The 72089-nt window shown below is 42.3% G+C and overlaps 1 protein-coding gene and 2 pseudogenes across 2 annotated transcripts; all 3 read left to right on the top strand.

The window, feature by feature from the left end:
* The first annotated feature begins 11222 nt into the window (after positions 1-11222).
* LOC147158170 (uncharacterized) lies at positions 11223-12655 on the top strand (annotated as a pseudogene).
* A 38799-nt stretch (positions 12656-51454) lies between these two features.
* On the top strand, positions 51455-62954 carry c1galt1a (core 1 synthase, glycoprotein-N-acetylgalactosamine 3-beta-galactosyltransferase 1a). 2 transcript variants are annotated; one of them, XM_086062891.1, is made up of 4 exons: positions 51455-51718; positions 51805-51852; positions 60659-61320; positions 62603-62954. In XM_086062891.1, exons 1-4 carry the CDS (start codon positions 51694-51696, stop codon positions 62765-62767), a joined length of 900 nt encoding a protein of 299 aa, XP_085919017.1. In that variant the 5' UTR covers positions 51455-51693; the 3' UTR covers positions 62768-62954. The 2 variants fall into 2 exon arrangements, with proteins under 2 accessions (XP_085919017.1, XP_085919016.1); XM_086062890.1 differs by having other exon boundaries at positions 51455-51852.
* A 2011-nt stretch (positions 62955-64965) lies between these two features.
* Positions 64966-67758, top strand: LOC147158168 (uncharacterized; annotated as a pseudogene).
* The last annotated feature ends 4331 nt before the right edge of the window (positions 67759-72089 follow it).

The following is a 72089-nucleotide window of genomic DNA, read 5'->3' as shown; positions in this document are numbered from 1 at the left end:
CATCTTGGAAGTCATTCAGTTTCTCCTATGGCATGTTGATCCTGAATCTCATAGAGCTTTGTTTGGCACTTGCTTGACTCGTGAACCTGCCCCTGCAGGGTGTCACTGTAGTTCTGAAAGTATCATGCAAAACATATTCACTGAATGTTTTATTTGTGCATCCATCAAAGAACATTAAACATACACAATCTTTCCACCTTGTGGTAAGAACCCAGGCTACTGATGGATGGTTACAATTTTTAAAGTGAATGTAGCACAGTAACAACTAAGAGAAACTCATAATACTTATTTAAAAAAAGACATTTTTGAGTGCCATTTTAAAAGTAAGTTTTCAAACAATGGCATTATAGAAACTGTCAAATACAGTTGTGACCTCAAGCTGTTTATTGGAAGCATTTGTCTGATGAAAATGCCAGCGCGCATGCTAAGTGAACCAGGACCAAAATTGTGTGCAGAGCAAGAGCTTTGGTCCAGATCACAGCACTAAAAGCGTGAATAAAGCTTTGGTGCATATTGTAAAAATTGGTAAGTATGGAATGGAATGGAATGGACTGCTATACATACAAATCTGGAAAGAAAGAAAAAATAGGAGACCAAAAAGAAAACTGGACCTTTTCAGTATTTTGATTATTTTTCCTTTTCTGCAAATGAATGACAATATTTGTATTTCAAATTTAAAGGTAGTAATAATAATAATAATAATGATAATAATAATAATATTTTTTAATTCACTTTACATTTCAGGAAAATCTCAAAATGCTACATTGGGTGGAGGAAGAGGTGTGGAGGCTTCGAATGGTTGTCCGGAGGGTGAGTAATTCAATGAGTTAGGCAGGGGCAGTTTGATGAATGCAGTTACGGGTAAGTATGGGTAAAAAGAACGAGCTTAAAGGGTATTTATTTATTGGATTGGCAACCAGTGGTGGGATTTGAGAACAGGCGTGATATGGTCGTACTTGGGCCTCCTCGTCAGGACCTGGGCAGCACAGTACTATATATGCTGTAGCTGCCTGTTTTAGACCCAAGGAGGGCATTGCAGTATAGTCCAACCTGGAGGAGACAAAAGTACACTCAAAATACTAATACTGCATAATATTGCTTAATATAATTGGTGAAACGGTGGCACAGTGGTTGACTGGTTAGCACATCCGCCTCCCAGTGCGAGGACGTGAGATCGAGTCTGGGCTTCAGCCTTCCTGGGTGTAGTTTGCATGTTCTCCTCGTGCTTGCGTGGGTTTTCTCCGGGTACTCCAGTTTCCTCCCACATTCCAAAGACATGCATGTCAGGTTAATTGAGCCCTGCAAATTGTCCCTAGGCGTGATTGTTAGTGTGGATGGTTTTTTTTGTCTCTGTGTGCCCTGCGTTTGGCTGGCAACCAGTTCAGGGTGTACCCTGCCTACTGCCCGAAGCCAGCCGGGATAGGCTTCAGCGCCCCCCGCGACCCTTGCCGCTTGACAAGCGGTTAAGAAAATGGATGGAAGGATAATTGGTGAAACTTTTTTACACTCAAAAATACTGAGTAGATTGGAATGTTCTGACGTTGGTTAAAATAAAGCATGAATCATGAGTAAATCCAAGTAATATTTTCAAGTAGGCCTGAATGAATTGACTTGGCTCAAATGCTACATAAATTAAGTAAATGTAAATGAAATGCTGAGTAATTCCAAGTAATATTTTCAAGTATGTCTGATTGAATTAACTTGGCTCAATTACTACTGAAGTAAATGTAACTGAAATGTTTTGTTAATCATATGGAAAATCTGGGGAAAAAACACGAAAGAAATTCAGCAAAAATCGAAGTAGGAGTCATGGACTCAAGGAGTGAACCCAGAATGGTGCAACAGATTTCTGCGTTTGCAATGTTTTAACAGTGAGTTGACAGTCTCATTAACTACGCAGCTAGCAACAATAATTAGCTGATAAACAACTAACATAAACTTTCTTACTGTTCTCTGTGCAACTACAGACGTTGAACAAAGTTAGAAGTTGTTGCCTCTCCGTCAGTGATCTAATCTTGGGCATACCGCAATTCATTTTTTGTTGACCACCTTATAGTTTTTGTACCCAAACTAGTGGTGCAACTGATCACAAAAGTCACAGATCGGATTGTTTAAAAAATAAAAAAATAAATGAAATCATATAAATATAACTTTGTCTTAATTTTTTTTTTTTAATGCTTTTGCCCATTACATTTAAAAATATATATATAAACTCAAAATGTCTAATGTGGCCGTTAGGATTTAGGAACACAACTTTAAGTGCAATATAAGGCAAGATACATAATTATTTTATACATGGTCCATGTATAAAATAATAAAGGTGAAGGGATCCTGCCTTATGTTATATTGCAATTGTAATGCACTTGAAGTTGTGTTCCTAAAATCCAAATGGCCATATTGGACATTTTGAATGTTTTTTTTTAAGCTAGTGCACTATAAATGAAGGCAAATTTCTATTTATTTATTTTTAATAATGAAAAATATATCTAAGTGCAATTTAAGGCACATTCCCATCATTTAAACAGGAAGAGTGGATTACAAAGTAGCATAGGTCCACAATAAGAAAAGCAAGTGAGCCAAGCAATAGCTGTCAAACTACTGTTGCTAGCCAGGCACTCGATGTTAACGCTAACAGTTAGCTACTAGCCACAAAAGCCGGAGACTTGTACCGTATCGTGCGATGACGAATTTACTATTTAATATACTTTCGGGGTGGCATTATGATAATGGTGGTAGAAAATATGTCATTTCAATAAAAACGTCAATAATGCAAGCCAAAATGTCAAAGGGAAGTAGGCAAGCAGGCAGACTTCAAAGTAAAATCCACCAAGGCTATTGCATTAGTGTCAATGTATTGAATGTAATGGTCAGATTTATTTTGAAGTTTGCTTTAGCGTAGGCGGGGTGTGTTTGCGCCTTTGCGGCTTCCCTGACATGTCTGAATGACGGCGGTGTCAGCCCAGCTCAAAAACACACTGAGAGGAACTTACACGTTGACATACATCTTAATCTTTTTGTTTTGGTGGAAGAAGCAAGTCTTTTCAAGCCAAAGGGCTCAAGTCCGAGTTAAGTCACAAGTCATTGTTGGTCAAGTTCAAATCGAGTTGCAAGTCTCTTGACATTTTTTCAAGTTTCTAAAGTCGCCAAATTCATGACTCGAGTCTGACTCGAGTCCACACCTCTGGTATTTACTAATGTATAGTCTCAATTTGCATATCATAGTTTCAGGTGCCGTAAAGATTGACAGCGACAAAAAAAAAGACAAAAAAAAGATTGACAGCAAATCAAAATATTTTACTGCAACAAGATTTGTCTGCAATAGAACAGGTAAATTACTTTAAAATAAATTGAAAAAAGGCTTTGCTTTTGTGAACATTTGTTTGTTCAATGCAGAGGGGCCAGCTCTTAGCCTGCTTAGCATCAATCAAATATGGCCCTTCAATGTTGGATTAGGTTGTTCGATGCAGTGTTTACCAACCAGGAGTATGTGAGCGCATTGCAGGTGGTACAAATAATAAAATAAAACTGCTATACTATGACTGACTCAGTATTATTCTTGTTCAACGTTTTGTTTAGTGCCTCTTTAAAGGGGACTATTGTAAAGGTATGTTTATGGTAAATGTTATAAGAATTCTATATATAAAAAACAGCTGGTCTATTCTTTACTTTGATTCATTGACATACCAACAACTAGAATTAAGGAATGGAAGCCTAGTAGATGATTCGGTATTCTAAACAGAAGTGACTAGTTGGACCATTGATTGTAATTAAGTAAAACAAAACAAAACAAAACTGTGATTTCACACCCATCATTATTCTTAATATATGCCATATTTTATAGATTAATAGAAAGCCTACATTGTTTAGATATTTTCAATTATTAACGGTTAGTGCATTGATGTACTTTTTTCTGTCGCAGTATGAAATGTCCGCTCGCTGTAAATGTAGCTCCGGTTAGCGGCTAGTTGCGAACGCCGGAGACTTGTGTCTTATCATACAATGACAGACTAATTAACTTTCTTAGCGTCCTCAATTCACAACTAAATATAATTTTGAGGTGTCGTCGTGTTGGATGTTGGAAGTTCCTGGGTCAATTTCAAAATACAAATATTCCTTGGAAGGCTTTTATTTTTGAAGTTGTCCTCCACAGCGCGTTCCGCGGACTACGTATGTACGACGCGAGTCCCAAACCCACTCATTTAATCATGTACTCACGCCGTGTGACTGGATTAATTCTTCACCAGCACAGGCTGTACAGTTGGCAGCATTTGCGGGTGAAATGCTCGCAGTCTTGAGCCCTGCATAGGCTGGAGTGGATAACAAGAGTGGCTATTGGGAGAAGCTCGTAAAAAATTAAATAAATTAAAACTAGTAAAAGATTGCAAGAGCAAAGCAGAAGGTGACAAGCGACAGGAGCCCAAATTACAGGACTCAGCGACAACCACATGCTGGCCCAGCTGTGGAATGTAAGCGGCGTTTGACCCATTGACCCGACACTAGATGCAAGCACCCCAGGGCTAACTGTTCGCAAAGTTGTCCTTTGGGCATCCGTAGTCAGCCTCTTGTAGCGTTAGACTCCAGCCATGTAAAATAATTAGTGATTACTTATATTTAATTTTTAAAAAAGAACATTCATATTTTTTTTTCTTCAGATTATTGAAATCATTAGTGGGAAATCATTAGTGGGTTTTTAAATTGAACGAATTATAGTTCACAACTAGATGGCGCTAAAGATTACACACTGTGGCTTTTAATGGCGATTGAACGTGATTTCAGGACCAATTTGTGTTTTTTACATTAGTCGCAATTATGATGTGACGGCAATATGAACGGCTGACACACATTCTGCAAGACGAGTCAAGTCATCCGTTACACCGCGACATGATACAGGGAACAACTTGAAATTAAAAGCGTTCCAAGGTGTTGCGCTCCACATATTTGGTAAGGTCAAGTTTATTTGGAAGTTGGCCTTCTCACAGCATTGGTAGTGTCAGGTTTGTAGCGAGGTCGAGGGAAGGTGGACCCAGATGCAGAAAGAGTCAGGAGGCATAGCTGGGATCAAAAATTATTTTCTTTAATCAAACAAAAACAAAGAGGCAAAACAAGGTGCTGGTAGGGAACAAAACAATAAAGTGCAAAAAGGCAAACTAGGCAAGACGTAGGGGAAACTGACAAGACAAAAACCGGCATGACAGGAGGAAACCATAATGAATGGACGCAGACAGACATGATTGACATGAGACACACCTGGGTAAGACACAAGTGGCAGAGGGTGCTGATTGGTTGACACATAAGGAAGGCAAGGCAAACACAGGTGGACATGACAATGCTTGACAAGATGAGGGAGGCACACAAGGACAACATAACAAAACAAAGATCATGACTGAAACTAAGGTAACATAAACTCAAACAATACCCTAAACATGATAGAAAAGCAACAGTTGCTGGAAGTGGGTTGGGCGCGGGTGCCCTTGCTATTCTGCTGTCCGGCCCCTCTCTGGCACCAATTCCTGGGTATGGGGGGGGGTCCCCAAGATTTGGGGTTTGGGGGGCTGGCAGAGATGAGGGTGGGGTTGGGGGGTGGAGGCTTGTTGGGGGGGAGATGGTGGTATGGGTGGCTGGGTGGGGGGTGGTTCCTGGGGTGCGGCGGCAGGGGCTGAGTTGTGGTGGGAGGCAGGTGTGGGTGGGGGGCAAGGGGATCGTGGGGGGAGTGGGGTGCATGGTGGGCCTCCTGTGCCCCGTTCTACTGCGTTGGGCTTGGGGCGCTCCGGGCTCTTGGGTTTGCTCTCCGGCCGGTGGCCCCCACGGGGCCCGGGTGTTGTGTCCTGGCACTGCCGCGGCCTGGGGGGTTTCCTGGGGGGTTGTGCTCGCCCTGTCCTGGCCGGGGTCGACAGCTCCCTTCTTTGGTGGAAGTTTTCATGCATGCCAGATCCACCACACCAGCATCTACAGAAATTCAAACACAATCTGCTTCTTCCTCTAGTTGCTGAATCGGTGGAGGCTGATGTCTGTGGATCTCACTCCTCTTCATCTATTCTTCCTTCCTTTCTTCAGTCTTTCCTTTGGTCTCTTGAGGTCTCCCTAATTTGTTGGAATTTAGATGTTTCTGGGGTTGGTGAAAGTTTCTGGTTTGTAACTGAAGGGAAAATAACGATGGTTTGATATGTCCTCATGTAACCTCTTATATAAGGATATGTTGTTGTCCTGAACTGTTGTGCGAATCCAGGTGCCCAACAATTTGTGAATAAAGGGCGGAATCAACCTGGGAACTCTTCCTTGTTTATACTATAGTCCTAAACATGTTTTCGAGGGTGCCTGGGAATTCCCAGGTTGTATGCCTTGTTCATACTGTAGACCTAAACATGTTTTCGATGGTGCCTGGGAATTCTCGGGTGTATGTCTTGTTTCTCATGCTCACCCCTTTTTGCTAACGAATAAAAGACGGAGCGACACACGGTTTGGGTAGAGTCAGCTGTGGAATACATACGATTGCCCAGCCGTTTTGCAGCTCGTTCTACCCGGACCGTCGGCTCTCCGGTCTAGTGTCAAGGTAAGCGCTGATGATGATTATATTCTGCTGCTTAGCGTTGAAGTGTGTTGATTGCTGTTTGCGGGGAATAAAAGGCACAATTATTCTAGCACAGTATAGGTGTTGATTGCTGTTTGCGGGGAATAAAAGGTACAATTATTCTAGCACAGTATAGAAGTGTGTTGATTGCTGTTTGCGGGGAATAAAAGGCACAATTATTCTAGCACAGTATATCAGTCTCTGTGTATTCATTGTTGCCGCCGACCACTCACGATCCTGCATAAAAATATAAAAGTGAAGTAGTGTTTTCCACAAAACAGTAACCCTGTGGGTAGTAGGTGGTGTCTGGTCAGTGCTGGATTTCACTTTTCTTTGATCCTTCCTTGGGTCTCCTGACAACTTCACGACTCTAGCGAGATTCTAAAGTATTCGGTTTAGGTGAAGGGTATGGGATTTTTAATAGGTTTCAGGTGAATAAATGAGCACAAACTCACAAGCACGCACACATCTACACACGCACACAAAGGGGGAAAAAATAATCTGTAAGATTACCGAATGATCAAAACTGAGCTCTCTCTAAAATAAAAATAAAAAAATTCAGAAAGTAAATTAACCAATGTCTGTGAGATCTGAGTCAGAATCTAAGAAACAGTGGGGAGGTAAATAATGTGACAAACTGGGGGGGGCTACATAACAGATAGTACCCGGATGTCCCCTGGGGAATTTAATTACCTCGGAAATTGTTGGTGGTAGAAAAACGCGCAAACTGAACTTTACCAAGGTAAATTGAAAAGTTCTCCAAAAGTTCCAGCGGCGTAAAAGCCCCTATTCTGTCAGGTTGAGGGAAGGTGGACCCAGATGCAGGGAGAGCAAGGAGGCAGAGGTGGGATAAAAAAAAAGGATTTTCTTTAATCAACAAAAACTGGGGGGGGACTGACAGGACAAAAAACATCAGCATGGGAGGAGGAAACCATAATGAATCGACGCAGACAGAGGGGAGACAAGAGACTAAATACATACACTAATTGACACAATGAGACACACCTAAGCAAGACACAAGTGGCAGAGGGTGCTGATTGGTTGACATATGAGGAAGGGCAGGCAAACACAGGTGGACATGACAATGCTTGACAAGACTAGGGGGGCACACAAGGACAGCATAATAAAGCACAGATCATGACTGAAACTAAGGTAGCATAAACTCAATACTCAAACAATACCCAAAACTTGACAGAAAAGCAACAAAACTAACCCTAACCCAAACCATGACAGATAGTGTTTTGCCAAACAATATGTCAAATATTCCCCACAATTTAGACTGTTTACTTTGCTGTAAAATCTGAAGATTAGCAAGAGATTAGGAGGCATGCGATTCGGGAGACTCCCGCCTGAATCAGCAGTTAACAAATATGAAAGAAGCTAACTGCTCTCCATGAACGCCTGGCAGCATAAATGAACCAGCTGCTAATATCGGGGACCCACCCACAATGGCTAACCCAAGGTAGGACAGTCCTCATCATGAAGAACCCCAGGAAGGGAACAACTTCATCAAACAACCTGCCTATAACCTACGTCAGGACCACATGGAAGCTCCTGTCAGGCATTATCAGCAAAAATGAGTAGGCATATACTACGGGTGGGCAAACTCGGTCCTCAAGGTCCTGCAGGTTTTGCATGTTTCCCTTCTCCAACACAGCTGGTATATGATCAGCTCGTCAGCAAGCTCTGCATAAACCTGATAATGATCCTGTTGATTGTAATCAGCTTGTGTTGGAAGAGGGAAACTCCCAAAACATGCAGGACTCTCCGGCCCTAGAGGACTGAGTTTGCCCATCCCTGTTATACATGAGCAGCGAACAGAAGGGCATTGGTAATAATAATAATAGTAGTTAAATTCCGCGAAGACAGAGTAGTCTATAAAACGTTTAGGAGGGTGGACTCCTCTACGACTAAAAGGATAGACAGTGAGGTCTATGCCGTGTTTGAAAATCTTGACAATACTAGTCCCTATCATGTAACGAGACAGAGTAAGTCTATAAAACTGTGAAAAAGGGCGACGGAGTCCTACACGTGTTTAAACTCCGTATAAAACAACTGAGTGTCTGTGCAAAGTGTGAGTGGAGGTTCGCTACCTCATTGGAACAGGCTACTTTTGCGCCAGCTGTCTGAGGAAGCAGAGGCAAGAATTCTCTGCCACTTGTGGTAGCAGTTGAGAATTACCTCAGACAGAAAGTAACTGTCACCCTGTTCAGGTGCAAAGCCAGTATAGTCACAGCAAGTGAACTACTGGCTCCAAAATGGGGAAAACAAACAGCAAAAATGTCGCCAAAAAAGATCCAAAACAAAAATGAACATTTAAAGATTGGAAATTTGTGGAAAGCCAATGTCCCTCGAAAATAAAATACCAAAATCTATGGATAACAAAATATGACTTCGCTGGCCAGCTTAACATACAAAAGATAGTAAACCTGCAGGATAAAATAAGAATCAAACGAAAAAACAATAAAAAGAAAATGGCTAAAGTTGGGCTTGAGGATACTGAATTTTGGATGGTAATTGCGGAAAAGAGAAGAAGTGACAAAAATAAACATGTCTTAATAAAAAAATAATCGACAAAAGGGGACGAGCCCGAGAAAGGGGGAATAGTTATGTTTCATAGAAGTGAAGATTACGAAACACAGATTAAACCAAATACAAAATTGGGAGCGCAGTCTCCGGATACCCCTACAAAAAGTAAAATATCGCTTCCTGATTTCTCACCCTCTCCTAAGCCTATTGAAATATCGCTGTATCCGCCGCTACCCGAGTCTTCTCCCTCTCCTACGCCCTCACCTCCACCTCAATATGAGAGCCGCACAATGGAGACAAGGGCAGGAGAAAGCCTAAAAAGGGTTACATTTTCAAAAAATTGGGGAAATAATGTTTCATCTCCCATCAGAGGAAACTTTTCCTCACCTGAGGAGCAGGTAGAAGATGCCTTTCCTATGATCGAGGTAGTAAATCCTAATATTATTGACAAATCTCCTACTATTTTGGTCCACAGAACTTGGACACAGGAAGATGTAAAAAAGGCCGTAGAAGGCGTTACATCTCATAAAACTGATGTTATTGAATTTCTACAACAAATGGAAGAAAGTCGTACCACCTAAATGGTGTGGAAGTCCAGCAAGTCTTGATGACAGCTTTAAAAGGTGACTGGCGTAGCATTAAGGGCAGCTGGGAACCCAAACGTGGCCGTTATTTTTTCGAACATGACGGTGTCGAACTCCGAAATGAAGTTTATGGGCTGATGGAACGAACAAAGGAAGAATTCAAACAAAGAGCTAATTATACGACTATTGGGAGGGCGACACAAAAGGAAAATGAACCATTTGAAGATTACAAGGTTAGAATGACTGCATGTTTTAAGGCAAACAGCGGCATTTCTGAGGATCATACGGCAGGAAGCGTGTATGAGTAAAAATTAAAAAATGCACTTCACGCATATTCCCACCACACCATTCGTCAGTGGATTGATAAACATTGGGTGGATAAGGCCACTGGGTCATTGGAACAGTATATAAATCAAGCATTGCATGCTGAACGGGTTCTACAGTCTAAAAAGAAAAAGGCAGATACATTTGTCGTGGATATGGGGGGAACACAAACTTGTTTTCAAGATAAGGGCCGAGGGTTTATTCGAGGCCGGGGTCGAGACAGAGAAAGAGGAGGTTATGCAAGTAGAGGGCGCGGTTTCTCTGTAACCCATAAAGGCATCACTTGCTGGTGCTGTGGAGAGGTAGGACACATCTCACGTGACTGTCCAAATTTTTACTCCACGTCGCGTAGATACCCAGATAATAATACTAAAGCGCGAGACTACTCAAATAATAAAAATACTCTACGGGGCTCCTTCGATTATGGTACAAAAGTATGACTAGCCGAGTCATTTTCCCAACAAGATGATGACACGACGTTATGAGATTGAGAAAATTGATTTGTGTGTTGTCGAGAGTTTCGGAGAGCCACATTTTTATTATTCATTGGATATTCTAAATAAACCACCGTGATGTCGCAAGTGCTCTGCTTGAACAAGCCAATTATTTTGTAACTCAAAAACAAAGTAAAATGGACGAAAATTATCTCCATGTGACTATGTGGTATAAAGGTACTCCAGGGCCAGATTTAGATTACGAATTTAAACTCGACCGTCTTATGCCTGAAGAGATCATTCTGCAGCGGGAGTTAGTCTCCCACCCTCTTTAAAAGACTTTTGTAAAAACATTACGTGCCTGCATGTGTCATTGTTTAAGCCATATAATCAACAGTGGAAAACAATGGGAGGTTTCGTTAAAATGGGCCAAATTGCTAAAGACTGGCAACCCGATGTAAAGAATCCTGGCACGGAGTTTAGCGAATCTATGCAAATGACAAGGGTGCCACTTTTTGGGAAAGTGCAAGTGAGCGCGGGATGCCACCTCCAACAAATTTGGCAAGATGCCGACTTGTATCGCCTAACGGAGGATGAAGACGTGCTTTTAGAGGGGGTCCCACAATGTTTGTGGTCAACAGGGCCAGCCGATGTAGGGTTTATTAAATCAGCACGTCCAGTGCAAAATAAGCCAAAAATCTGAGTATAGACTGAAGAAAAGTGATGTGGGTTTTAAGGAAAATTCTACTTATAGAGACAGATATTCACGCTGAAATGATAACCATGGTTTGCATTCCGGCTAACAATGTTACAACTGTTATTATACCATGGTCGCAAATTGTGTTGCGGGAGATAACTGCCTTTGCAGTGAGTCGTCATGCATATGGCGCACAAAGTTATGGTCGAGGCTATGTCTGGTTTTTGACATCCAGGCTTAGACAGTGGGAGGGGCTGGTAGCAGAGACAGGACAGGACTGGTCCGAGTGGACAGGTGGGAAATGTGCTAAAATTCTTAGACCCCAGATTAAATTGACAATTGTAGCGATAGGCATTGAATTGACTATTAACGCCACCAATTGGGACTGCGGTAATGGGGCATGTGAGGAGCTGGATTTGTGCCCGCATACATGGGCGCGTCCGTTTCACACTATCAGGGTTTGTGTGTCATCTGTTCTAAAAGATCCTGTGGAGGCGGTCCAAGCTCCTAAATCCAAAAATATCACCACAAAACCTAGACCATCCAAAATCCTGATTAAGCTCAAAAACAAGGTTACTGCCGACGATAAATTCTAAGGTGGAACTGGGGTTACTCAATTTAGCAACAATTGGCTTTTGTTGATGGAGACTACTGCTAGGGCGCATAAGTATAGCTGTGTTACATGCATGGGTCCAAGACCACTACTACGAGTAATTCCGGCACTTCTTACGCTTGATTGTTTTGTCGAAATTGTATTTACTGAAATAAGGTGTATCCCATAACTAAGACTACAAAAAATAAGCCAATTTTTTCCACTCGTGTTGCAATGTCTAACTTTTCTTATATTAATCTTACAGGACAAGGAAGTAAAGTGGGGATCCTGAATTCCACTGAAACAACTGTGTTGCAGAACAGTCCCTTAGTGTCGCACAGTGACGTGTGGTGGTGGTGCGGTGGTGACAAACTGTTTGATACTTTGAAAGGAGCATCTGGCGTTTGTGCACTGGTGTCACTCCTCTTACCAGTATCTGTGTATCCATTTTCAGCAAGAGACATTCAAAGGGGAATCTCAAAATTGGAACCACCTGACCTATTCTCCAGAGGACGACATTCTACATGGAGAGATGGTGACCCAACCTATGTTGACGCGATTTGCGTTCCCCGTGGCGTACCAGATGAGTATAAATTGGTCGACCAAATTGCAGCGGGGTGGGAATCCATTTTTGTGTGGATTATACCTAATAAAAATGAAGACCGAATCAACTGCATCCACTATAATGTTCAAAAACTGGGTAACTATACTGAAACAGGCTTTAATGCCGTAAAAGAACAATTGGCTGCTAATCACTCATGGCCTTCCAGAACCGCATCGTGGTCGACATGCTCCTGGCGTAACGAGGAGGAGTGTGCGCTATGTTCGGTGACCAGTGCTGCACATTCATCCCGAATAACACAGCTCCGGATGGGTCACTCACAAGGGGCCATCGAGGGCCTGCGCATCCTGAACCACAAGATGTAGGAGCATTCGGGGGTGGATACCTCCACCTGGCTTGTGTGGTGGGATAAAACATTTGGAAAATATAAACATTTAGTTTTTTCTGTTTTGGTCTCTACAGCTGTGTTTATGGCTATTCTTACTCTGTGTGGATGTTGTTGTGTTCCCTGCATTCGCGCATTGTTCAACCGGCTTATCTCAGCCGCTATAGCCCCTACAAATTCTAAATTGGCAGAAATGTATCCTTTGCTTAGTAACAGGAATGGTGATTTGAGTGACATTAGTGACTTACTCAATTTGGAGGAAAACATTTTCCTCCCTTCAGATCCTTTCTACTAGTTACCTGTCATTTATGACGTTTTGCTGTCTAACTACATTTGGCGACTGGTTAATGATTCAATTGGAATAAAGCCTTCTAGGAGTTTCTTTTGATGATAAGTACTAGTGCAAAAGTAGAATAAACAGGGGGGAATGTTAGGAAAATTATAGATATTTATTATGCATTTGCTAAAACTTATTTATGCTGTTTGTTGTGGGAATTTGTGCATTGTGCCTTTTGCCAAACCTATTCAGAAAGTCTGCAGTGTAGAGCTGTTTGCAGTGAAGTGTGGGATGAAGATCGCCTTGGACAAACGCAGTTGAGGCCCAGGAGACGCTTATCAGATCCACGACTGGCGCACGGCTGACGCACGGCTGACACACGACGACGGCTGCTGAGAGTTAGGCAAACTGGGCAAAACAAATGACTAAGCATAAATGCCTTGCCTTAGAATAACATATGATTGATGTAAACACCTCTCTGTTTTTGACACTTTGTATGGGCTGGGGAGGGGCTTTTGCTGTGTTCAATAAAAAACAAGGAGAACGGGAGGACAGCAGGCATGATTGTGTCTCGGTTCCTTGTTCGCTTGCTGACAACAAAACCATTGGTGTCTTTGCTTCCTTTTGTTGAGCGGTAATTTCTACAAATGTCAACGGACGAACCTGACACCAACTCAAAGTCAGTTGCACAGGTGAATATCAAATTCTGTCCCCACTGCTGTTTTGCTTAGGCCTGAACCCACTCAGTCAGATCATAACCAAGAGTGGCTTCAGGTACAGGTTCAGAAATGGAACAACGATCAGCCACTTCCTCTAAATGGATGACATAAGCTATATGCCAAGAACGGGTGTGACATTGACTTCCTGATTCACCTCACAAGGATATACAGCAATGACATTAGAATGTCATACAGACTAGATAAGTGTAGTTAAATGGCATCAAAGCGAGGGAAGATGTTCATGACCGAAGGGATTAAACTACCTGAAGGCAGCATAACAGATGTGCATGACAGCTACTGTACAAATACCTTGGAATTCCGCAGGCAAATAGCAACCAAGAGGATGCAGTTTGAGGGGCAGCTATGGCCAGATCCTGAATAGCCAGATGGATGGCAAGAATAAGATCTAGGCCCAACTGGCAGACCACAGTTCAGCTCCAGACCACAAGACACTTTCATCCAGACTTCCAAAAATATGTACTGGGCGGGAAATATATTCATTTTTGCTGATGGACGATTTTCGAATAGGCACGCGCGAGGGCAGCTATGCCTAAGCCGGGTTCCTTTGACAGAGCCAGGGTCCTTTGACCGCTCGCAAACTTTGGTTTGTTTTTTACGACAAATGTGATGAAGTATGGCATTGTAAAAAGTCAGAAAAGTAGACACTGAAAAGTGAATGGACTGAGGCGTATGCTTTAATTTTACCGGCATTGAGCGCTACATGCACCGTGTATCTGCCTACAAGTGGGCACAACACAAAATTCCTTTTAGTGACTCCAGAATGCTCTAAGAATGTTTGGAAGCAATGGCAGACATGCTATTTGAAGAGAAAGAAGGAGAGCAACATAAGGTCCATGCACTCGGAGGATGTGCACCCCCAGATGGATAGCGCCGTCCAAAGTGCCCGGTGTATTTCGCTAACTGCGGATAAATGAATCAACTGATGTAAGTGACAATCCTCAGCTTTTGGTGTATGTCCGATTCTATCACGAGGAGAATAAAACATTTATAGAGAAATTTTGTGTATCACAGCTTTGAAAATACATACGAGAGGAGAGGACATATTTAGCCATAAAGGAAATGCTGAAAGAGAAAGGAAATGATGTGAAGATTGTTGTATTCATAACTAGGGATGGGGACCCTTCCTTGAAAGATTTAACAATTGAGTATTTGCACAACAAACAAAATTTATGAAATAAATATTTGAACAATAGACTAAAAAATAAGTTGAATTATTTAACAAATTTAAGTTTTTGTCAATTAGTTGACATGTTTTTCCATTGAACAAAAAAACAAAAAATGAAATAATTGCGGTTGGGTGTTTTTCATGTCCGGACCCCGGTCAATTGGGCTGGATTGGGTTAGTGTACCTCTTGCCAATTTAGTTGGGGACCCCTGATCTGGGCCATTAATACATACGCCCAATTAGATACTCTGCTGGCATAATACGCTGGCCACTGGAAGTGATGCAAGTTACTGATATCAAGACCAGAAATCTCCTTTTAATGCATAGAGGGTTCCACTCCAAGTCTAGAATCCAGAGGCTGTATACACAAAGCTGAAAGAGGGGGCCATGGACTAGTGAGCGGCATGGAGAAAATAACAGGCCTCCAAGAATACATCAAGATGATGGACCCCAAAACAAACAGCATAATACATTTATTTTGCCTGTGATTAACAAACCAGACCGATTATTATAGTAGTCAAACAACATTTCACCCCTCCGTGAGTCATCACCTTATCGTGGTGGAGGGGTTTGCGTGTCCCAATGAACCTGGGAGCTATGTTGTCCGGGGCTTCATGCCCCTGGTAGGGCCACCCATGGCAAACAGGTCCTAGGTGAGGGACCAGACAAAGCATGGCTCAAAGGACCCCAATGATGAACACAAACTTTGGATTTTCGTTTCCCTTGCCCGGACGCGGGTCACCGGGGCCCCCCTCTGGAGCTAGGCCTGGATGTGGGGCTCGAAGGCGAGCGTCTAGTGGCCGGGCCTACACCCATGGGGCCCGGCCGGGCACAGACCGAAAAGGCAACGTGGGTCCCCCTTCCCATGGGCTCACCACCGATGGAAGGGGCCAAAGGGGTCGGGTGCGCAGTGAGTTGGGTGGCAGCCAAATGCGGGGGCCTTGGCGGTCCGACCCTCGGCTACTTAAGCAAGTTCTGGGGACATGGAATGTCACCTCTCTGACAGGGAAGGAGCCCGAGCTGATGTGCGAGGCTGAGAAGTTCCGACTAGATATAGTCGGACTCACCTCCACACACGGCTTGGGTTCTGGTACCAATCCTCTCGAGAGGGGCTGGACCCTCTTCCACTCTGGAGTTGCCCACGGTGAGAGGCGCAGAGCAGGTGTGGGCATACTCATTGCCCCCCGGCTAGGCGCCTGTGCGTTGGGGTTTACCCCGGTGAACGAGAGGGTAGCCTCCCTCCGCCTACGGGTGGGGGGACGGGTCCTGACTGTTGTTTGTGCTTATGCACCGAACAACAGCTCAGAGTACCCACCCTTTCTGGAGTCCTTGGAGGGTGTGCTGGAGAGCGCTCTCCCCGGGGACTCCCTCGTTCTGCTGGGGGACTTCAACGCTCACGTGGGTAATGACAGTGAGACCTGGAGGGGCGTGATTGGGAGGAACGGCCACCCCGATCAAAACCCGAGCGGTGTTTTGTTGTTGGACTTCGGATTTGCGGCCGTATGTGTTGGACACTCGGGTTAAGAGAGGGGCGGAGCTGTCAACTGATCACCACCTGGTGGTGTGTTGGCTCCGATGGTGGGGTAAGATGCTGGTCCGACCAGGCAGGCCCAAACGTATAGTGAGGGTCTGCTGGGAACGTCTGGCAGAATCCCCTGTCAGAAAGAGTTTCAACGCCCACCTCCGGCAGAGCTTCTCCATTGTCCCGGGGGAGGCGGGGGACGTTGAGTCCGAGTGGACCATGTTCTGTGCTTCCATTGTTGAAGCGGCCGATCGGAGCTGTGGCCGTAAGGTGGTTGGTGCCTGTCGGGGCGGCAATCCTCGAACCCGCTGGTGGACACCAGCGGTAAGGGATGCCGTCAAGCTGAAGAAGGAGTCCTATTGGGCCTTTTTGGCCTGTGGGACTCCGGAGGCTGCTGAAAGGTACCGGCTGGCCAAGCGGAATGCGGCTTCGGTGGTCGCTGAGGCAAAAACTCGGACATGGTAGGAGTTCGGTGAGGCCATGGAGAACGACTTCCGGACGGCTTCGAGGAAATTCTGGTCCACCATCCGTCGTCTCAGGAGAGGAAAGCAGTGCGCCATTAACACTGTGTATAGTGGAGATGGGGTGCTGTTGACCTCGACTTGCGACGTCGTGAATCGGTGGGGAGAATACTTCGAAGACCTCCTCAATTCCTCCAACACGCCTTCCTTTGAGGAAGCAGGGTCTGGGGACTCTGAGGTGGGCCCCCCTATCTCTGGGGTCGAAGTCACTGAAGTGGTTGGAAAGCTTCTCGGTGGCAGGGCCTCGGGGGTGGATGAGGTTCGCCCGGAGTTCCTAAAGGCTCTGGATGTAGTGGGGCTGTCGTGGTTGACACGTCTCGACAACATCGCGTGGACATCAGGGACAGTGCCTCTGGATTGGCAGACCGGGGTGGTGGTTCCTCTTTTTAAGAAGGGGGACCGGAGGGTGTGTTCCAACTTTAGAGGGATCACACTCCTCAGCCTCCCAGGTAAGGTCTATTCGGGGGAGCTGCAGAGGAGGATCCGTCGGGAAGTTGAATCTCGGATTCAGGAGGAGCAGTGTGGTTTTCGTCCCGGCCGTGGAACAGTGGACCAGCTCTACACCCTCAGCAGGATCCTTGAGGGTGCGTGGGAGTTCGCCCAACCAGTCCACATGTGTTTTGTGGACTTGGAGAAGGCGTTTGACCGTGTCCCTCGGGGAGTCCTGTGGGGGGTGCTTCGGGAGTATGGGGTACCGGGCCCCCTGATACGGGCTATTCGGTCCCTGTACGACCGATGTCAGAGTTTGGTCCGCATTGCCGGCAGTAAGTCGAATTTGTTTCCTGTGAGGGTCGGACTCCGCCAAGGTTGCCCTTTGTCACCGATTCTGTTCGTAACTTTTATGGACAGAATTTCTAGGCGCAGCCGGAGTGTCAAGGGGGTCCGGTTTGGTGGCCTCAACATTGCATCTCTGCTTTTTGCAGATGATGTGGTGCTGTTGGCTTCTTCAAGCCGTGATCTCCAGCTCTCGCTGGAGCGGTTTGCAGCCGAGTGTGAAGCGGTTGGGATGAGGATCAGCACCTCCAAATCCGAGACCATGGTCCTCAGTCGGAAAAGGGTGGAGTGCCCTCTGCGGGTCGGGGATGAGGTCCTGCCCCAAGTGGAGGAGTTCAAGTATCTTGGGGTCTTGTTCACGAGTGAGGGTAGGTTAGAGCGGGAGATCGACAGACGGATCGGTGCATCGGTCCGTTGTGGTGAAGAAGGAGCTGAGCCGAAAGGCAAAGCTCTCGATTTACCGGTCGATCTACGTTCCTGCCCTCACCTATGGTCACGAGCTGTGGGATAGGGTGAGAAGCTCGGTCATTCGGGAGGGACTCAGCGTCGAGCCCCTACTCCTCCACGTTGAGAGGAACCAGTTGAGGTGGCTGGGGCATCTGGTTCGGATGCCTCCTGGGCGCCTCCCTGGGGAGGTGTTCCGGGCATGTCCTACGGGCAGGAGGCCCCGGGGACGACCCAGGACACGCTGGAGAGACTACGTCTCACGGCTGGCTTGGGAACGCCTTGGGATCCCATTGGAGGAGCTGGCTGAAGTGGCTGGGGAGAGGGAAGTCTGGGCTTCCCTGCTAAAGCTGCTGCCCCCGCGACCCGACCCCGGATAAGCGGAATTGTAGACGGAACGGAACGGAACGGAAGAACATTTCATCACAATTTGAAATCAAAACAATCCTCACAATTCAATTTACAATGATCCAAAGTCCAATTTTTAATAAGCTTTCTTTCACCGAGTAAGACGGCCATTTTGACCTGTAACGTAAGCTTGGAATACGTTCATACTTACACAATATGTATAATATGACTAATCTATATTAATTCAATATTACTGACTTTAGTCAGAACAGTGTTAGCTCTCAGGTTCATTACTGAGCCTGTACCAAACCGACAGCACCAACAGAGGATGCCCCCGTTATATGTCCCGTTGGCCCTGTCTGAAACTCAACCCTTTTACTGGTGTAATGATAACGTTTTAATTGCATAAGAACCCCCTAAGTAATGCCTTTGGGGGCTTGAATATTACCTGCCGTGTTTATTGTTTGTTTTTCTATTACCATGCTTTTGACAATGCTGTGCAAGCTAACTTTGGCTGTAATGTTGGCCGCGTTCGGAAATACGCTCAGTAGTTCCTGCGCTACACAGAGTATGCCAGTATTCAGAGTTGCAAAGTGCCATGTCCCATTCATTTCCTAACGCACCAGTGTGTAATAACAAAGCTACTACTTTTGTTTACAACTCCGCACAGTAACCAACTCGCTAGCCCACAGAGCTAACGACGTTAGCCAGCCAACAACCACCGCCATCAAAAAAGCCCCAGACCAAGCACCATTTTATTGCAAACCCCATCAAGCCACCACCCTGCATCTTGCTAGTTCCGTTTTCAAATCCTATGCCCGACACACTGTCAGTGTTTCCACTTAAATGTCGCTTTACAAATGAACTCCTTATGGTTTTGGAAACCAAAAATTACCTTTACTAAAGAGATTGGGGACGTTCTGTCTAATTTTTTGGTAGTACTGCGTCTCGCCGTCTTGTCTTCACCACTCTTTAGGTGCAGGGGCATTGCACTTATGGGCCTACCGGGAAGTCAGTGCGTGAGCACCTGCATTCTGCGCTTCTTACAGATTAGTGGTCAGTGAGAAACGCAGGAATGCACATAATCAATTATCACAGTAGTAGACACTGCCCTGTCCAAGACCAAGACAAGAATTTAAAAGACTTTCGATTCCGAGACGAGAGAGAGACCCTTAAAAAGTGGTTTGAGAACAAGACCGACCTCGAGAACTATTAAGAATAATCCATATGGACTGTTTTAGAAAGACAAGCCCCTGCATGGCATGTACCCCTGACAAAGTGAAGAAGTGGTTGAAATCAAGAAAAAATAACAGTGGCTGTAAAAAGCTGGACTGAAGGACAGCACAAAGGCACTAATCATGGCAGAACTAAAGTAGGCCCTAAACACAAGATCAATAGAGGCTGTGGTCTACCAAAATCAGACAGGACTCCAAAGGTCTTCCTTTTTGTTATCAAACAATACCTCAATCTTACCATCGGTTTCTTCTTAGCTTTTGGTTACATATCGAGAGTGATAAAGTTTGTTTTTAGAATCACTTTTTCCAAGTTATGAGTAATGTTATTTACATTTCCTTTATCGATGGGGGAAAACAATTATTAAAATTTAAGATTTAATTTCAAGGCCATATCGCCCTAACTCACTGTAGTTTTCAACAGCTATTCTAATGTGTTTATTCGTGTTGCTAGAAGAAATGCAAGTGTGTATAGTATATGTCATCCATCAGTGTCATTCGATGATGGTGTGTATCCGATCTAGCCGCCTATGCTGCAGTTACTCACCGATACCAGATATTCGATACCTATCAGATTTTTCCCCACATTTGTAGGAGGTCTAATTCCAATCTGAGGGCATGCAATTCTTTACATTTTATTTCTTTTTATGCTGTCACGACTTGAACTGTGCCACTTGAGAGCAAACAATTTGAAATGTGTCACTTGAATCAGTCTCATCCAGCCTAAGAATGCTCTCACTATTGGTGCTAATGAGCCATATACTGTATCCATGAGGCTTTGTCCAGCACATAATATGATTATGTTAAGCAGTTTAACAAGGACAAAAATCTTGCTCAAGGCTGACCTTTTCAATGTAAATATATTCATCCAACATGTCGTCACGAGCTTTTGAACTTATTCAAAGATGATAGCGAGGGTTTTGTTTGCTCAGTCATAATGACAGTGTCACGTCTAAGTAAAATAAATAAATAAGTGAAATACTAATTTATAATTTACACTGTCAGAGGGGTATTCTTTGAATAAGTTCATTCTGACATTTGTAATTTGCAGTAGAACTGTCCTACATCATAATGAGAGTTAGATGCCTGTGAATATTCTCATTCATACTGGTCATTAAATTGACAGGGCATTAAAACTATCGCAGCTGGACTGTTGTGATCGAATCAGTGCCCTGAGAATGAAATTACCTAGATAAATGACTATATTCACAGGCATGTTTCTGATCATTTTGGGTTTAATACACTTAAAATGGTGCGGCAGTATGAAAGGATGGCTTGTAAAGTAGCAGACTTCTCAAGTTTAACCTGAGATGCAGAAAAAACAGCCTCATATAGCCTACACAACACTATGAAAAGCTACTTGACGGATGAAATACTGGAAAAGGCACAAAATGAATGAGAGCAGATGACAAGCCAATTTTACCACGGACAGCCTCAGGGTAAAAGTTGACAAAATGATCTTCAGACAATTCTGCCTGAAGAGGTATGTGAAAAGGTAATCACTTTCACAAATTTCACAACTCAAGGCCAATTTTTACATCACAAATATTTTGGAATCGAAAATTCAAATTTCTGTTATATCTAGACTGGGGATATGCTACGGTTGTAGATCGATACATGTAAATTGATTGGTTAGAAGTTGTTAATGTTAAGAAATTGCATCCTTAGTCCACAGATCATTAACTGTTACATAGTAGACTACTTTTAAACATTATCGACATAAATAGGTGGCAAAAGCATAAATAAAAACAACAGATCTATCACCAATAAACCACGCTATTGTTAGCCACTGTTAGCACTGGCTGCTTTGTAGTTATCAAATACCATATGAAAAAGGTATTTTGCACTCCACTAACATTTATGTACGTCAAATAATGATATCCCTTACCAAAAAGTAGTATACTTTAAGTACATAATATAAAGTATACTTAAGTATACTTTAAGTTTATTTTCGAGTATATTTATTATTGTACTAAAAGTAAACTTTAAATAAACTCCTTGGGACTAAATTGGCCCATTTTAGTACATTAAAAGTATACTTAAGTATATCATAAAGTATATTAATAGGTATAATTAATAATTATTTCAAGTATACTTTAACTCTTTGACTGCCATAAACGTTATAAAACGTTTAGCATAAACCTAGGGAAGGGCGCCGAGGACGTTAAAAGACGTCCCCTATGTTTTTTTTTTTTTTTTTCAAAAACGGGTGCAGGAAAGCCTTGGGCAGCTGTGCTGAAAGTATCAGGCAGATCTGATTAGTCAAAGACTCGTTTTGGCCCCTAGAGGGCAGCGATGACTCTCTTTGCACAAGGTTGGATGGGCCGCCCACCGTGGGCGTCAGTAGAAGACGTGAGGCGGAGCTAGAGTGTTGAGGAGACATGGCTGAATAAGCCCACAATGGCTGCCCAAGCAACCGGTTGCAAGCAGCTCACGCTTGAGCATTTTTTTCAAAGACGGAAAGCATCAATCAATACTAAAAAGCGCATTGATGTCAACGATGATGATGACAACGAGCTCTACGCCAAAGTTGGAAGCTTTGGCGTGACTGTTATGAACACGTAGTAAGCCTCACCGGCTAAGCGCGGCTAGCGCGGCTAGCGCTGCTAAGGCCGGAAAACGCGCACAATAGCCGGCCGGGTACTTCTACACAATCGGACATTCGATCGGGCGATGGAGAGTTGGCATCGACCAATGCAGATTGATGATGATGATGATGATGAATCCGAGCTCTACGCCAAAGTTGGAAGCTTTGGCGTGACTGTTATGAACACGTAGTAAGCCTCACCGGCTAAGCGCGGCTAGCGCGGCTAGCGCTGCTAAGGCCGGAAAACGCGGAGCTGCACAAGCGGACATTCGATCGGACAATGAAGAGTACCCCGAGTCCAATGCATATTCATCGGAGGAGCGGGTACAGTCTGATCACGGAGAAGACACTGTTTCTGGACTACGATGCCACCATGAATGGAGTGGATAAAATGGATCAGAACATCTCCTACCACCCGGTATAGCAACTGAAGGACACGGGGAAGCGAGACGTAACGAAACCGTAACGTAACCGTAGCATGATCCTGATATTAGACTTGATGACACACTGCAGTATATACTTGCTATTCCCCGGAAAAAAACGGCCTGCAAGAAAGTGGCGCACGCGAAGAGGCAATCTGTTGTGCAAATGCTGTTGCGTCTCTTTGCACGCAGGAGAGTGTTACAAAAAGAAAAACTGTCGTTGAAACATCCACATATTTGTAAATAGTACCACAGTTGCACACATTTGTAAATAGTTTGCCAAATTGTTGTCAAATTGTTACACTGTTGAATGTAAATAAACGTATTTTGCTATCAAAAAACACTTTTTCATTCTTGGTGGTAGTGTTTTATAGAAGTAAAGCACTATTTAGGTGTTTGTGGCATCATTCATGGACAAAAAGAAGTGTAAAATTCACTAGAATGCATGAAATAATATCGTTTCACTAAAAGCTTGATTTCTCCATATTTTGGTCCAAAACAGGCGAAATTGGGTCAAACTAACCATTTTCTATTGTTGATTACTAAAGAACGGAATAAGGTAGAAACAAACTTTTTTTTTCTGATGAAAGATGAAAGTCCAATCTTTCATTTGGTAGTACGTGTGTTTCCATAGTCCAAACAGAACATTTTCTGTGGACCTTGAAAGATCAGTCAAAATGCTTAAATCGGCTGGCACTGGCGGCATCCCTTTTCTGAAAACGTCTGGCAGTCAAAGTTAAGTACACTATTAGGTATACTTAAAGTATGCTTACAAGTATACTTGGAAGTATACTAATGTCCACAGCAAAAAGCCCAGTGGTGAAATGGGATGGAACCGGTGAACTGAGACATCAAAAGTAACGACTACTACTACTACTACTACTACTACTACTACTACTACTACTACTACTAGGTTATCCAGCCACATGGTGCTTAGTGCTTTACAGACTAATTTAACCTATAATTTTGGTCCGTTAGTGAGTGCCTTCTAAGTATGTACTACAGTATGTAAACTTTTAATATATGTTTTACTTCCGGTTTAAATTCATTTTGGTGGGTGGTGTTGAGGGTCTTCTGCCCAGATTTAGTTATAACTGTTTTGATTTAGTTATAACTGTTTTAATTTCCCCAGTAGAGCTTGGTGAGTGTTTAAATGATGTTTGGGGGGCCTCCTCTGTTTCCACAACAATGGACCATTTGTCTGTGGTTGAAGTCAATGTGTTAGTATGATTTCTTTGTAAGTCTTATCTGATGCTAGGTGACGTCAGGTCTTTGTAAATCATATCTGATGCTAGGTGACGTCAGGTCTGAGACCTACTATATTTCCACATCAAAAGGCCATCTGTCAATGTGTATTGAATGATGTCTGTAAAAGTCTTAGCTGAGGGCTGGGAGCTGGGGGCTGGTCGCTGGGGGCTGGGAGTTTTGTGGTACCGCCCTTCAAGATAGTATAAGAATGTTGTAAGTCCTCTGAAATATTTGCACTTGTGATGAGAAGCAGCCATTTGTCTGTCATTCATAAGTGACCGGAATATTCTGTAAAATAAAACCTTCGAAGGAACTGTTCACCGATCTCCAGTCTGTATTCAGAAAATCAACATTCTCTCTACCCGAAAAACAACGAACACGCGGAAGAAAAAGATGTTCTTCTAACAGATGGTGACCCCGACGTGATTTTGGGCTGAGGTTGGTCAGCAGACAGAACATCAGGCGCCAAGTAATTACAGGTAAGAGGACATTTATCCTCCTAGTTTATTTTCTGTCTGTTGAGTACTCTGAGACCTGTTTTCACGTCATCTAATTTGTGACTAAATTGTATATGAGATCTAAGTGAACAGATATTAGTAAAGTCTAAAATACAAGGTTGTTTCGTTCCTTTACGGAATCCTAGAAACAAGAAGTCCTTGTTTTTGGATTTTACTAAGACATTAAATATACAAGGTGGTTTCGTTCTATTTTGGTTTCGGTCTATTTTAGAATCCTAGAAACTGTAGAATCCTAGAAACTGAAGTCCTTGTATATGGGGTAACGTTACAAAGAAATCAGCTATGAAAGAAGAGAAATAAGGGAATGAGAAGTTTGAGTGGTTTTGATAAATTAAGGTTCAAGTGCTTTTGTTTGGTCCTAGTCAAGCACTCTTGAAATAAGAGGAATAGTTCGACCACTTCTGAGAAATTAAGGCTCGGACATTTTTTGGGGGGAATAAGCAATGTTTTTGAATAAATAAAAAAGCCTATGTGTAACTGTGGTACCACAATAAGACGTCACTGAATTAATAAAATAAAATATAATAATAAATAAGGAAGTAAATAAGTAAATAATATAGAAATGGAGGGAGAATTTGACCGTGAAACTGAATGGTTTGACCTACACGTGTTCTTCCAAATCATGGTCAGAACTTGTTGTTGAGTGAACAGGTAACAAATGCGTGTGAAGTATGTGTCGGCGGGGTGCCTGAAAAAAATAGAGAGGGAGAGAAAGAATTGTTGAATAACTGGATGAAAACTTGTTGTGAGGGGGGATGGTTCCCTTCATTGTCAACCGCCGTTTGTTTGGTGTCATTGATGAAAGAGGTGGAACAAGCATGTGTGAAGAAAAGAAAGTTGTTGGACAAAGAAGTAGAAAGGACAAATAGGTTGTCTCCAAGAGGTAGATAAGTCAGAGTAAACTGTAGAAGAGTAGATAAGATGATGGCTAATGCTAGAATGATGGCAATGGGTAGTGCATTGAAACAGTCTAGGAAGAAGGTAAGAGAAATTAAAAAAGACTTGTGTTGGAGGAGCGGCGGCTCTAGAGTTGACTGTTAAAAAAAAGGGGGGGGCTGAACTGGTGGGTTGTCTCCAGGGGGAGGGGGAGGGAGAATGATGGGAAAATTATGGAAATGGTACTGCGGAGCACGCAACTACAGGCCTTTCGAATGAGGAAATGAAAAACAGGTTGTACATTGCTCAGTTACAGAATTAAGTGACAGAGTTAAAGTGTCATGTCCAGAATCTTTCAGGTGCCCACCCGAAGTAGAGGAATCTTCCAAAGGTCCAGTTCCCAAATCTTGCAGGCGCCCATGTTAGCCAAAGTTGACCCGCCCCCACTGATAACTCTGCTATGCTTTACAAACCTTTCTCTCCCACTGATGTGAGTGTGTGTTGATGCAGAAATTTCCGCCTATGCAATCTCAGGGTTTGAAGCAGTGCAGAGAGCGGTTACGGGACAAATGTTAATAGCAGGTGATATCCGTGTTCTTTTTATATAATTATGTCTGCTTTTATAGTTGAATATTTTAATGTAAAATTTCATTTTTATTTTTATTATAATTAAAAAAAATTCTCCCTGATAATTAGGCTCTTTGGCGAGAAAAATATTTAACCTTTGTTTTTCCTCCCTGAGTGTGTCATTCCAGATCTAATATCCGCTCCCAAAGCAGATGAGGCGGCCGCGGCTTTTGTTGATCGGGCCCTCACTGATTAAACTCTGAAAACAGGACACGCCCCTTCGGCCTCCACCTTGCATTCGCAAGTGTTCCGAGCAGCCATTTTGAAGGGCGTTCCCAAGTCTGTGGCACAGGCCATGGAGGCCAATCTGGATCTTCCCGGTGCTGAGGTTGACCGGTGGTTGTCACATCTTAAACATCATTTAAGGAGACATACTAAAGAAAAAGAGTCAGTTGCAAAATGTTAAAAAGCAGGAAGAAAACACTCTTGCTGTGATCTCATCTCCCTCTGTCGATTCCGAGTGCATGATGTATCAAGCAAGTTCATTCATGAGTCAAAGTGCGCCCCCTGGCCTAACATGTGCTTCAATTGTGGACGGCCTGGTCTTTGGGCCCGCGATTGCAGACAGCGATCTCAAGCGTCTGGATGGAGAGGCAGAGGCCAACAAACTGCACGCCGCAGCAACAACATTCCCCTGTGCCAAACCAACAGTATCTGCCTCTATCTAGTGGACAGTTTCCACAATGATGGTGCCCTGAATCCACATGCTCAGTGACTGTTCAATGTTTTTTCAGAGACTCTTTTGCATTCTTTTGTGTTTGCACCTAACTGTCCAGTCAATCTTTTGGGCAGAGTTCTCCTCATCGCCACATGCCCTCTCATCAAATGCAGCCCTGATGGACTTATCCTGGAATTTCTGGATGATAACACCTACTGTCTCCAGTGCCACCTCCCAATTCCTGCTTGTTGAACAATGCCCTGTGGCATGCACCACTGCCAACATCTACTGGGCAAGAGTGGATATTGACTCCAGTTGTTGGCTCGAAGCTGAGCACTTCTGAGCTCTCTGGTCACCTTAGGTTCGTAACCTCAGATCTTATGATATGGTAACTGATTGTATGCATTGCACTCTGTACTATGACAGATCAGGGGATGAGATCTACAGCGAGGCATTTCAGGAAATTGAAAACAACATATGGTAATTGAACATGGGTGGTTTGTTTGCAGGCCACTGATTGGCAAAATTTATTTCACTCTTAATTGCTCTATTCCCCGTCACTTGATGCTTATTGGATTCAGTCTAACACATTTTACCCACTTCCGTTTTGGAGCACCAGCGTCTGGATTGGCACCATGGACGTGAAACAACCGACAGCGATTTTGCTGGTTATTTTTTTGATTTTTTTCCCCCACATCACTGGGGTCCATGGATCCCACTGATGTTGGTCTCTGTAACGTCTCACCTGTTGTGTTTCAGATGAAACCAGGACAAATATATGTTCCCCAATACTCTGTAAAAGAGGCTGGGATGATTGGCATTTCGGAAACAATTGACGGTTTGCTCAAAGCAGGAGTGTTGTGTGAAATTTCCGGCTCTGATTATAACACGCCTATTTTACCCGTTGAGAAGAAAGATATTGGAAAGTTTCGTATGATTTATGACCTGCGAGCGATTAATACGGCCGTCTTAACTCCTACTTTTTCTGTCTCAAATTAGGTAAATATATTCCATCTCAGAAACAATTGAAAAATCTCATTTCTGAAGCCCATGGAAAAATGCCATGTAAGGTGTGGATGAAACACTGATACGACTACACACCTGGTGGCATACTTTCATGAGACAAATTGTTAAAAGTGAACTGCAGGACTGCAGTGTTTGCAACATGTATAACAGTATGCCTACATCTAAACCTCCCCAGGGCACTCACGATCCGGACGTGACTGCTCCGGGTCAGGTGGTTTCAATGGATTTCACTGACATGATAAAACCAGTGTCAGGATACAGATATTTGCTGGTAATAGTGGATTCCTTTTCAGGATGGCCAGAGGCATATCCCTGCAAATCTGAAACAGCAAATATCGTGGTAAAACATTTGATTAATCATTACATACCATCACATGGGTTTCCTAGAAAAATTTGATCAGACAATGGAACCCATTTCAAAAAACAAACATCTACAAGCAGTAGAAAAGGCCTTGGGATTAAAACACATTTGGTTCAGTGTATTATCCCCAATACTAAGGACAGGTTGAGCGAATTAATAGAAATATTAAAGAAAAATTGGCTAAAGCACTGGCCTCATCAAATTTGAATTGGCTACAAGCGCTTCCTGTTGCATTAATGAATGTGCGAATGTCACTTAACTCAGCCAAAGGCTGGACTCTGTTTGAATGTCACACCAACATTATACAGCTCCATTGGAAGAGACGCACGTTCCAGGACCTCCAGAACTTAAACAACTAACATTTACTAACTCCCAACTAACAAAAAAACAACCAGATGCTCCTTCAGAAATAAATGATTGTGAATATGTATGGTTGAAAGTGATTAAACGAAAATGGTCTGAGCCCAGGTGGACTGGACCCCACAAGGTGACGGAGAGGACATCTTCTGCAGTTCGCCTGCACGGAAAAGGGGACACGTGGTTCCACATCTCGTCTACACGACCCGCCAGATCCGCCTCAGGCTCAGCGATCCCACCACCTGCCGACGACCGGAAAACCACGTCTACTGGTCTAGTGTCAGCTGCCCCCTTTTGATGACATCATTCAACAGAGGTTGAGTTCACGCTATACGGGCAGAATAATAATAAACCCGGTGACTCATCCTGGGACCAGGTAGTCTACCCTAAGGTCCTGAAGAAGCTGACAACGCCCTCTTTTTTTCAACCCAAGAACATCTCGAGATGGCTTCAAAGTGGGAACACATCTCCATCTGCTGCTACATCACGACACTCTTTCTCATATTGCTGAATGAGGCAGAGCTCTCCATTCAGCAGAATGAGCGCTGGGTGTGGGAGTAAGTAAATTAACTTTAATATATGTTTCAGAATCAGTGTATGTAATATGACACATAACATGCTGCCATATAGACATACTGTTGTTAGTTTATGTTTAGGGGCTTCAAAAAGAAAAAAAGTCTAGGAAATGTTTCACTGGGGAAAAAATGGCTGGTGGAAATTGTGTTTGGCTAGAAAAAAAGTTAATTTAGAGCCCCGCTTACAAGTACACTTAACATTTACTTGGTGGAGTGTACTTCCAATAAGTACAAGAAAAGTAACCTGGAAGTATACTCTCCCAATTTTCCAAGTACATTCTAAGTGTATACCACAGTATGTAAACTTTTAGTACTTAAAGTATACTTAACATTTACTTGGTGGAGTATACTTCCAATAAATACAAGAAAAGTAATCTACAAGTATACTTTCTTAATTTTGAGTTTACTTCAGGTATACTTAAATATATTTCATTTTGGTAAGGGATGGTTTGATTTAGTGGGACAAAAACTAGTCACAAGTGATAATAGGCAGATTATTACAGGATCTTCTATTTATTGTTTACGCTCAGGTCAACCATCTTTGAAAGCCAAATCGGGGGTGGCATGAGTCTTTCAGAGTAGAAAATCTAACTTTGGTGGGTGTTCCGGTGGAAACTACGAACTTGGAAATTCTGACTTCTGAGAACAAATAAAATGTAGGATAACTTACCACCGAGCATTTTTTGATCTAAAAGACGTCTAAGAGACGTCTAAATGGTACTTAGACGTCTACGCTAAAAACGGTCTACAAATGGTCTAAAAATAAAAGTTTCTTAGACGTCTAATAGACATCTAGGTCTCGACCCCTGGTCTATTCTTAGACGTTTAAATAACCGCTAATAAACGTCTTCTTCTTCTTTTTTTTTACGATGGATGGATGGATGGTATTTTCAAAACGATAAGTCAATCTTCAATAGTTGCTTGGATTCCCTTTGCCTTAATCACTGCCTCGATCAATGTTCCCTCTAATTTTTCATGTATCTGGGCATACACACAAGCTCCCTGAGCAAACTGAGGACTACTGTGAGCAACATCAGATATGCACGCTTTATTTTTAAATAAGTAATTTGGTCCACTTAAAAAAAAGACAAAAATCTGAAAAATGGGATGTGTAAATGTTATACAGTATGTGAGAGTCCTGCTTTGGCCATGGAAAGAGTCCTGCTTTGGCCTGGCTGAGGGTCCTGTTCTGGAAGATATGAGACATATACACCTTTCAGACATAACATTTTGCTCACATTAAAACATTCACATTTTGCACAATGACTTGTGCTGTAGCTTGTGATGCAGTGCAAATTCCTGTAACACTTTGTCTGTAAAATATCTAATTACACAGTTTTTCTTGGCATTTCTACTACCCATAAATGATCTAATAGTAACAACATTTAATGATTAATATCCATAAAGACAAAATCTTAATAACCGTCACTAGAATATGCACAAATCTGACTTAAATTTTACCTTATTTTTCACGTCTGTCCTTCTCACTTCTCCAATGGTTGTACACTTTGTCCAGGTTGATGGCTTCGTCTGCTTCTTGCTTTGACTTTATGCGCATCAGCTGGTCCAAATGTGTCACTTCAAGACGATTTCTGGATTTTGTTTTCGTTCCTTTTCTCTCGGACTTTTGCGCTCTCCCGCAATAATGTACCAATCCCCTGTCCCATCTTGAGTCTTCGTACAGTTTCGACAGCTTTTAAATGACTTTTATACTGAACGTGACGCTTGAGATAGTCCAGCTTCCATTCAATCCACATTTTTCCCTCTGAAAACTCACTTGCTACTTTGGCATCGCTGCATGTTTTGCAGAGTAGACCTTTCTCACTTGAAAAAGAAAAAATCTCGCCCAATTTCACCGCTTTTTCTTCAATTTGCACATACTCCGACAACCATTCCATCTTAAAAGAACTGCATTTCTTTTTTACTGTGGCTTGGTGAATGGATGTGTCGCTGCCTGTTCGTTTCGCCATGATGCGGGGTTTGTATTAGCATCTATTAACCTGCTAGCTAACCTGCACGGCGCATATAGGCAGGGCCCAGACGCAAGCACCGTCAATGCCATGATTGGCTTCGTACCGTAAGTGAACCGTATCGTATCATTGGCTGGACACCTGTCACTCACTGAGTGAGAAACAAAAAAACAATATTATTGGGCAAATTAATTAGATTAGATTAAGTCTAATATTAGATATTAATTAATACGTTATGTTCATGTTGTTTATGCGCTGGATAGATTTTCTTGTGCGCTGAGAATGTGCGGGCAGTGCGCGATTGCGCACGCGCGCAGCTTAGAGGGAACATTGGCCTCGATGCGCCGTGGCTGGGTTAATGGGGGTCCTGGAAGCTCTTTATTTTTGGGTCTGGTGGCCCTCATTTTCCTCTTGATAGTGTTGTATTACAAGAGGAAAACGAGCTTCGAGCACTCCCTATAGGCAGCCCTTCTCTGTCTTTGAAAAATAGTTTTTTTGAATAGTCGTCCAATAGTCGTCTAAGAGGACTACAACAAATCAAAAGTTTGCCACCGATAACTGTTGGCACTTCACTTCTTCTTTTTCTTCTTTCAGACTGAAGCTTAAACACGTTGCTGCCTCCTAGTGGTGGGGAGGTATCATACAGTTATAAAGACCCGCTGAGAAGTACATGACAATCTCATACGCACATATGCGTATAGTATTTGGTTGCTTTATTCGTGAATCGTGCAATCTGGCATTTTGTTTCACACTGATGATCCAGTTGTGCAGTTATTTATTTACTTATTGTGTCAATACACATTATTCAGTGTATTTAATTCAATTGTCCGGATTTGGTCTAAAGTGAGTTGAAATGAGAACTTTTTTAGACGTCTAAATCAAGTCTAAATATGAACTACACTGTTCATTGATCAATTACTGTTTAAAACGTAGTAATCCAACATTTTTCCATCATTTATACAACCTACAGTTATCTTTTTAATTTAATAGTTAATATTTACTTGATTAATTGTATCGTCTAGATTTGGGCTAAAATATAGACCAATTATAGAAGGGCTAATTTCGGTCTAAACTTAGACAAGACGTCTAATAGACGTCTATGGCTCAGTGGGTTGCGTTGTTTCTTGTTTGCAAGTCAGTGCATTTTGCGCTTCATCAAACCACACTGAATAGCAAATTGAGAATCACAGATTTTTAAGCTTTACCAATAATTGAATGGCAGAGAAGGTCCTAAATTAGGTTCACTGGGCTGGACGCATGCACGTAACGTTAACTGTGTCATAACACATTTTTGTCCCTTAAGCACAGGTAACAGGAGGTCAAAGCAAAGCTCTGTGCTTTTTATGCAGCACCAGGTAGCTAGCTTCAACTTCAACAAACTTCAGCTGGTTAGCTAGTGCGGCTAAAGATGTTGCAGAGTCAGTAATCATCGCCACTGTCAATGCATGATTTGCAGTCCCTGCACGATCTGTGCGCGCATGCTCAGCAGTTCTGCCATGGATCACTAACCACCTGCGGCAACTGCAATATACTAGGACAAATCACCTAAGTAATGCCTATTGGAAATTTTGCGATGACGTCTTAAGTCAAATGGCAGTCAATTAGTTGAAAGAAATCTCTCCTCTCATTGAAAAGCATTGGACATTGTAATTTGATTTGTGTGTATTATTTTGATTTTAAAATGTGATTAGATGTCGTTTGACTACTATAACAATCTGTGTGGTTTGTATGACAGTCACAGGCAAAAGCAATACAATCCGCATTTGCATTGCGTTGCATTGGGGAAGTATCAGAAATGTTCGGAATTGTTAATATGTACAATCTGCAGTATGCATTTGTAAAAAGCTGAGAGGTATCTGGCCGCTTGAAAAAGCTTATATAAAGTGATAGATAGATAGATAGATAGATAGATAGATAGATAGATAGATAGATAGATAGATAGATAGATAGATAGATAGATAGATAGATAGATAGATAGATAGATAGATAGATAGATAGATAGATAGATAGATAGATAGATAGAGCGAGAGAGACTGTAGTGCATATTTTTGCGCCAGGTGGATGATGAAAATCATGATCTTCAAGATTTTCAAATATTTTGTTAATTTCATACCCGTATGTATTTTTTGCCAAATAAGATACGCCACACATATTTTACATTGGAAGGTATATATATAACAAAAGGCTCTTTCCCCTTAGCAGGTTCCAAAGCAAGACATTTAAAATAGGGAGAGATACTAATTTGACAGCTCCCTTATGACTTCTCAAGAACTGCAATGGGTCACAGCTGCAATCCACTTCATTAGAGAAATGACCTGCAGATTGGTGATTTTCCATCCATCAGCAGGATGTGATTGTGTTGAAAATAGGCTTTCCCCATTGTGACATAAAACCTCTTTATGAGTTCTATCAGCACTGGAACGAGTTGTCAATAAACGTACCCACACTGTTACAAACACACAACACTTATTGTCAATGCAGGTATGGGATTCCAATTCAGTCAACATAAAACCTCAAATCGGATCAAATTACACCTCAGCTTCAGACTGCTGATTTGGTGATCCAAAGGTTTATAGCCACTAACATGCAAACCTGATAAAACACTCAAGCATTTTAATATTTATTTGTGTTTAACGTTGTTAAATATATACATTTCCTGGCCTCTAAAGGTTTGTACATGTTGGTTTGAAACAGGACACTATTTTATCTGCTTTGATTCTGGAAACATTTTCAAGTCCTGATAAAACTCATCAACATGAAACTAAGCAAATTCCTCCATGGAAAATATTTTTTTTTTTCATTCACACTAATGACATGAAATCAGGATCAAATAAATTTTCTGACTCAAGGACATTTTAAGCAAAGAGGTAATTGAAGCAACAGACTTTAAACTAACCGATTGCCATGTAAACCATGCTGCACGGCTGTTTTACCACAATTTACGCTACATATTCAATTGCATTGTGTCCTTCAGTTGTATCATTTTTAGACACCTAGTCTACAGTATATTATCCATTTTAAATGATGCATTCTTTAGGAAATCTCAGCGATACATATATATCATGACTCCAAGCTTACGTTTATTTGTTGGAAGCATGAATGTATTTCTTATTTTGTAACCAAATCCATCGGTTTGAACAACCCCCAACAGCAACAGTGCTTAACGCCTCTCAAAGCGTCATATTCTCTCCCTCTTTACCTCCTTGCAACATGGAAGGAATGACACTGTGCTCTTCCCTTCTGTCCGCGTGGCCAGCTCATCATAAATGCCTCGCACTGTATTCTGTGTTGTGGTTAATGTGTTAAACATGTTTTTTTTGTTTCCACAGCGCCTTACCATTTTTCCACAAACTTCACTCAAAGTGTCCTGACTGCCTGACGCTAAAAATGTCTCTTCCTTGCGTTCTGCCACGATGCCATTAAATAGAAAGAGACTGAGTGTCTGACTGAGCATTATGGCATACGGCTGTGCGTAATGCGTTATGATTCGGACCTTCTTTTAGCATGATAATATCAAAGTGTGGAACGGACAACGTAGAGTAAAAATGTTTGACTGGCAAATCTGTTTAAACATATTTGCAAGTACATTTGAACGTATTGGTAAATACGTTTAAACTTACTTGTAGGCTAAATGCTAAGAGCTTTGTATTTTTGTTATTTGTATGATTTATTATTATGTCTGCAATGCATGATTTCTACTGTGCATTTTTTCTTCCCCATAATGCCAGTATGCCCCAGGAGAGGCTTCCTCACTCCTGGTCCTTGAGAGTCGGAATCCTGCAGGTTTTAGATGTGACACAGATGATTCATATAACCTACTGTCCTCACTGGGCATAGACGAACTCGGCGGTCGCCTAGGGCGCCATCTAGTGAATATATATATATATATATGCGATGGCTCAGGACGCTAAACTCTGTTAGCACCGTAGCGTACACTAGCTTCATGAAACCCGAGAATTCGCTCTACCCGTCCCACTGCAATATGATTGGCTGCAGCCTCGCTGGAAGTATATAACGCACATGAGGCGCTGCCTTAACTATGGACGCCACTGTAACCATGGATGCCGCTATAATGGATTAGCGCTTATAAAGGGAGGGGGAAAAAGAGTTGCATGAAAGGACCGAACGGAACGGGGACGGAGTAAATCGAAACTATTTAACCGGATTACATTTTCTTAACCGCTTGTCCTTGTGGCGCTGGAGCCTATTCCAGCTGGCTTCGGGTAGTAGGCGGGGTACACCCTGAACTGGTTGCCAGCCAATCGCAGTATATATATATATATATATATATATATAAGACCAAGTTTAATATACATCTGATTACCGTATAACATGGAAGTAAGGTTAATAATAAAAATGTGATTACACATTTATCAGTTTTACACAAATAAGGGTGATGCTAAAATGAGTACACCCCCAAAAAAATTGTTTTTACTTTGTATGGCCTCCACGATTTTTAATCACAGCGCCAAGTCTTCTAGGCATTGAATGAACAAGCTGGCAACATTTTGTTGCATCAATCTTTTTCCATTCTTCAAGAATGGCCTCTATTAGAGACTGGGTGCTGGATGGAGAGTGATGCTCAACTTTTCTCTTTAGAATACCCTATAGGTCTTCACTGGGTTCAGATAGGAGACATACTTGGCCACTGAATCACTTTCACCTCGTTCTTCTTTAGAAATCAAACAGTGGCCTTAGATATGTGCTTAGGATCATTATCATGTTGGAAAAGTGCACGACGACCAAGGGCATGGAGTGATGGCAGCATCTTTTCTTTCAAAATTGAGCAATACAGCTGTGAATTCATATTGCCATCAATGAAATGCAGCTCCCCGACACCAGCAGTACTCATGCAACCCCACATGAGGACACTGCCACCACCATGTTTCACTGTAGGCACCATGCAATTTTCCTTGTATTCCTCACCTTTGCGACTCCATACAGTTTTTAAGCCATCAGTTCCCAAAAACATTTATCTTGGTCTCATCACTCCAGAGTATAGAGTCCCAGCAGTCTTCATCTTTGTCAGCATGGGCCCTGTCAAATTCTAGGCGCGCTTTTTTGTGCCTGGGCTTTAGGAGAGGTTTCCTCCGTGAACGGCACCCATGCATGCCATTCCTCTGCAGTGTACGCCGTATTGTGTCACGGGAAATAGTCACCCCAGTTTGGCTTTTTATTTCCTTAGATAACTGCAGTGAACTTAGATGTCGATTTTCTTCCACCCTTCTCATTGGAAGACGCTGCTGTCGATTTGTTAACATCCCTGGGCGACCTTGACGTCTCTATGAGATGGTTGCAGTTCCATCTTTTTAAAATTGTTGTACCACTTTTGCTACAGTATTCTGACTGTTAAGTAAAGCTTTGCTGATCTTTTTGTAGCCATCACCTTTGTTGTGCAAATAAATTATTTTCTTTCTCAGGTCCTGTGACATTTCTCTTCCGTGTGGTGCCTTTGCTAACAGCATGAAATGGGAAAGTGTTTTATTTAAGTAACACCCATTTATAGTCAACAGTCTGCTTGACACCTGTGTAATGAATAATTAGACTCAGCTGTAGAAGTTTGTAGTCTTTGCTCCAGAGACTTTGAGTGGGGTGTACTCATTTTTGCATCATCCTAATTTGAATAAAACGGAAAATTCTGTTCTCTAATGTATATTGTTAACCTTACTTTCAAGTTGTAAGTTTAACAGATGTTATTCAAATTTAGTCTTGTCAATATTTTGAATTTTTTTATTTTATTTCATTGACATATTGTTTAAAGTGTTATTTTCCATAGGAGGTGTTGCTGAGCACTCTGTATATATATATATATATATATATATATATATATATATATATATATATATTAGGATGCATCAAAAAACAAAATTATTTTATTTTATTTTATATGGCTGGCAGCCAAAATTGTTCCAATATATCTAGAAACCACACATGCAAAATATTTGTTTGTAGTGTTTGTCTTGTTTTCCTTAGATCTTCCCGTCTCGTTATGTCTGATTACGTCCACCTTTGTGTCTTTTTCCTTCCCAGTGTGTTTGACCAATCAGTGCCTTTTATTGTGTTTCCCAGGTGTGCCTCATCAGTGTTGGTGTATTTAGACTGTTGTGTTTGTCCAGTCTGTGTGGGATCATTGTCAAAGTCATGTGTCGATGTCCATGCCCATGCCCATGCCCATGCTCATGCTCATGCTCATGCCCATGCCCATCCCCATCCCCATGCCCATGCCCATGCCCATGCCCATGCCCATGTCCTGTGTGGGAGTCTGTTTCTCATTGCGTCAAGCTAAGCCTTGTCACAGTTAAGTTGTCTTTGTTTCAGCCTAGTTGTCCACGTCTCAGTCTAGTAGCCGTCTTCACAGTCTAGTTGTCGTCTTCACAGTCTAGTTGTCGTCTTCAAAGTCTAGACGTGCTTTTCACAGTCTAGTCGTCCTCTTTACAGTCTAGTCGTCCTCTTCACAGTCTAGTCGTCCTCATCACAGTCTAGTCGTCCTCATCACAGTCTAATCGTCCTCATCTCAGTCCAGTGTTCTCGTCACAGTCTAATCGTCCTCGTCTCAGTCCAGTGTCCTCGTCACAGTTAAGTCGCCCATGCCCCAGTCTTTGTTTCAGCCTAGTTGTCCACGTCTCAGTCTAGTAGCCCACGTCTCAGTCTAGTCATCGTCTTCACAGTCTAGTCGTCGTCTTCACAGTCTCGTCGTCGTCTTCACAGTCTAGTCGTCCTCATCACAGTCTAATTGTCCTCGTCTCAGTCCAGTGTCCTCGTCACAGTTAAGTCGCCCATGCCCCAGTCCCTGTTCCACAGAAGCTTCATGTCCTTGCTCCTCAGCAGCCTCAAGTCCCCATCCCAGCTCCTCGGCAGCCTCAAGTCCCCGTCCCGACTCCTCTGCAGCCTCAAGTCCCCGTCCCGCAGCATCGCGGCCGTCATCAAATCCCCTTCCGGCAGCGCGAGCACCGCGGCCATCATCGGATCCAGCCCTTGGCGGCGCATTCCCCCTGATCCCGCTCTGATGGCGCTTTGTCAGGCCGTCTTCTGCCCCTGAATGGAGTCCAGAACTGGCACTGTCCAACTCAGGAGCAGCAACTGCAGAATATGCTGGAGGTAGATGAACTTGACCGCAGCCAACAACCCAACCTTCGCAGCTGTAAACACAAGCTAATCCCTGAATAGCATGGTTACTCTTAGAGAGACATATCCAGTGGGTGAGTGGATGATGCAATGGTAAAGTGGAGAGGACTCTGTCACTGACTCAGCAATTAAGTTTAGGGTTTAGTTCAGCATTCACCAATTCCAGTCCTCGAGGTCCGAGGCAGGTTTTGGATGTTTCCGCCCACTAGCACACCTGATTCATATAATCAGCTCATCAGCACGCCTGATAACGTTCCTGATCTTTAGTATCAGGTGTGTTGGTCGGCAAAAACATGTAAAACCTGCACGACTCCGGACCTCGAGGACCGGAATTGGTGAACACTGGTTTAGTATACACTTTTAATCTTCCATTAGTTAGCCACTGAAGAGAGATTGTTCCTCTATGTGTGTCAGTATTGCTCTTTGTGTGTAACAATTAAATCAATTCAGCTTTATATGTGTCTAATTTCCATCACTACTTCAAAAAATCAGCCTAAGTCCACACAGGCATGCCCCATTGACTTCCATTCATTATGTCTACAGGACTCTAAGGGTTAAACAAACTAAATCAACTTTGATGACCCAAGAGAATATACTACTGTTAAAAACGGTACTGTATTCAACATTTCACAGTGAACTTTGGACAATTTTACTAAAAATATCAAAAAAAAATTAAAAAATTGCAACCGTTTATGTGCACCCCTAAATTTCACCGTTACTGTATGTTGCTCCCATTTTCACAAATTACCTGCTATTTGAACAGGATGCACAGACTTTTTCTATCCACTTTACATCCTCTCAGTTGGATTAACTGTAAAATTGTTGCTAACCTTCTGGTAACAAAAGACAAATGGTTACTAAAATAACTTGAGACTGGATTTTGCAAAAATGCATATTGACAAGCCAAAAGCTTCTTGGAGAATGTCCTTTGCATAGATGAGTTAAACAAAAATTACATAATCTTTGTCATGAATCAGTGCAATGTACTGTTGTTATAGAGTAATCTTAAAGGAGTCATATTGAGCTTTTTTGTGTGTGACGTATTTGTCTAATTACACCAAGGGCCGAGAATTATAAATCCTAAATCCTATTACACAACTGTGGAAGAAGATTTTCAGCATCTTTATAAATAAAAATAATTCTGTTGCTAGATTTGACTGAATTCATTCAGTCAAATCTATTACTTTTTGATCATTGGGGTTTTTCTTTATTTGACAGAAAAAAACTATATTATGTACAGATAAATGAAAAAATGAAAGACGCCCAACAAATGAATACTCAACGATTTGCTGGAGCAGTTCTGCCATCTTGTGGCCGTACTTGCTGATTGGACACACCAGAAGACCACTGCTGAAAGCAAGTTATCGGTATGGTAAAATCCCGCATAAAGAAAACTCAAGATGACTTTATCAGCTGTAATTTCCTTGTACTCCGTCACCATGGTAACAGACCTTTTTTGTTGTTGCTTTAAAAAATAATGGTTTATTGTTTATAATTTGATTAGGAGTCATACAATTTGAAAATTAATTATTATTAGTAGTAGTAAGATAAACTATTTTAAATTTATTTCCTTTTAGAAAGGCATATTATTAGATAACTGGTTAATTGATGTATCATCAATACAATTAATATTACTCACATTTTTTACATGTACATTTACATTTTATTAAGGATGGGCCAGTACTGATACCGGGTATCATATTGGTATCGATTCCAGCCTTATTTTAAGGTATTTGTACTACCGATACCAGCCACCAATACTTATGGCAAACAAAAATACCTGGTAATGCTCCCGCCATTTTCCCAGCGCTTGTAAATGATGTTCTAAGAGATCTCTTGAACAGGGTTGTTTTTGTCTTGATGACATACTGATCTTTTCTCGCTCCCTTGAGGGGCATGTTAGCCATGTGCGCGATGTTTCACATAGACTCCTAGAAAACAAACTATATGTGAAAGCTGAGAAATGTGATTTTCATGTGGATTCAGTGAATTTCTTAGGTTATGTGGTTGAGAAGGGACAACTGAGAGCCAACCCGGCCAAAGTAGAAGCGGTCAAACTGTCCGGCCCCTTTTATGGTCAACTTTGGTTTCCAACCCCCCATGTTCCCCACTCAGGAGTCAGACGCAGCGGTACCATCTGTCAGAGCCCAGTTCCTCAGAGTTAGGAGAGTGTGACGGGAAACTTAAGCTGCTCTTGGTCGATCATTCAACCCTGCTTTCCAGTTGCTCTTCAGCCAGATTTATGTTGATTTTTCCCACATGGTGATTTTGTGTTTTTAACCTTTTGCAAGAGTTTTTCCCTAAGAAAGTGATTTTTTATTTTTTTATTTTGTGCTCAATAAACTTTTGTTCACGGTTCGGCATCTGGGTCCTTGCCACCGACCACACCGTCACGGACAACAATATGACAGGTTATTTCCATTTTCATTTTTGTAATTGTACAGTGTTGTTTACAACCACATGCAGTACAATGTACATTTTAGTCTAGTTTTTGTGTGTCCACAAACATGGACTGTGGTTTTTGTGTGTGTTTGTTTGTTATTTTATCTTTGTGACGTTTGTTAAACATGGAATGTGGTAACACTAGTTTACCCTCATCTTAGGCACGCACCTGAAAGCAGTGTGTTGTATCTGCCTATTCATATCTGCGCTCAAGTACTGGTTGAGAGCTAAGTTGCATGTAAATGACTTTTTATCAAGGCCGGGGGGGGGGGAAATCTAGAGGCGGCAGAAGAGCAGGAGGGCCATCATCGGATCCAGCCCTTGGCGGCGCATTCCCCCTGATCCCGCTCTGATGGCGCTTTGTCAGGCCGTCTTCTGCCCCTGAATGGAGTTCAGAACTGGCACTGTCCAACTCAGGAGCAGCAACTGCAGAATATGCTGGAGGTAGATGAACTTGACCGCAGCCAACAACCCAACCTTCGCAGCTGTAAACACAAGCTAATCCCTGAATAGCATGGTTACTCTTAGAGAGACATATCCAGTGGGTGAGTGGATGATGCAATGGTAAAGTGGAGAGGACTCTGTCACTGACTCAGCAATTAAGTTTAGGGTTTAGTTCAGCATTCACCAATTCCAGTCCTCGAGGTCCGAGGCAGGTTTTGGATGTTTCCGCCCACTAGCACAACTGATTCATATAATCAGCTCATCAGCACGCCTGATAACGTTCCTGATCTTTAGTATCAGGTGTGTTGGTCGGCAAAAACATGTAAAACCTGCACGACTCCGGACCTCGAGGACCGGAATTGGTGAACACTGGTTTAGTATACACTTTTAATCTTCCATTAGTTAGCCACTGAAGAGAGATTGTTCCTCTATGTGTGTCAGTATTGCTCTTTGTGTGTAACAATTAAATCAATTCAGCTTTATATGTGTCTAATTTCCATCACTACTTCAAAAAATCAGCCTAAGTCCACACAGGCATGCCCCATTGACTTCCATTCATTATGTCTACAGGACTCTAAGGGTTAAACAAACTAAATCAACTTTGATGACCCAAGAGAATATACTACTGTTAAAAACGGTACTGTATTCAACATTTCACAGTGAACTTTGGACAATTTTACTAAAAATATCAAAAAAAAATTAAAAAATTGCAACCGTTTATGTGCACCCCTAAATTTCACCGTTACTGTATGTTGCTCCCATTTTCACAAATTACCTGCTATTTGAACAGGATGCACAGACTTTTTCTATCCACTTTACATCCTCTCAGTTGGATTAACTGTAAAATTGTTGCTAACCTTCTGGTAACAAAAGACAAATGGTTACTAAAATAACTTGAGACTGGATTTTGCAAAAATGCATATTGACAAGCCAAAAGCTTCTTGGAGAATGTCCTTTGCATAGATGAGTTAAACAAAAATTACATAATCTTTGTCATGAATCAGTGCAATGTACTGTTGTTATAGAGTAATCTTAAAGGAGTCATATTGAGCTTTTTTGTGTGTGACGTATTTGTCTAATTACATCAAGGGCCGAGAATTATAAATCCTAAATCCTATTACACAACTGTGGAAGAAGATTTTCAGCATCTTTATAAATAAAAATAATTCTGTTGCTAGATTTGACTGAATCCATTCAGTCAAATCTATTACTTTTTGATCATTGGGGTTTTTCTTTATTTGACAGAAAAAAACTATATTATGTACAGATAAATGAAAAAATGAAAGACGCCCAACAAATGAATACTCAACGATTTGCTGGAGCAGTTCTGCCATCTTGTGGCCGTACTTGCTGATTGGACACACCAGAAGACCACTGCTGAAAGCAAGTTATCGGTATGGTAAAATCCCGCATAAAGAAAACTCAAGATGACTTTATCAGCTGTAATTTCCTTGTACTCCGTCACCATGGTAACAGACCTTTTTTGTTGTTGCTTTAAAAAATAATGGTTTATTGTTTATAATTTGATTAGGAGTCATACAATTTGAAAATTAATTATTATTAGTAGTAGTAAGATAAACTATTTTAAATTTATTTCCTTTTAGAAAGGCATATTATTAGATAACTGGTTAATTGATGTATCATCAATACAATTAATATTACTCACATTTTTTACATGTACATTTACATTTTATTTTATTTTTTTATTTTTTATTTATTTTTTATTATTTTTATTTTTTTTTACTCTTTTTTTCTAAGAGCTCAGTATTGTTCATTCGGAAATGTCATCATCATTGCTCTTTTTTTTTTTGTGTGTGTATTTGTTAGCTCACCAGAAAACCTATTAGAAAAAAATCTCATACCGTTCACCTAAACCGAACACCAGGAGACCCGAGGGGACCGAAGAAAACCAAGGAAGGTGAAATCCAGCACCGACCAGACACCCCCCACCAGAACTCCTCCCCAGCCCAAGAAACATCCAGACCCCAACAAATCCAAAAAACATAAAATCAGGGAGGCCTCAAGAGACCAAAGGAGAGACCGAGAAAAGGAAGGAAGGACAGACGAAGCCGCGTGAGATCCGCAGACACCAGCCTCCACCGATTTAATAACCTGAGGAGGAAACAGATTGTGTCTGAGTTTCGGTAGATGCTGGTGTGGTGGATCTGGCATGCATGAAAATCTCCACCAAAGAGGGGAGCCGTCGACCCCCGCCGGAACAGAGCAAGCGCAACACCTCAGGGCCCCCCAGGCCGCGGCAGCGCCAAAGGACGACCCCCGGGCCCCGCCAGGGCCACCGGCCGGAGAGCAAACCCAGTAGCAGGAGCGCCCCCCGCCCCAACACGGCCCGCGCCCCCGGCCCAACGCAGCAGGACGGGGCACTGCAGGCCCACCAGGCACCCCACCGGCCCCCAACCCCCGCCCCCCCACGACCCCCCGCCCCCCATCCACCCCCGCCACCCACCCCAACCCAGCCCCAGCCGCCCACACGCCCCCAATCCCCCAGACACCCCCCACCCCCAGCACCCCCCCACCGCGCAACCCCCACCACCGCCCCCCCCCAACAAAGCCGCCCCCCCCCGACCCCACCCCGACCAACCGGCAGCCCCCCAACCCCGACCACCAGCCCCCGGGGACCACCCGCACCCAGGCACCGGCGCCGAAGAGGGGCCGGACAGCGGAGCGGAGAGGGCAGCCGCGCCCACCCCACCCCCCGCCGTGTGGAAGGACGGAACACCGGGGGCAGAAGGGGGAGATGGGGGCACCGGAGGGCGGCCGACACCCCCGAACCCCAGGCCCAGCGGGGGAAGGCCCCGGTCGTCACCCCAGCGTTCTTTGTGAAAATTAACCCCTGTTACTGAGTCCGCCAGCTCGCGGACTGGCGAACTCTACCCCTAAACCGTGAATGTGACCCCACCCAGTGTATATACAAGTGTGTGTGTGTGGTGCATTAAAATTAGGAGCAGGTGAACCGGAGCCGATGGAAATGATATTCCCACGCTCCGATCCACCCGCCACCCAAGCATGTTGCTGAGTGTATGTGGTGCATTAAAAAAATAGATAGGGCGGGGGGGTGGCGACACGGACAGGTGACCGCTGCACTGCTCTATACTGCGGCCCCCAACCGATGGCACCCCCACAAGCCCCCCCCCACCCACAAGTTGTGTGGTGTATTAAAATTGGAGGGGAGTTGTAGGGTGAAGACGGTGTTTCCACCCTACCCCACCCCCCAAAGTGTGTTATGTGCCCTATATGTCTATAAAAGTGTATTGTGCAAACCTAGTGTAGTGAGTTAAGAGGAGTGACCAGCGGGGCCCTCCCCAACCGGGCGGGGGCAGGAGGCGCACCGGCCCACCAAGCCCCACCCACCCCACCAGGACCCCGGCGGGCATATGGGACCCGTCCGGCGGGGCGATAGGGCTCGCCCCCCGGATACTGGGTCCCGCCCGAGGTGTCAGGACGCCCACCGGAGCGGGGCGGGCACGACACCAAACCCCAGCCACCCCCGCCGGCCCCCATAGCACCGAGACCCGGGCCATGGATGGAGCCCCCGGCCCAGGGGAGGGGAAGGAAGGCGTACCGGGGAAGGGGAAGGGAGGAGGGAAGGGGACGACAAGAAGGGCAGGGGGCAGCGGCAGGGACGCAAGGAAAGGGGGAGAGGAGGAGGAAGGGTGACGAGGGAGAAGGGACAGGGAGGCGGAGGACGGGCGGGGAGAGGCGAGGAGGGAGAGGCAGCAAGGGGGAGGAAGGGGGAGGGGAGAGGGAACCACCGGGCACCCCGGCGGCCCACAGGCCCCGAACCGCGTCGCCGGGCCCAGAGCGACGGACCGCGCCGGAACGGCGCCGCCCCCGACACCAGGGAAAGCCCCGCAACGCAGCACCCCCCAAGAGACCCAGGGAACGGCCAAGACGCAGCCGCCACCCAGCAGCCAACAGAGGGGCAGACCCGCCCACTCCCCGCCAGGGGGGACAGCACCCACAGAATTAACCCACTGGCATGCCGTGAATCCGAATATCAACCCCTGGTGCCCATCGGAGGTGAATCCGCTCGATCCCGCTGGCAGCAGCCGGGTTCCTGACTATAAAAACACAACCATTAGTTACAAATTGCCTAATACAGAAACATCAATGCAAGTTATAACGCTGCTGTGGCTCTCGCTAACAGGCAGAATTAAAATCCAAGTTTAGGTTAAAAAATTCTATATACGTAGACCATGTTTCTTTAAATTTTGACATTTGGTTTTTATTTGAGGCAGATATTTTTTCCATTAAAATATGATTTATGAGGAGGTTAGACCATTGGTCGATATTCAAAGTTTGTTTATTTTTCCAGTTAACAAGAATTGTTTTTTTTTGCGATAGTAAGGGCTACAAGTATAGATTGAAATTGTTTATGTGGTAAGTCAATTGTTGTTAAGTCACTTAGCAAACACAAGTTTGGAGAGAACGGTATCCTACAGTCCAAGACAGCGGAAAGTTTTTCTAAGACTTTAGTCCAGAAACACATAACCGGAGTACATAACCATAAAGCATGAAAATAAGTGTCTGTAGTGTTTTGTAAACACTGGAGACAAATGTCGGAGTCTGAGAGTCCCATTTTCTTCATCATATATTGAGTAATGTATGTTCTGTGAATAATTTTATATTGGATAAGTTGTAAATTTGTGTGTTTTGTCATTTTAAAAACATTTTCACAAACTTGAATCCAAAAGACAGATTCCGGAGCTATAGACAAGTCTGTTTCCCATTTTGAGATGGGTAAAGACGTTTTATCAGTATATGAAAGTAACTTATATATTTTTGAGAGTTTTTTTGTTGTTGTCGGAGAAAGCTTGGTAATATCTTTAGCTAAAACAGGCGGTTGGAGCGTACCCTGGAGTGTTGGAATTTGTTTCTTTATCATACTTTTAACTTGCAAATAATGTAAAAAGTTTCCGTTTTTTATTTTATATTTTTGGAGCAAGGATGTATATGATATAAACATATTATCTGAGAAGAGATGGTGGAGATGTGTAATTCCTTTCTGCTCCCACACATTCAAATAAAACGATTGGTTGTTAATTTGAAAGTCGGGGTTATGCCATAGGGGAGAAAGCCCGCTGGGCTCCACTTGGGCTTTTGTCATTTCTAGTTTCTTCCACCAGGCAGTCAGGGTGGCGGAAATCATTGGATTTTTAAAGCAGTTATGTCGCTTAATCGATGTTGTAATAAAGAGTAAATCTAGGAGTCTGAGGTTATTACAATCCTTCTGTTCTAGTTCCAGCCAACAGTTAGTATCTCTATTGGGTTGTGCCCATAAAATAATATATTGTAGCTGGTTGGCTATATAATAGTGCATAAAATTTGGTGCCTCTAGACCTCCTTTGGATTTATTTTTCTGTAGAGTAGATAGACTAATCTTTGCTTCTTCTTTTTTTTCCAGTAAAATTTTGTAACCAGTTAGCCGTAGGTTTAAATGGAATCATTGAGAAAAAATAGTTTATTTTGGGTAAAATTTTCATTTTAATAGTGGCTATTCGTCCTATTAGAGAAATAGGAAGATTATTCCAGCGCTCCAAGTCACTATAAATGCTATCCAGAAGTGGAGTGAAATTTAAATTAACTAAATCAGTTAATTTAGGTGAGATTTTTATGCCTAAGTATTTTAAATTACCTATAGGAAATGAGTAGTATGGGTCCTGGCTTGCAGGGTTCCATGAATTTTCTGTAATAGGTAGAAGTGTTGATTTTGTCCAGTTAATAGAATAGTCTGATAACTGTGAGAATTTAGTTATTAAGTTAAATACTTCCCCTAATGAAATAGCAGGCTTTTCTAAATAAAGTAAAATATCATCGGCATATAGATTAATTTTATGTTCTGTTACCCCAGAGTGAATTCCTTGAATCATTCTTTCCTGGCGTATGGCTAATGCAAGCGGTTCAATAAATATTGCAAATAATAAAGGCGACAGTGGGCATCCCTGTCTTGTGCCTCTCTGTAGAGTAAAACTCTTAGATATAATCCCATTAGTAGTAACAGTAGCTTTAGGAGAATCATATAATACTGACACCCAGTGAATAAATGACTTCCCAAAGCCAAATTTATTTAAAACAGCAAAGAGGAAGGACCAGTTAACTTTATCAAAAGCTTTTTCTGCATCCAATGATATAATAACTGCCTTTTTATCATGCCGCTGTGACATACTAATAAGGTTAAAGAGCCTTCTAATATTATTAGTAGAGTGACGCTCTTTAATAAAGCCTGTTTGGTCGCTATGAATGATTGTCGGGATTACTGTTTCTAATCTAGATGTAAAAGCCTTAGTGATAATTTTAATATCAGTGTTAATTAGTGAAATCGGACGGTAACTTGATGGAAGGGTGGGGTCTTTTTCTGGCTTTAATAAAAGTTTAATTGCTGCTGTATTCATGTGTGGGCGTATGTGACCATTAGTTTTAATTTCTGTTACTACTCTTAAGAATAGTGGAGCAAGCATTGACCAGAAGTGCTTTAAAAATATAGCCGGATAACCATCCGGGCCGGGTGCTTTGCCATTTGGCATACTATCTAGAGCACTGTACAACTCGTTTATAGTAAGTGGTGCATCTAACATATCTTTATATTCAGTAGTTACCTGAGGTATACTTAAGCTACTGAGGAATGCCTCAATATGCTCTGGGTTAGGTTTATTAGTTTCTGAGTATAAGTTGTGATAATAATTATAAAAAATTTGATTAATTTCTTCTGGTGATTGTGTACATTCACCAGTTGTACCTTTAATAGCCGTTATAAGCGATTTTTCCCGATTACGTTGAAGTTGGTTTGCAAGAAATTTACCTGATTTGTTATTATATTCAAAGTTGTTGTATCTCAATTGTTGTATTATAAACTCTGTCTTTTTAGTTAACATATCGTCTAACTGTATTTTTGTATTTTGTAAGTCAGTCCATATTTGGTTATTTGGGTTTATTGCGTACTCATCCGTCAGTTGTTTAATTTTATCTTCCAAGTCTTTTTCTAATTTTTGATCCTGTTTCTTTTTATAAGATGAATATGATATAATTTTACCTCTAATTACTGCTTTCCCGGCTTCCCAGAGAAGAGCTGGAGATAAGTCTGGAGAGTCATTTATTTCCAAAAAGTCTGCCCATTCTTTTCTTATAATTTTGTCAAATTCTGCGTCGTTTAGTAGTGAGATGTTAAAACGCCATGTAGGTGGTGGTTTAAAGGTATAATCAACTTGTAGGGAAAGGGAGACTGGTGCATGGTCGCTAATAATAATAGGATGTATTTTTGTAACGGTTTTATCAGCAATAGAATTATTTGTAAGAAAAAAATCAATTCTTGAAAAGGACCGGTGCACAGCGGAAAAGAAGGTAAATTCCTTCTTATTTGGGTTTTTAAGTCTCCAGCTGTCGACGAGGCCAAAGTCATCCATATATTCCCCTATTACTTTTGTGGATTGTGATCGCCTTATACATGTTGTTTTATTAGAACGATCTATTAATGGATTTAAGGTTGTGTTAAAGTCTCCTCCAATAATAATAGTAGAGTTCGCTGCTAATTCAAACAGCTTAGAGAAAAATTCATGGAAAAAAGCCGGATCATCATTATTAGGGGCACATAAATTACCGAATGTATATATTTTATTAAATATAGTCACCTGAATAATAATGTATCGGCCCTCTGGGTCTGTTATTGTATTATTTAGAGTAAAGAGTAAATTCTTATGTATGAGTATACAGACTCCCCTTTGTCTACTGTTATAAGGGGCAGAGTACGCTTGGCTAAAATTTTTATCAATAAGTAATTTTTCTTCAGATTTTTGTAGGTGGGTTTCTTGTAGGAGGCAAATATCTGCTTTTAATTTTAAGAGATGGTCTAAAGTTTTTATTCTTTTTGCCTGTGAGCGAGCGCCACAAACATTCCAGGAAACCAGAACTAATTTATGCATACAAATAATATAAACAAAGTCCTATGTATATATCTGTATAGGCCATTTGCCACCACTGGCATGTTATAGGATAGAATCAAAGTGGTTAGGTGATTTATATAGTTTGTGTAAAATATGAGGTAACGTATAAGGTAACGTGTAAGGTAATGTGTAAGGTAACGTGTAAGGTACGTGTAAGTAAATAAAAACGAGTAGGGCGGTGAAAGTGAAGGAAATTAACAGGGGATTAAACATAACAATACACCAGTAACCCCAGCGAGATTTTTTTTATTTTTTTTATAAATATACTTTAGATATAGTTGTGTATTAATGTTATATTTATAATATAGCCTAAACATAATAAGTATTCATGTTTTTGGTTTTATAACCACATATACAGTATATGTATACACCTAGTAATCAAACTAAGTTTAGTTCCACCAATGCTAATTAGAACAGCCAGGGAGTGGAATTGGGGTTCCGGAATAGTTGGCCATCGATATATAACTTATCAACGGCTATCGTAGTCCGTTTACCCTCCTGCCTATTTTGTTTCATTATAGGAAACAGTACCTTTCGCCGCTCATTGATCTCTCTCGGGAATTGATCATTCATTCCAAATGAGGTCCCTTTAAGCTCCCGTCCTTTACTTTTAACAAATAATTTCTGTTTAAAATGCTCAAACTTGGCAATAATAGGACGGGGTTTGTTGCCTCTACGGGCTCCAAGCCGATGTACCCGGTCAAAAGAGATGTTATTTACCGTCTCCTGAGGAATTTTTAATGAATTCGTCATAATTTTTTTTATCTCAACCTCTGGGTTATCAGAGGTATTCTCAGATATACCTGAGAATATTAAATTCTCCCGCATACTACGGGATTGTACATCTAAAACTGTTTCTTTTAGCGTTTTATTCTCTTTTTTCATAGTTTCCAGCTCGGCTGAAACAGCCGTGAGTGTAGAATGTAGCTCGGCATTTTCCTGTTTAAGGACACTTACCTGCTGACTGATGAATTCCATGCTTACTTTTAATTCTTTGACGTCCTCGAGGATGAGGCCGAGGACGTCAAGTTTTTTATTTATGGACTCCAGCACACTGACCGAAACGTCCGTAGTGGTGGTGGTTAGGTCGTCCGTGTCCGTCGCTGAATCGTTTTTCCTCTTCTTCGAAGAAGGTTTCTTCGATGGTTTCTCGACGGAAGGATCCTCCATCGCGCAGCTGTAAAAATATCCGTCGATGAAACGTTCAAGGTCCTCCACGTTGGGTGGTATTTCAGATCTGCCGGATGAAAGAGAGAAGAGAAAAGCCAAGATATATGATGGTTAAATTTGGATTAGTTTAGTATAATAGAGCTAGTTCTATCTTAGCAGCAGGGCGCCGCCATGTTAGGGTTTCTGGTCTCGCTGTAGGTCTCGCGATAGTCACAGCATCTCGTGAGCGACTTCCTCTCTCGTCCTGAGCCTCTCTCGTCTTGAGCCTTTACATTTACATTTTATTAAGGATGGGCCAGTACTGATACCGGGTATCATATTGGTATCGATTCCAGCCTTATTTTAAGGTATTTGTACTACCGATACCAGCCACCAATACTTATGGCAAACAAAATACCTGGTAATGCTCCCGCCATTTTCCCAGCGCTTGTAAATGATGTTCTAAGAGATCTATGTCTTGATGACATACTGATCTTTTCTCGCTCCCTTGAGGGGCATGTTAGCCATGTGCGCGATGTTTCACATAGACTCCTAGAAAACAAACTATATGTGAAAGCTGAGAAATGTGATTTTCATGTGGATTCAGTGAATTTCTTAGGTTATGTGGTTGAGAAGGGACAACTGAGAGCCAACCCGGCCAAAGTAGAAGCGGTCAAACTGTCCGGCCCCTTTTATGGTCAACTTTGGTTTCCAACCCCCCATGTTCCCCACTCAGGAGTCAGACGCAGCGGTACCATCTGTCAGAGCCCAGTTCCTCAGAGTTAGGAGAGTGTGACGGGAAACTTAAGCTGCTCTTGGTCGATCATTCAACCCTGCTTTCCAGTTGCTCTCCAGCCAGATTTATGTTGATTTTTCCCACATGGTGATTTTGTATTTTTAACCTTTTGCAAGAGTTTTTCCCTAAGAAAGTGATTTTTTATTTTTTTATTTTGTGCTCAATAAACTTTTGTTCACGGTTCGGCATTTGGGTCCTTGCCACCGACCACACCGTCACGGACAACAATATGACAGGTTATTTCCATTTTCATTTTTGTAATTGTACAGTGTTGTTTACAACCACATGCAGTACAATGTACATTTTAGTCTAGTTTTTGTGTGTCCACAAACATGGACTGTGGTTTTTGTGTGTGTTTGTTTGTTATTTTATCTTTGTGACGTTTGTTAAACATGGAATGTGGTAACACTAGTTTACCCTCATCTTAGGCACGCACCTGAAAGCAGTGTGTTGTATCTGCCTATTCATATCTGCGCTCAAGTACTGGTTGAGAGCTAAGTTGCATGTAAATGACTTTTTATCAAGGCCGGGGGGGGGAATCTAGAGGCGGCAGAAGAGCAGGAGGGGGAGGAAAGGAGGGAGTGGCAAAGTGGGGGCTGTGTCTGTTGTGCGCTTAATCGACAGGCACAGTTGAACTCAAATAAATGCCCGTCTTATATCAAAAGACTGTTGGGGGGAATTGAGGACATAGAGGATTTTTTTAAATATATATATATTTTTAAGATTGATGAATGAACTAAAGTAGGCTCCAGCAGAAAGGGCGCTTTTCCCATCAGGGCACAAGAGCAGAAACACTCTTATCTTGTGCATCTGGACTTTTAGTTCAGGAACTTGACCTTGTCAACTAAAGATAAAGTATATGTATGTGTATATATATTTGACAGGTAATACAGAATGAGATTTAGGTCACGTTCAATCTTTATCACTGGATTGCTGATTGGATTTATGTCCCTGCAATACTTTTTGTCAGAGATCCATATAAAAGATGCCTGGCAAGGAAAACAACTTGGACACAAAGGTAACCAGACATTTTCTAAATGTTTAAAAAATAGTTTTTATTTAGTTGGGTTGCAAGTTTGTAGTTGGACAATATTTGTGCTGTACTACCAACTGATAACAGCTGTGTAAACAATGCGGAGCGTCATCAAGCAAGGATAAAGTCACCAGGACCACAGTAATTAATACTGTAAATGTGCAATGATGCAGGAAGTCTATCTCTCTCTCTCTCTCTCTCTCCAGTCTTCTCAAAAAATTATCTGAAGTAAGATTTTTCTCTTCTGACATTTATCTTTCAAGTTGCTCACACTGGAGGGTACGTTCACTGCCAATGACAGAGACATGATCTATGAATCATACATTAATAGTTCCAAAATCAGGAGTCAGATCAACAGTTTCCTGATGATACCTATTGAAGTATTATTGGGAGAGCTTATTTTATAGACAACCGATAAAATTCTGACTGTACGTAAATATGCAAGACAGTAAATTCACCTCAATCTCACGAAGAGACTCTTTTGGAGGTACTTTTCTGGGCTTCTTTGCCTCCTCTTCCATATCCACTGTGATCAGTGCACACACCACAGTATTGCACAATCATTTATTAACCAGGGGGATTTTTTATAATACAGCGGACCCCCCGCTATTTATAAATGGATGGCCACTGAAATACAGTAAACTAAAAATGAAAAGGGGAACTGGGGAAGAAAAAAAAATGAAACTCCCAAAAATTGTATATAACTTCATATGGAATTGTATGCGTTTATCTGACTTTGACCAATCAGATGCATCATGTAACTTTAAATGTGAATCTGCATCCAATAGGAGAACAGCAATCTAGGGCCATTACTAACACTAAATAACCTATTTAGATAATAATAATGAGCCTGCTTGTTTTTCTGGACGAGAAAAAGTGTATTTCTTTCATTAGAATAATAAAGATGTCATTTATTTCTTTAGGTACATGTTAAGTATCACAATAATATTAATATTGCAATATTTAAAATTCACAAACAATGCAAACAAACGTTAACGTACCTGACACCTGAATAACCTGCCAAGAGCAACAGACACCACCATCTCCTGATTGTGTACATTATCCTAAAAATACCGGTACACAATATTATAATTGAAGTCATGGTGTAAGACAACAACTGTGCTTATTCTGAATGCTTTCCGGGCACTTTACTGTTGAGAAGTCCAAATTTACCCCCAGCACCATGTAAAAAGCGCACTATAATAAGCCAGAAAAATCATCAATCTGTTCAAGTTCTGAAAAATCACAAAATATGTCCCTTATTACAATTATTGCACTGTATCCACAGCAAATATGGAACAGAATATAAGCTAAACATTAGCAGTATACAATATTTTACACCTTGTAAGTGATCGAATGACTACATAATACAGTAGCCTACCTGCATACAGACAAAAGTCAATTGTACCATTAGAATGAAGATCTCACAGCCATTGCCACCTTCTTGTCTACATAAATACACAAGAAAAAGTATTGTAGTACAACTCAGAAACATTTGTTGATCCACGCAAATGACATTGTGTCTTTAACGTGCACCTTGTGGCGTGACTCCATATTATTTTAATTTACCTGCTAACATGGCACTGCTAACGTTACCTAATATTATCAAAATTCTGCATTAATGGAGCTACGTTTGCAGAACAACACGACTTACCCGTGACTCCGTATTATTTTAATTCAGCCGCTAACATAACACACTAACATTAGATCACAATATTATCAAAAGTCTACTTTTGAAGATAGGCTTTTGCATCATAAACGTAATTTACCTGTGACTCCAGACCATAATCCTCTTCTCCTTCTTCTGCACTCAGTATTCTTATTTTGAAAAATAAATATAGCTGCTGGCACCGACTTCAACAACTTCCATTCATCGCGCTTCCGCTATCGCGGTCGCATGGGCGAGGTGGTCTCCAGGCTGCAGTAATACCCTACTCTATCTTTCACTACTACTACTCTACCATTTCTTAGTCCCTTGTGTTCCTCCAGCAGAGAGCTACGAGCAATTCCAAGAGTCAGGACTTACACTCACGGCAAGGTGTCCTTTCAGTGCAAATATTTGATTCACTACTTTATCTAAAGAAATTCAACTGAAGTAGTATGTTCAAGTGACTGACGACAAATGTTCCAGTTATGAGTTAATTAGCTTGTTAGCTAGACAGACAGATAGATCACTGACGACCTGTATATATTCCAGGATAGTCCATATCCCATACACACCCGTGCAAGTCGTTGAAGCCACAGGGTGGCCATCTTACCCCTCCCATCTTGCGAACAGACTACTGTATATAAACTATACGTATACGTACATATTAGACAGATACAGCTCTTAGTATAGGGCCAGGGGGCGAGTGTGGTTGGGTGGTTGGTGGGGTGGTCACTATTTTTTAACTAGTGGATGGTGTGTGCTGCTTTGAACACCCCCTTTGTTTTTATCACTCACTTCCTTAGACCCCAATATTAGATTTGGCAGAGGCATCTTTTATTGAATTACAGGTATAACTCCTTAATAAAAAAATATACAAGTTTCCTCCTGTAAACTTGATTAAGCATATAATTTACACATGTAGTTAAGGCAAGTTGTAAAATGTCTTAAGTCCTCTTGTTTATGTTTAACAAATTTAAAACATCGTAAATCATGTTGTTTCTACTAAGTACTCTCTGAAATGTTCTCCAATTTCGATACTGTAAAGGTATAGGATCGTCGTCCAAGAAACGTTTTTTGGGAGTAGTAATATGCCGGCCTCGCGGCTTCAAAAGTCTTGGCCTATCGGGTATCCAGTAATATATACAGATCAGTGGTCTCAACAAAGCATTAAAGTCATGAAGTTACTTTGAGAAGTGATGGCCTATTCAAAGGCAAAATCAAAACAACAACAAACCAATAGAAGAAAGTTCATTTGTAGTTCTAAACATATTTAGGGTGGTTTTTTACTCACATTTTGCCTCTCCCACGATGTTATTCCTCTCTTCTACAGCGTCCGTTACAATTATATTCAAATTGACAATGAAACCAATTAAGTGACAAAATCATTTAGCGACTTCTAGCGACTTTTAAGACAGCCAATAATTACTTTCCTTACTGGGGAGTTGGCAACACTCGGTAAGACGGCTTGCCAGTAAGATGTCTGCGTCCTGAGTACCAGCAGCCAGAAAATCCATCTGACCATGGCACATTCCTCGTAAATGGTTAAATATGTTCGTCTTGTTTTCTAAAACACTGATTGGTTGCACATTCCTGGTTGTACTTGAAGGAGTTACTCTTCAACAAGTCATTTCAAATGCACTGCAAACGTTGTGAACCAAAGTGCCACCAGCTATGGCTTTCAAAAACTCGCCGTCAAACTTGAAATAGCTTATTGAGGTAAGCTGCAAGTTTATTATCAAACGGTGACGAGAGAGTGAGGCAGTTACACTTCACCCAAATGTCATGAGTTTAAGTTATTGCTATATGCAACGTTCAAGCGCTAGCTAATAATAAATGTCCTATGTTTTCTATGGCTGGGTACCTAAACAAGGCAAGTCATGGTTTCAACGGTGCAAGCTCGTTTGGTGGACTCTGTGTCACATTTTAAATTCAACTTTAGCCAAAACTGAACTGAAAGATATGTTATTATTTGAATGTATAATATTTTTGTAGGCAATATTTTTTAATATTAGTTACTTTTGGCCAGTTTTGCCATCTGTGGCCCTCACACATTCCTGCAGCAAATTTGGATGCACTCTTACTTTCCAATATAGGTTAGTGATGACACACCATTCATTGTAATCAAGTTAGACTTTTTGCACCATTACAATTAGGCTTTACACAATCTCGCACAATTCCAAGAAGTATTCACACTCTTCTAAATTTGCAATGCAAAGTCATTTTACCTGTTCAATGGTTATCACAATACTAGTGTATTAATGTTCTCGATCTTCCAATTTTGCCAATTGTTACATTTTATGCTGTTTTATTTACACTCCCAATTTTGTTGTACACCTGTTGTACAATGACAATAAAAGTATTCTATTCTATTCTATTGGGGTAGTGAGTGTTATCTGAACTGCTTGTCCTCACAAGTGTCGTGGGCATGCTGGAGCCTATCCCAGATGTATGAGACACAAAATGCCAATTTTAGCCTTATAGTCTCACAAGTCCCTCTAACAGGTCTGGCCTTGATGTGGCGAAGGGGCTTGTGTGTTCCAATGAGCCGAGAGAGCAATAACGTCGGGAGCTAGCTCCTGTTAGGATCACCCAAAGCGGGCCGGTATCCAGGGTAGGTTCCAGACAAAGCAAGACCCCAGCGTGTCTGTAAGCTGTGAAGTGGCAGCCCCACCATCCGACTATCCTGCGGAGGGCTAACAAACCCCATTGTTACAAAACTGACCAGAGAGAGCCAGACTGACCAGCACGGTAACAGACCCAAGCCTGCCCCCGACCAACGAGTACGGATTGACCTTCGCCATTGGACCCGTGTTGCCACATGGAATGTCCAGACACTCCTTCGCCCCGGAGCTGCCACCCTGCTGTCCCGAGAGCTCTGTCACTATAACATCACCCTGGCAGGCCTCTGTGAAGTGCGATGGCGAGGCAATGGCGAAATAACAGCAGGCAATTATTGTTACATCTGGAGCGGCCCCGAGAGTCGGGCTGGCCTTTATGGCGTGGCTCTTGCCATTCCAAATATCAGAGAGGACGCTAAACATCATCGACCAGCGATATAAGGCCCAGCTCCGAGGCGACCTCACGGCGTACCAGCGACTGAACCGCTTGCGCAACGTGGCCATCACTGAGGATAGGGAGAGGTTCTGGGAGGCAGAAGCCCGACAGCTTGATTCCGCGGCCAACAGCAATATCATGAGCCGCGTATTCAATCTACTGCGCTAAGCCCGTAGCAGCCCACGCATAAAGACAACCCTGGTAAAAGGCTCAGACGGTAATCTCATTACAACAGAAACCAACTGTCTTGTGCGCTGGAAGGAGCACTTTAGTCTCCTCCTGCAGCACCTAACCATCCCGGCTGATTCCATCCTCCTCGCGGCTGCGAACGCTGAACCTCCTAGTGACGCCTGCTGCACAGACCCTGTAACACCTGAGGAAGTAAGAGCTGCTCTAAAGAAGCTGAACACCAGAAAAGCCCCCGGTATCTGTGCCATCACCGGGGAGATGCGGGGTGATGGCATGGTGGAATGGCTAATGCGCCTATTCAATCAGGCATGGGAGACTGAGCCGCTGCCCTCCGACTGGACCAGAGTGGTCATATTGCCCCTCTGGAAATGCAAGTGTGACAGTCTTGTCTGTGGAAACTACAGAGGCATAACCTTGCTCTCCATCCCTGGCAAGGTCTTCACCAGGATCTTGCTCAGCCGTGCCCTTCCAGCGCTCAGAAGCCGCCGTTGTCCCTAGCAGGCTGGCTTTATGCCCAATCGCTCAACAATCGACCACATCTCTCCCGTTCATCTGCTGATAGAAAAGACCTGTGAATTCCGTAAAGATCGTCATCTGTATATCGGATTCATTGATCTGAAGGCCGCCTGTGACACTGTATGCCACTCCTCACTGTGGAACATCCTCCAAACCCTCGGAGCGGCACCCAAGATTATCAACCCTCTTCACAGCCTACAGCAACGCAGAGAGCTGTGTCCGTATCAACAGTATTGACTCCGACTGGTTTACCATCTCTAGAGGCGTTTGCCAGGGCTGCGTGGCTGTTCCTGATTTTTTTAACTGCATCATCGACCATCTGATGTCCAGAATCTGTGTCCCTTGGCAACCACCATCTGACTGACTTGGAGTACGCTGATGACACCTCAGCACAACCTACAGTCAGCTGAGAGACGCTCTGGGCATTTACAGCACAAATATCTTTACCAGATAAAAATGCAGAAAACTCCTCTCGCTGTTCAAATTCAACAAGGAAATGGTGAGTAATTCTGCGAGAACATAATTAATTGCAGCATCCATTCATCTGTTAGGTTTGTTTGTTTCCCCCTGCCATCGGCGCTTATTGGTTTCGTCCTGCCTAAACAATAGCTGATTGGTCCAATCGAAAAAAGATCGGCTGCTAACATATATTAGCGGGATCGGTACAAGATGTATTCTCCGAAGTTTGTGGACTCACAAATACCGCGAGAATTAATCTTGCTGGCAAGGTTAGCTCCCCACAGTTTACAGTGAGAATTAACAAAAATGGACATTGGACTTTTTTTTTTTTCTTTTAAATGAAAACACACAATATATGCAATTTATTTACAGACATTAACTTAATACAGAATGTTTGTTATTTGACTATACTTGTCTGTAATATGTTGTAAAAAATCATACCTTAGCATACACATAAAAAAAGAAATGCACTTGAATCTACAAAATAATAATAATACATGTACAAGTCTGTGTATGGGTGAAGTGTAGACAAATCATATAAACATATTTAACACAACAAACTGACTTTAGCACTGTTTGTGTCTGACTTTTTACATCTTGTCTTGAATAAAAATACTTCAAAATGGAACTTTTGTTTGCTGAAAAATAATCGTGTGTCCATGACCTACTTCACGAGGTTACTTTTTGTCTGTGCAGACACACACCATGCAAGTACGCCACACACGTTAGTAAGATAGCCAATAGCAGCACGACATATAGACATTAATATAAACACTTGTTTCCTTCATGAGCAAGTAGCAACATGATCGAGGAGCAAAAAAGCAGACTAGTAATGAAAATAATGTGTTGGTGTTGAGTGGTAGAAGGCAAGAAACATTTCATATATCCTGGTGACATTAAGGAACACTTTCACTCAACTAGACAGGCATACCATGACTGACTAGACTCTAGGAGGACGGCTGCTCCGTTCATCTTGCATTTTGCAAGCAAAAGCAGAGGGTGGAGGGGTCGAGGTGGATCAAACCAGTTTCAATCAAATCGGGGGTGTTCTGTATTTTTGTTGTTTAAATATTACCTTTAAACTCTATGGTTTATTTATAAATTATTTATTTATTCAAGCTTGTTAAAAAGAACACACAGTAAAAGTATATATATGTATATACCTATATATATATCAGTGGCCTTGTGATAGGGTGCCTGCCCTGACTGGGAGGTTGTGTGTTGAATCCCTTGCCGGGTCATACCAAAAACTATAAAAATGGGAATTTGCCTCCCTGCTTGACACTCAGCATTAAGGGTTGGAATTGGGGGGTTAGATCACCTAATTAATTCCTGAGCGCAATCCCTGCTGCTCATTGCTCCCTCAGGGGATGGGTCAAATGCAGAGAATGAATTTCGCCCCACTTAGTTGGGTGTGACAATAAGTGGTACTTTAACTTTATATACTCTAAAATTTGGGGGGTGCTATTGTTCACTTTGGGGATGCTAAATACGCGTCTGGGGAATATATGACATGGCTGAGCGGGACATATATGAACGTGAAACTGATGTAAAAGCAGAACCTACATGAAGAGAATGGGGGTGGTTGGCAGCCTGAGGGCGATGGGCTGCAGGCTTCCGGTGTACTGGGCGTCGCCAGGTGCTCCGTGCTGGGCTTTGTTTTGGTTGGTCCATTCTGTTCTGTTTCAAGCGGAGGTGGAGTGTGGTCTCAAAACGGCAGGGATGCAGTCAGATAGTTTTAGGTTTTAATATAACAAAAACGAGGAGGTGCACAAGGTACGGGCAACCAAAACCAAAACCAAAAAGTTCAAAATCAACAAGCAAAGTGATAACTGACAAAAGACTTGACGTCGCAAAAACAGGATGTAGGGCAATGACAATGGAGCGACACAAACTGAACGAAAACAGGAAACTAAGGCCCCGTCCAGACGGAAGCAAAGCCGTCTTCATTCCTCAAACAAATATTGTACACACAGAAGTTTTTCAAGACTTGTCCAAAAGAAGACGTTGAGAACGTTTAACAGCTGTAATGTAAATGCCAAGTCTGTTAATGGAAAGCGTAGAAGAAGAATCAGTAAAGAAGACGAACACTTTTTTTTTTTTACATTATTTCAATCTACAGAACAAACATGGCTTTTTGCATGTATCAAAACAACATGAAGAAGACGAACACAGGAGAAGTGAAAATGGCGGGTGATGCAAATACGTATGTTGAACATGGGTATGAAAAAGCAAAATATTTTGCTGCAAAAGCATAAGCAAGCTAAGGAGGCTGCGCAAAATGACTACAACACGGCTATCCGCCATTGTTGTTGACAGACTTGCGGTTCGCGCACAGTCATCACTGGCGGAGTATCCTACATATGGTGTCCAGACGGAAGCATACGGAGCGTTTTCAAATCTTTCCACTCTAGAGCCTGGTTTCAAAAGTGATCGGTTTCAAGCTCCGAAACCGCGCCATCGTGTGGACGAACGGCCTAAACGGTAAGAAACTTGTGAGGATACATTGAAACTGGCTTTCGTGTGGACGGGGCCTAAATACACATCCACTAATGACACAATATGAGACAACAGGACTAAACACACTTGGCTGAGGGAACTGATAGGCTGACACAAGCTGGTGGGAAGACAAGCACAGTTGAACGTGATAGACCTTGACGAGACAAAGGGAGACACAAGGAAACAAAACAGACCACAACCAGGCAAAACCAAACAAGACAACAAAAACTAACAAAATCCAAACCGTGAGGTTAAACAAGCACAATAATTAAAAAAAAAGCCTATTTACCATTAAGTCTAAATGTGATGGACATTCGGACTGGTAAATGATTCAAGGCATGATGGTCAGTCTTTATTAAGATAACTCAGTTTTTATTGACTCTTCTATACAGTACATTAATAATACATTATTTGTTTTACATCTAGGTGTCAACTTGAGTTCTACAACAAATTCTTCACGAACAACCCGTATCTTGTGTTGGATCATGACAGGGCCAAAGAATATGATGTCCCGGACCAAGCACATTAAGGAAACATGGGCAAAGCGCTGCAACATAGTGTTGTACATGAGTTCTGTTCGGACTGACTTCCCAACTGTGAAACTGAATGTCAGTGAGGGACGTGAGCACTTATATTGGAAGACCATCCGTGCCTTTGAGTACATATACCAACAGCACCTGAACAATGCAGATTGGTTCTTAAAAGCAGATGATGACACATATGTGATTGTAGAGAATCTACTCTACATGCTGTCTCAGCTTGATCCCGAGAAGCCTTTGTACCTGGGAAGAAGGTTTAGGCCTTTTGTCAAACAAGGCTATATGAGTGGTGGAGCAGGATACGTCCTTAGTAAAGAAGCACTAAGGAGATTTGTGAAAGGTTTCACCACAGGAGCATGCACTCACTTCTCATCCACAGAGGACATGGCACTGGGGAAGTGTATGGAGACAATGAAGGTGGAACCAGTAGATACCAGGGATGTGAAAGCAAGACAAACATTTCATCCTTTCCCTCCAGAGCGGCATTTGGTCAGACAGTTCCAAAAGAAACCTTGGCATCTGAGTTATGAGCACTACCCTCCAATTCAAGTAAGAATACAATACATTAATTGTACTCCCTTAATTAATTGTACTTATGAAACCCTGGGATTGAACTAAGATGATTAAAGGAAGCATAACAATTGGCAGATGTCCTCGTAAATGGTCTCTAACATTATTCGGTCAAAAAAAACTACACTAAGTACCTCCAAAACAATCACTTTTCAGGAGACCCCAAAAACGTTTATGGTTTATTCAACCATTAGAATTTGATCATCAAAGACAGTAAGCCATTTTCAACACTTTAGATTGGTCAATAGTTCATAGAAATGATGCCCACAGATGTGGCCTAACCGAAAGTTTCGATTTTGGCAAAAAAAAATATTTACGATGTCTTCTGCGGGCCCCCACACCTCCTTTAAAGGAGCATAGCTTGAGGCTTGTTTTTATCCCCTCATTCTTCCTAGTGGTTTCTTTCCTCAATCTTGATCTTGGGTGCCGTAGTAGCGAATCGACGCGTTTTCCTATTCTGTCTCCTTCTGTTGGTCATTGTTCTTCATGTTTCTTAGACGGGGTGTGTTTTGTTAATCTATTTTGCTGCTCTGTACTCACTGTGCATGTGCAATGACAAAATAAAGCTTTAAATTCCACTCCATTCCACATTTTTCAATTTTCAATACTACTCCTATTAGGGTGGCGGGTGAGATGGAGAATATCATAGCTACTTTAGGCGAGGTGCAGGGTACACCCTTATTGGTTATCAGGCAATCGCAGGGCACACATAGACAAACAACTATTTCCACTCACATTTTTTCAGTTATTTATTTTTCCTTTCTGACATGTTATTACAACAGACTTCACCAACCACATCTCATCAGCAACATCCGAAAAGAAAAGGGGCTGAGGGGTTGAAGCCCCATTCACACCAATGGACAATTTAGAATGTTCAATTTAGCAAAAATAAATGTTTTCACACTGTCCAATGCAGTCAAAGCAGCTTTCCTCTGATTGGTTAGATCTTGATATGTGGGTGTCTTGTGGCCACCATCTCTCTTCAATGTCTTCGCTCCATTGAAATTTAGCGGGCAATCGGCAGAATTTTACCAGTGCACCCCGAAGTGGTGTATTGGTCCCCCTGGAGGAGCGTTTGTTTTCCACCGCCACTGTGACGCTGCGGAACCTTAGGCAGTTACATGTGACTCCCAAATTTCAAAGGAGATTTTGGGCCATCTGCTCGATTGATGGTATAACAGGAAGTAACTGGACAAGTTAATTGCACTGTTTTTTGTGCTGGTTGTGAAATAACAATTAATTTCTTATTCTCTTTCTCCAGGGACCAGGATGCTGTTCAGATTTTGCGGTGTCCTTTCACTACATTTACGCTGTTCAACTCTATGCTCTGGAGTACCTGGCATACCATCTGCGGCCATATGGATATAAATACAGATTTCATTCCAGTGAACTTAAATATTTTAACGGGACAACAAAACAATTGTGAAACATGGAATTTTGCTAACAGCCTTTTGGCCGAGAAGACATTGGCAGGCATCATCAAATTTTCAAACCTGTTGATTTATTCATCTCTGTTTAATTTTAACAGTGTACCCCAGATGTGGGCAAAAAAGCCTCTGAATGGTCCTCAGCGTGACTATGAAGTCTAAATAAAACGTAAAATATGCAGTGCATTTATATTGAAAATTGTGCTTTTATTTTATGTGCACACGTGTAGACATTGGTTACATTGTTTTTGCTTTATATGGTGACTTTTCTGTCCTCTCTAGTAACTATTTTTCCAAATGAGGCAAAAAGTAATAGACAACAGTGATCCTAACGTGAATTAAAAACAATGTGAGACAATATCATTGCCATCTGTGGGACCGAGCAATATACATCAAAGCCAGCTTCCAAGACCAGCCGGCACAGAGGAAAAAGCGGCTCCTCGATCAAGTTTAAAAAAGAAAAAGAAAAAAAAGTTAATTTCTCCCCAAATAATTTTGGCAATTCGTGCTGGCCTCCGGGAATTAGTTAAATAAATAAAGAAACTAGAAAAATTTCCGCGGAAATAAGTAGATGCTGGCTTCCCCAAAATTATCAGAATGATACACTGCACTCATGAGCAAATTGTTCATTGAGCTTATTCAATTGAGCTTAGATATCATAATCATAAACACACACATTCTTTAAACGTGTTAGTTGTGTGTGACTCAAAATAAGTCATAAAGCATTGTGGCAAAATGTCAACTTGGATAAGTATGCTTCTTCCACTCACATTTTTAACCTTTGAATTTTCTTGTTGTTAATCTTATAATAGACTAAAGACTAAAAGTATTGTTTTAGTTAAAATGATATGGATAATATCAGTACCTGAGTAGTACCCACACCCACTGAATACATATTGTTACCAAGTAATTGGAAAACTTTTACTTTTACTTGAGTCATATTTTTGTAAAGTAACAGTATTCTTATTTGAGTAAACTTTTTGGCTGTAGTGTACTACCCTGTACAATATGATAACTCTACATTACCTCAAATCTTCACCTCAGTCTTAGTCTTCACATGTGGACAATCTGTTAAGTGGCTATACCTATTCATTATTATGAACACATTTGTCCTGTTTTCTTTCCATCGTTAAAATTTTAAATACTGATGTAGTTAAGTTGATGCAAACATGACTTTATTTCGGTCCAAACTCGCCTTTCTGAAAGAACAATGACATCTTTCCATCGTTCTATAAGCGGGACAAATTGTCCGAAGGTGTGGCTCTGGATCCTGGTGTGCAGCTGTTCAGTGTGTTTACCTGCAACAGGTGATCCACCAGTGAGGTCATTGTTAATTCTCTGTTCAAACATTATGCCGAGAGAGATAACCATCTCATCTGGAGATTTTTTTTTTATTCCTTTAGAAGGTTCCACAAACTTTCTATCAATCTGCTTCTGATCAGTTTGCCATGGCTCTTTGGGCAGCAAGGCTACATGATAATAAGAATTAATTGAATGGTATTTCTAGTTTTATTTTGGTAATTTTTACATTCTCTGTTTTCGTTTCTCCCTTAGCTACTATCCCATCTGTCATTACATCTATGTACATGAGTACATCTATACAACACTTTGAATGCCAGGTTCCTGTAGCAAATAAAATAAGACCCAGATACAGGAGCTCCCCTAACCTGTTTCCCTGGTTTGCTCGTGTGAAACGTTCTGCCTAAATCAGTTTATGATAAATATGATTAAACCAGATTCACTATGGAACGCCAAAGTTCACTTGAATTAGTTTTACAAACGTTTTAAATGTAAATGACCTGTGTGCACACTCAAAACAAGAATACATAAATGCTTAATGCTAAAGATCATTATCAAGTATTCAACTCTAAAAAGGTTGTGTGTAATGTGCTCCTGTATATCAGGCGTTTTTGACAAAAAAAGAAGAAAAGGTAAAGCTCGAGAAAAAAAATCTTGAAGCAACGGCCTGTAAGATCATATTGTGTTTGTTGTGATGTAGCCATCCATCCATCATCTACCGCATATCTGGGGTCGGGTCGCGGGGGCAGTAGCTTTAGCAGAGAAGCCCAGACTTCCCTCTCCCCAGCCACTTCTACCAGATCCTCCAATGGGATCTCAAGGTGTTCCCAGGCCAGCCGAGAGACATAGTCTCTCCAGCGTGTCCTGGGTCGTCCCCGGGGTTTCCCGCCGGTGGGACATGCCCGGAACGCCTCTCAAGGGAGATCGACCGGTAAATCGAGAGCTTTGCCTTTCGGCTCAGTTCCTTCTTTATCGCAACGGACCGATACAGAGTCCGCATCACTACAGACGCTGCACCGATCCGCCTGTCGATATCCCGCTCCAACCTACCCTCACTCGTGAACAATACCCCAAGATACTTGAACTCCTCCACTTGGGGCAGGATTTCATCCCTGATCCATGGTCTCGGATTTGGAGGTGCTGATTTGCATCCCAACCGCTTCACACTTGGTTGCGAACCGCTCCAGCGAGAGTTGGAGATAACAGCTTGAAGAAGCCAACAGCACCACATCATCTGCAAAAAGGAGAGATGCAATGTTGAGGCCACCAAACTGGACCCCCTCAACGCCTCGGCTGCGCCTAGAAATTCTGTCCATAAAAGTTATGAACAGAATCGGTGACAAAGGGCAACCTTGGCGGAGTCCAACCCTCACTGGAAACAAATTTGACTTACTGCGGCAATGCGGACCAAACTCTGACATCGGTCGTACAGGGACCAAACAGCCCGTATCAGGGGGCTCGGTACCCCGTACTCCCGAAGCACCCCCCACAGGACTCCCTGAGGAACACGGTCAAACGCCTTCTCCAAGTCCACAAAGCACATGTAGACTGGTTGGGCAAACTCCCATGCACCCTCACGGATCCTGCCAAGGGTATAGAGCTGGTCCACTCTTCCACGGCCGGGACAAAAAACACACTGCTCCTCCTGAATCCAAGATTCGACTTCCCGACGGACCTTCCTCTCCAACACCCCTGAATAGACCTTAACAAGGAGGCTGAGGAGTGTGATCCCTCTATAGTTGGAACACACCCTCTGGTCCCCCTTCTTAAAAAGGGGGTCCACCACCCCGGTCTGCCAATCCAGAGGCACTGTCCCCGATGTCCAGCGATGTTGTAGAAGCGTGTCAACCACAACAGCCCCACAACATCCAGAGCCTTTAGGAACTCCGGGCGGATCTCATCCACCCCCGGGGCCTTGCCACCGAGGAGCTTTCCAACCACCTCAGTGACTTCAGCCCCAGAGATAGGGAAGCCCACCTCGCAGCCCCCAAACCCTGCTTCCTGAAAGGAAGACGTGTCGGTGGAATTTAGGAGGAGGTCTTCGAAGTATTCTCCCCACCGATTCACAATGTACCGAGTCGAGGTCAGCAGCATTCTATCTCCACTATACACAGTGTTAATGGCGCATTGCTTTCCTCTCCTGAGACGTCGGATGGTGGACCAGAATTTCTTCGAAGCCGTCCGGAAGTGGTTTTCCATGGCCTCACCAAACCTCTCCCATGTCCAAGTTTTTGCCTCAGCGACCGCCGAAGCTGCATTCCGCTTGGACAGCCGGTACCTGTCAGCTGCCTCCGGAGTCCCACAGGCCAAAAAGGCCCAATAGGACGTCTTCTTCAGCTTGACGGCATCCCTTACCGCTGGTGTCCACCAGCGGGTTCTAGGATTGCCGCCACGACAGGCACCAACCACTTTATGGCCACAGCTCCGATCAGCCGCCTCAATAATGAAGGCGCGAAACATGGTACACTCTGACTTAATGCCCCCCCCCCCCCCTCTCTCGAAACAAGGGAGAAGTTCTGCCGGAGGTGGGTGTTGATACTTTTTCTGACAGGGGATTCTGCCAGACGTTCCGAGCAGACCCTCACAATACGTTTGGGTCTGCCAGGTCGAACCAGCATTTTACCCCGCCATCGGAGCCAACACACCACCAGGTGGTGATCAGTTGACAGCTCCGCCCCTCTCTTCACCCAGTGTCCAACACATGCGGCCGCAAATCCGGTTTCCAAATTATACGGTCTGCATCATCTGAACAAGTGCAGCGAAACGGGCCTTGTCCTGCGTGGTAGTCTACACGACTACAAAGTCGATCATCGAACTGCGGCCTAGGGTGTCCTGGTGCCAAGTGCACATATGGACACCCTTGTGTTTGAACATGGTGTTCTTTATGGATAGTCCGTGTTGAGCACAGAAGTCCAATAACAAAACACCACTTGGGTTATAATCGGGGGGGCCCTTCCTCCCAATCACGCCCCACCCGGTCTCACCGTCATTGCTCACGTGAGCGTTAAAGTCCCCCAGCAGAACGAATGAGTCCCCAGAGGGAGTGCTCTCCAGTACACCAGAAGGGGTGGGTACTGTGAGCTGCTGTTCGGTGCATAAGCACAAACATCAGTCAGGACCCGTCCCCCCACCCGAAGGCGGATGGAGGCTACCCTCTAGTTCACCGGGGTAAACCCCAACGTACAGGTGCCTAGCCGGTGGGCAATAAGTATGCCCACACCTGCTCTGCGCCTCTCACCGTGGGCAACTCCAGAGTGGAAGAGAGTCCAGCCCCTCTCGAGAGGATTGGTACCAAAACCCAAGCTATGTGTGGAGGCGAGTCCGACGATATCTAGTCGGAACTTCTTGGCCTCACGCACCAGTTTGGGCTCCTTCCATGCCAGAGAGGTGACATTCCATGTCCCCAGAGCTAGCTTCAGTAGCCGGGGGTCGGACTGACACCCAGCTCACTGCGCACCCGACCCCTTTGGCCCCTCCCACAGGTGGTGAACCCATGGGATGTTGTGATGTGTATTTATATATTTATTCATATTTAAGTAGCCTAGTGTTACAGGCCAAGCCTGGCCCCTTAAAGAGTAGTATGGACTCTATACACAAATAGCCATGATGTATTTCCGGGAAAATCTCATAAGGCACCGCCTTTTTCGATAATGCCATTGCTGTTTGTTTTCCTTCAGAGAACCTCGACTAGTTGTCAGGGTTTTGGAGTGTTTTTTCGTCTTTTTTTTTTATTAGTGTGGTTGCGTGCATTTGTCAAGGCATCGAAGAAGAGGAGAGTGCGCCAAGTGATCACTGCTGTGTTCCGACATAGACAGGTTATAATTCTGCCTTGATTTTTTTCTCTTATGCTGACCACCGGAGACAGTTTGTTGTAACTTGTTAACATTCGCAGGGATAACTGTAGTTGTCGTTTGTTAACAACAGAGCTGTATTTTGAAGCTTAAACTTTAATGTGTTGTTATGCTGTTTTCAAAATTAACTAATGTTTCTGCCTTCCTGGCGTTTTGACTTTTCATGTGCCTGTGTGTATATTATTCATATGCTGCCATGTATTAAAAAACATGACAATACTTATATGAATCATTCTTGCACCGCTGACAACGCTGTTGGATTTCCAAAGCAACCACTTTTCAGCAAGGCATTAAGAGAAATGTCACCATGAGCTGACATTATTTATTTTTTAAACAGTAGAGGCATTACATCTGCTTCAAAATATTGACGAGGCAGAGAACCAGTCGACGAAGAGGAGAAGACTTGGACGAAGAGGAGACTACAGACCAGAGAGTTGTTGTTGGTTGGTTGATTTTTTTTAACATATTAGCACATTATAAAATATAAGTTGAAGTTAAAATAAAAATTTGAAGAAAGAAAATAATTAATCAAAGTAATAATTTACATGATCAAAAGGAGTAGGAAGCACAATAACTTATATATACAGTGGTACCTCGGAGTTTGAACATAATTCGTTCCTGCGAAGTGTTCAAAGTCCGAATTGTTCAACCTCCGAAACATTTTTTGCCATAGGAAATAATGTAAATGCAATTAATCCGTTTCCCAGCTCCAAAAACAGAAAATTCCTATTTTAATTTCTATTTATGTTTTTTACATTTATACCATGTACAGTATTTAAACAATAAAAAATACCTCACCTTTTTTGTTGTGGTGTGATGGCATCAGTGGATGATAAATGCTATGTTAATGCTAGCTTTAGTTCAGTGCTGAGTTTGTGTATTTTACATTGGGGTTGTTGAACAGCTAAGGGGAGTCCTCATGCCAGTATTTACAGAAGTAGTCACGGTAGTTACAACTGCGCGATAATCTCCTTCCTAATTCCACTGTTTTTCATAGCACTGTATGTTTTTCTTTGCTGCCACTGGCACTGTTGTCTTTTTTTGGGCCCATGGCGAAGAAAATTGTCGTGGAAAAATCAAAATGCACTCGCGAGTATGGAGCACCTCCGGGAGTATTCATGATCTGACTGGAAATTAGCAGTGCATCGTCTCAACTACCGCAACTGAGCATTCGACATTGCTCGGCTTCACTCGGCTACCCGTTTTCAAGGTATGTTCGGCTTAGCTTGCTTTCCTTGGGTGTTCAATCTCCGAAAATGAGTTCAAACTCCCGAGGCATTTTTTACTCTAATTGTACGAGTTCCGAGACGTTCAAACTCCGAGATTCCACTGTATTCTTATCCAATAATGTATCATTAAAATAAAAAATTAAAATACAAAAGGAAAATGAACAAGTTATGAACAGTTAGCTGGCAGGTTCCATCTGAAACATCCAACACCTTTACCTTTAATTATTTGAGGACGTCAAAGAATTAAAGGTAAGCCTGGAATTCGTCAGTCAGCAGGTAAGTGTCCTTCAACGGGAAAATGCCGAGCTACACTCTTCACTCGCGGCTGTTTCAGCCGAGCTGGAAACTATGAAAAAGGAGAATAAAACGCTAAAAGAAACAGTTTTAGATGTCCAATCCCGTAGTATGCGGGAGAATTTAATATTCTCAGGTATATCCGAGAATACCTCTGATAACCCAGAGGTTGAGATAAAAAAAATTATGACGACGTCATTAAAAATTCCTCAGGAGACGGTAAATAACATCTCTTTTGACCGGGTACATCGGCTTGGAGCCCGTAGGGGCAACAAACCCCGTCCTATTATTGCCAAGTTTGAGCATTTTAAACAGAAATTATTTGTAAAAAGTAAAGGACGGGAGCTTAAAGGGACCTCATTTGGAATGAATGATCAATTCCCGAGAGAGATCAATGAGGGGCGAAAGGTACTGTTTCCTATAATGAAACAAAATAGGCAGGAGGGTAAACGCACTACGATAGCCGTTGATAAGTTATATATCGATGGCCAACTATTCCGGAACCCCAATTCCAACTAAACTCAGTTTGATTACTAGGTGTATACATATACTGTATATGTGGTTATAAAACCAATAATATGAATACTTATTATGTTTAGGCTATATTATAAATATAATATTAATACACAACTATATCTAAAGTATATTTAAATAAAAAAATCTCGCTTGGGTTACTGGTGTATTGTTATGTTTAATCCCCTGTTAATTTCCTTCACTTTCACCTCCCTACTCGTTTTTATTTACTTACACGTTACACGTTACCTTACACGTTACCTTACACATTACCTTACACGTTACCTTATACGTTACCTCATATTTTACACAAACTATATAAATCACCTAACCACTTTGATTCTATCCTATAACATGCCAGTGGTGGCAAATGGCCTATACAGATATATACATAGGACTTTGTTTATATTATTTGTATGCATAAATTAGTTCTGGTTTCCTGGAATGTTTGTGGCGCTCGCTCACAGGCAAAAAGAATAAAAACTTTAGACCATCTCTTAAAATTAAAAGCAGATATTTGCCTCCTACAAGAAACCCACCTACAAAAATCTGAAGAAAAATTACTTATTGATACAAATTTTAGCCAAGCGTACTCTGCCCCTTATAACAGTAGACAAAGGGGAGTCTGTATACTCATACATAAGAATTTACTCTTTACTCTAAATAATACAATAACAGACCCAGAGGGCCGATACATTATTATTCAGGTGACTATATTTAATAAAATATATACATTCGGTAATTTATATGCCCCTAATAATGATGATCCGGCCTTTTTCCATGAATTTTTCTCTAAGCTGTTTGAATTAGCAGCGAACTCTACTATTATTATTGGAGGAGACTTTAACACAACCTTAAATGCATTAATAGATCGTTCTAATAAAACAACATGTATAAGGCGATCACAATCTACAAAAGTAATAGGGGAATATATGGATGACTTTGGCCTCGTCGACAGCTGGAGACTTAAAAACCCAAATAAGAAGGAATTTACCTTATTTTCCGCTGTGCACCGGTCCTTTTCAAGAATTGATTTTTTTCTTACAAATAATTCTATTGCTGATAAAACCGTTACAAAAATACATCCTATTATTATTAGCGACCATGCACCAGTCTCCCTTTCCCTACAAGTTGATTATACATTTAAACCACCACCTACATGGCGTTTTAACATCTCACTACTAAACGACGCAGAATTTGACAAAATTATAAGAAAAGAATGGGCAGACTTTTTGGAAATAAATGACTCTCCAGACCTATCTCCAGCTCTTCTCTGGGAAGCTGGGAAAGCAGTAATTAGAGGTAAAATTATATCATATTCATCTTATAAAAAGAAACAGGATCAAAAATTAGAAAAAGACTTGGAAGATAAAATTAAACAACTGACAGATGAGTACGCAATAAACCCAAATAACCAAATATGGACTGACTTACAAAATACAAAAATACAGTTAGACGATATGTTAACTAAAAAGACAGAGTTTATAATACAACAATTGAGATACAACAACTTTGAATATAATAACAAATCAGGTAAATTTCTTGCAAACCAACTTCAACGTAATCGGGAAAAATCGCTTATAACGGCTATTAAAGGGACAACTGGTGAATGTACACAATCACCAGAAGAAATTAATCAAATTTTTTATAATTATTATCACAACCTATACTCAGAAACTAATAAACCTAACCCAGAGCATATTGAGGCATTCCTCAGTAGCTTAAATATACCTCAGGTAACTACTGAATATAAAGATATGTTAGATGCACCACTTACTATAAACGAGTTGTACAGTGCTCTAGATAGTATGCCAAATGGCAAAGCACCCGGCCCGGATGGTTATCCGGCTATATTTTTAAAGCACTTCTGGTCAATGCTTGCTCCACTATTCTTAAGAGTAGTAACATAAATTAAAACTAATGGTCACATACGCCCACACATGAATACAGCAGCAATTAAACTTTTATTAAAGCCAGAAAAAGACCCCACCCTTCCATCAAGTTACCGTCCGATTTCACTAATTAACACTGATATTAAAATTATCACTAAGGCTTTTACATCTAGATTAGAAACAGTAATCCCGACAATCATTCATAGCGACCAAACAGGCTTTATTAAAGAGCGTCACTCTAAT

Source organism: Leptonotus elevatus, chromosome 19 (genome assembly GCF_054856555.1).
Source record: "Leptonotus elevatus isolate MCC_2025b chromosome 19, RoL_Lele_1.0, whole genome shotgun sequence".
Classification (NCBI taxonomy): Eukaryota; Metazoa; Chordata; class Actinopteri; order Syngnathiformes; family Syngnathidae; genus Leptonotus; species Leptonotus elevatus.
This window is presented reverse-complemented; position numbering and strand designations above follow the sequence as displayed.

Coding starts and splice junctions, on each gene's coding strand:
- c1galt1a (XM_086062890.1), top strand. CDS start 51,729: ATGAGATTTAGGTCACGTTCAATCTTTATCACTGGATTGCTGATTGGA. Junction 51,853..60,658: donor AAAACAACTTGGACACAAAG/GTAACCAGACAT, acceptor TTTTACATCTAG/GTGTCAACTTGAGTTCTACA. Junction 61,321..62,602: donor AGCACTACCCTCCAATTCAA/GTAAGAATACAA, acceptor CTCTTTCTCCAG/GGACCAGGATGCTGTTCAGA.